This window comes from Heterodontus francisci, chromosome 19 (assembly GCF_036365525.1).
Source record: "Heterodontus francisci isolate sHetFra1 chromosome 19, sHetFra1.hap1, whole genome shotgun sequence".
Lineage (NCBI taxonomy): Eukaryota > Metazoa > Chordata > Chondrichthyes > Heterodontiformes > Heterodontidae > Heterodontus > Heterodontus francisci.
Genome location: NC_090389.1, coordinates 22,199,264 through 22,260,211, shown reverse-complemented (window position 1 = coordinate 22,260,211; position 60,948 = coordinate 22,199,264). Strand labels below are relative to the sequence as shown.

Sequence of the window (60,948 nt, the reverse complement as noted above, 5' to 3'; positions counted from 1 at the left end):
TGACCCTTCTTCGGAACTGATAAATATTAGAAAAGTCACAGCTTATAAGCAAGTGAGGTGGGGGTGGGGCAAGAGATAACAAAGGAGAAGGTGCAGATTGGACCAGGCCACATAGCTGACCAAAAGGTCACGGAGCAAAGGCAAACAATATGGTAATGGTGTGTTGAAAGACAAAGCATTAGTACAGATTAGGTGTGAATACACTGAATATTGAACAGCAGCAAGTGCAAACCTGCAAAAAAACCTGAAAAAAACAGTGGGTAAGCAAACTGAACAAACTAAGATGAAATGAAATAAATGCAAAAATAGATTGTAAAAAATGTAAAAAAAGAATGTAAAAAAAAAAGGAAGAAAAAATAACTAAAAATGAAAGTAAAATGGGGGGCTGTCATGCTCTGAAATTATTGAACTCAATGTTCAGTCCGGCAGGCTGTAGTGTGCCTAATTGTACTTCTTTCAATGTAGTATACTGTATTCGCTGCTCACAGTGTGGTCTCCTCTACATTGGGGATCCGCTCAGTCCGCAAGCAGGACCCTGAGCTTCTGGTTGCTTGCCATTTCAACACTCCCCCCTGCTCTCATGCTCACATCTCTGTCCTGGGATTGCTGCAGTATTCCAGTGAACATCAACGCAAGCTCGAGGAACAGCATCTCATCTACCGATTAGCCACACTACAGCCTGCCGGACTGAACATTGAGTTCAATAATTTCAGAGCATGACAGCCCCCCATTTTACTTTCATTTTTAGTTATTTTTTCTTCCTTTTTTTTTACATTCTTTTTTACATTTTTTACAACCTTTTTTTGCATTTATTTCATTTCATTTTAGTTTGTTCAGTTTGCTTACCCACTGTTTTTTTCAGGTTTTTTTGCAGGTTTGCACTTGCTGCTGTTCAATATTCCGTGTATTCACACCTAATCTGTACTAATGCTTTGTCTTTCAACACACCATTAACATATTGTTTGCCTTTGCTCCGTGACCTTTTGGTCAGCTATGTGGCCTGGTCCAATCTGCACCTTCTCCTTTGTTATCTCTTGCCCCACCCCCACCTCACTTGCTTATAATCTGTGACTTTTCTAATATTTATCAGTTCCGAAGAAGGGTCACTGACCCGAAACTTTAACTCTGCTTCTCTTTCCACAGATGCTGCCAGACCTGCTGAGTGATTCCAGCATTTCTTGAGAAATATTAATTCATCAGTTGGAAACTTACATTAGGTAGAAAATCCTACAGTTAACTTTTAAAAAACTGGCAGCCAAGATGAGCACCAGAATTTGCATCTGAACCATTTTTGCACATTCCAAGGCTCAACCGAAGCCAGAAGTCTGAGAAGACCTGGACCCAGCATAATGTCTTGCTCTAAGTAATTGAATTACATTGGATTGCTTCATTAGCACGGAAGTCAAGGCAATCCTGACACACTGACTTTGAAAGAGCAAACGCCTCCCAGTGTAAATACTGGCATCCTGGGACCTGTGGAGCTAATTCTGAACCTTGTATCTCATCAGAATGTTGCAGAAAATACCCTGAGGCAGTCATGTGACCATCTGTCCATCTCTGAAAAAACTGAGAGTTTTGTTACACACAAAGAGACAAGCAGTAACGGAGTATGCAGCAGCAGAGGAGGCTGTGTGCCTCAATTTCTTTCTCTCCAGATAACATCAAGTTTGAAAACCATCTGCGACTATGGACCCTCCAAGCCTACAGACTGCTACAGCCAGAGACCAGGGGAAGGGAGCCACCTACAAGTCTGTCTCCAAGAAAACCCTCAGCAAAGTGGGCCAGCCACAAAGTGCACTTTACGAATGTACGAATTAGGATCAGGAGTAGGCCACTCAACCCTTCGAGCCTGCTCTGCCATTCAATAAGTTTATGGCTGAACTGATTACTCCACAGTTCTACTTTGAGGCGCCAATGACTTTAAGAATACAAGTCCAGCTGGAAGACCACCAAATCATCCAACCTCAAACTGTGAATTTAACTGTTCTTTATTCTGGACTTTAATCCAACCAAAAAAACCTACTTTTCACTTTTTAATCTATTTGTGTGTGTTTGATCCTCATGTGAATGTGTGCATGAATGTGTAGTGTATTTTTAATTTTTTTTTTATCGGGTTTAGCTTGTTGAGTATAATAAACTTAACTCCTTCTTGTTTAAACTCAAGAAAAGCTGTCCAATTGGTTATTTCACGATCACATTAAAGGTAAAAGGTAAAACACTCACTGAGGTAGTGAGCACAACCACTGTTTAAAAAGGAACAAACCCTGTTGCGGTCAAATAAGAGGAAGGGTAAGAGGGGTGACTGTGACCCTTTCCTCACCTTGGCCATAACACTGTGTACAGTATTGGTCTCCTCATTTAAGGAAGGATGTAAATGCATTGGAAGCAGTTCAGAGAAGGTTTACTAGACTAATACCTGGAATGGGCGGGTTGTCTCATGAGGCAAGGTTGGATAGGCTAGGCTTGTATCCACTGGAATTTAGAAAAGTAGGAGGCGACTTGTTTGAAACATATAAGATCCTAAGAGGTCTTGACAGGGTGGATGTAGAAAGGATGTTTCCTCTTGTGGGAGAATCTAGAACCAGGGGTCACTGTTTAATAATAAGGGGTTGTCCTTTTAAGACAGAGATGAGGAGAATTTTTTTCTCTCAGAGGGTCGTGAGTCTTTGGAATTCTCTTCCTCAAAAGGCAGTGGAAGCAGAGTCTTTGAATATTTTTAAGGCAGAGGTAGATAGATTCTTGATAACCAAGGGGGTGAAAGGTTATTGAGGGTAGGCGGGAATGTGGAGTTTAGGTTACAATCAGATCAGCCATGATCTTGTTGAATGGCGGAGCAGGCTCAGGGAGCTGAGTGGTCTACTCCTGCTCCTAATTATTTTGTTCATAAAGACAAGTGTAAAATACTCATTTTGTACCTCAACCATGCCCTCTGCCTTCATGCGTAGATTGCATTTTTGGTCCATAATTGGCCCCACCTCTCCTCATAATACCCTTTCATTATTTATATGCCTAATGAAGACTTTTGGATTCCCTTTTATTTTAGCTGCCAGTCTCTTCTCACACTCTGTCTTTGCCATTCTTAGTTCCTTTATCGATTCCCCTCTGAACATTCAATATTCTGCCTGGTTTTCACTTGTATTATCATTCTGACATCTGTCATATGTACCTTTTGTCTGTTTCATCTTACTCTCTATCTCTTTCACATCCAGGGAGCTCTGGCTTTGCTTGCCCTACCTTCTTCCTCGTGGGAATGTACCGTGAATGTACCCGAACCATCTTCTCTTTAAAGACATCCCATTGTTCCGTTACAGTGTTGCCTGCCAATCTTTGATTCCAGTTTGCCTGGGCCTGATCTGTTCTCACACCACTGAAATTAGCCCTCCTTCAATGAAGTATTTTTACTCTAGATGGCTCCTTGTTCTTTTCCATAGATAACCTAAACCTTATGATACAATGATCTCTGTTCCCTAAATGCTCTTACACGGACACTTGATCCACTTGAACCATCTCATTTCCCAGAACTAGATCCTCATTGGGCTAGAAACATACTGATCAAGAAAATTCTCCTGCTCTGCCCTTTACAGTGTTACTGTCTAGTTTATCTTAGGATAATTAAAGTCCCACATTATCACTACTCTATAGTTTTATCACCTCTGTAATTTCCCTGAGAATTTGTTTCTCTATATCTTTCTCACTAGATCACAATCTGTTCACAATCTATATAAATGATTTGGATGTGAGGACCGAATGTAATATTTCCAAACCCACTATGCTCTCAGGTCTCTTACTGTTCTTGCAGTGCTCTCTCTCTGTGCCCACCTTATAGCTCTACTCTGCTCTCAGACCTCCCACTGTTCTTCTGGTACTCTCTCCACCACTCCTTTTATGCCATTATGCTGTCAGGCATCCTGCTGTTCCCTGGGACAGCTGTTGTGAAGAAGGGGGAGACATGTGCAGGTGGAAACAATTGTGAAGGAAGGGGAGACAGGGTGAACCAGGACAGAGGGAGCATGTCGTGTGTGGCTCAGAGTGTTAGGAAAACGCAGTGCTCTTTGGTTCTAATTTGCAGGCAGTAGAGGAGCTTAAACTCCTGTGCTCCGAGGCCCTAGTTACCGGTGTCCAGGGCTTGGAGCATGCCCTTCAATTCAATGCGAAAATGTATTATTAATAATATCATGACCTTTATATACAGTATCTCGTCACATTGAAAGGTCTGGAAGTTTTTAGAAATGGACTTTGGGGTCATTAGAGTATAATTTCCACCATCTCCCCTCCCCCACCCACGTCCAAGCCCTCTTTGGTTTCTATAGCTTTGGTGTGATGAATTCTCTCCTCTCCCTGCCCGGCAGACTGACCAGCACAAAGTACACCTCAGAGTGTAACAGTTGGGAACTTGGTAAGAGTGGGAATTTGGTGCAGAGAGGGAAAGAGGTGCTGCTTTTTGCCTCCAATATTTGTTGTGCTTCGTGTTACAGATAAATGTTTAATTTAATGTACCTGTAACTTAAATTTGATCAAGTAATTAATTGAAAGACTAAAAACTATAAGCTAAGTTGATTAAATATCTGGACTAACTAAGTAAATAAATAAAACAAGGTTGGATAGGGATGGCAGTGCAGGTGGTGTGCCACAACTGCAGCATGTGGAGAACTTCGCAATTCTGGACAACCACATCTGCAGTAAGTATCTACATCTGAAGCAACGTCAGCTCAGAGTTGTTGAATTGAGTCTGAGATGCAGACATTGTTGAGGTGCCGACATTGCAGGGCATCAGGAAGAGGGGCAGTAACCTGGACACTTTGCTCCAGGTGACACTCAGACCCCTTAGGTTGGTAAATGGTACAGGTCTGGTTAGTGGACAGGAGGGTGTGGCTGTGAGTCAGGCAGGTAAGGGAATCCCAGGTATGCCTGGATGTTGGAAGTCATGGAGGGAAGATCTCCAGAGATGAGGTCAGTGACAGTGTGGAAAACGATAGCTTGACGTTTGGTGGTGGGAACATGGTCCAGGAGAAGTTGGAGGAGGTGTTAGAGAATAAGCTTCAGCTTCTCTCCTCGTTCAGAAGGTTGAACGACAATATTGGGGTTGGACTTGAAATATTATTCGTTTGTAATTATATACATACACACATGTATTTTCGATATATTATTTACGTTAGCTTTCTCTATAAAATAGGGAAAGTAGCTCTTCACTCCAAAGCTTCGCAACTGAACATGTGACCCGTCAGCCTGAACTTACGTCATTTCCGCTGGCCCGGCTGCTAAAACGGAAGTTGTTCCTGACAGGCAGCTGAGCGGACAGTCTCCTGGTGCTGGTGGGGTCCTCGCTGCAGTTTCTTACGGTTGGAGCAGCGCGAGTCAGGTTACGGGAGCTGCAGGTTTTGGGCCTACTGTAGGGGTAAGAGTCGCCCCAGCCCACCGGAGCGGAGGGAGCCTCCTCCCGCTCGACGGGCCTACCGGAGCGGAGGGAGCCTCCTCCCGCTCGACGGGCCTACCGGAGCGGAGAGAGCCGCCCGGGCCTCAGTCCCACTTCCTCGCGACCCCCCGGGCCTGACAACTTGCGCTGTTGCCCCCATTGTCCCCGAGCCGCGCGGCTCGGAGATGGTCTCCCGCTGATATGGGCGGCAGCAGCTCCAAAGGCCGAACCTTCTGGCCCTTCGGATCGGGCGCCGTCAGCGACTCGGTCAACGGCGACACCGAGCAGAGCCTGGCCCGTTACAGGAGCGTCCGGCTAGGGGCCACTCCTTTCGTGTTTAGCCGCAGAAGGTAAGAATTCGGGGGAAAGCGAGGAGGAACAGGCAGAAGAATCGGGGGGAAAGCAGGGTCAGGAGAGGGTGGTGAGGGGGGTGGTGGTGTCCAGCAGGGTCAGGTGGAGGGGGGGAGGGGGGGGGCGGGTGCAGCAGGGTCAGGGGAGAGAGTGGTGCGGGGGGGGGGGCGTGTACAGCAGGGTCAGGGGAGAGAGTGGTGAGGGGGGGGGGGTGTACAGCAGGGTCAGGGGAGAGAGTGGTGAGGGGGGGGTGTACAGCAGGGTCAGGGGAGAGAGTGGTGAGGGGGGGGGGGGTGTACAGCAGGGTCAGGGGAGAGAGTGGTGAGGGGGGGGGGGTGTACAGCAGGGTCAGGGGAGAGAGTGGTGAGGGGGGGGTGTACAGCAGGGTCAGGGGAGAGAGTGGTGAGGGGGGGGGTGTACAGCAGGGTCAGGGGAGAGAGTGGTGAGGGGGGGGGTGTACAGCAGGGTCAGGGGAGAGAGTGGTGAGGGGGGGGTGTACAGCAGGGTCAGGGGAGAGAGTGGTGAGGGGGGGGTGTACAGCAGGGTCAGGGGAGAGAGTGGTGAGGGGGGGGGTGTACAGCAGGGTCAGGGGAGAGAGTGGTGAGGGGGGGGTGTACAGCAGGGTCAGGGGAGAGAGTGGTGAGGGGGGGTGTACAGCAGGGTCAGGGGAGAGAGTGGTGAGGGGGGGGGTGTACAGCAGGGTCAGGGGAGAGAGTGGTGAAGGGGGGGGGTGTACAGCAGGGTCAGGGGAGAGAGTGGTGAAGGGGGGGGGTGTACAGCAGGGTCAGGGGAGAGAGTGGTGAGGGGGGGGGTGTACAGCAGGGTCAGGGGAGAGAGTGGTGAGGGGGGGGTGTACAGCAGGGTCAGGGGAGAGAGTGGTGATGGGGGGGTGTACAGCAGGGTCAGGGGAGAGAGTGGTGAGGGGGGGGTGTACTGCAGGGTCAGGGGAGAGAGTGGTGAGGGGGGGGTGTACAGCAGGGTCAGGGGAGAGAGTGGTGAGGGGGGGGTGTACAGCAGGGTCAGGGGAGAGAGTGGTGAGGGGGGGGTGTACAGCAGGGTCAGGGGAGAGAGTGGTGAGGGGGGGGTGTACAGCAGGGTCAGGGGAGAGAGTGGTGAGGGGGGGGTGTACAGCAGGGTCAGGGGAGAGAGTGCGGTGAAGGGGGGGGTGGTAGAGCAGGGTCAGGGGAGAGAGGGGGGGTGGTGGTGTACAGCAGGATCAGGGGAGAGTGCGGTGAAGGTGGTGCACAGCAGGGTCGGGAGAGTGCGGTGACGGGGGGTTGGTGTTCAGTAGGGTCAGGGGAGAGAGTGGTGAGGGGGGTGTGCAGCAGGATCAGGGAAGAGAGTGGTGAAGGGGGGTGGGCAGCAGTGTTGTGGGAGAAATGGGGGGCAGTCGGATCAGGGGAGAGATGGGGCGGGGCAGCCGGGTCGGGGGACGGATGGGGTGGGCGGGGCAGCCGGGTCGGGGGACGAAGAGAAAGTGGGGTGGAGCAGGTGGGTCTAGAGAGTTTGAGGTCAAGACAATGGAGGTGGGGGTTCAGGGGTGGTAGGGGTGCTTGAGGGAGGGCACCGAGTGTGGGCGGAGGCATAGAACAGGAGAGGGCAAATGAGCCATTTCGGAAGGGAGGAGGGCAAACGTTCAAGAATTAATGGGAATAGGTGACCACAGTGACTGAGTGAGGAAATTGGATGATGTATAATCGATGGCCAGTGAGGACAGTGCAATTCTGAGTTCCTTTCCCTGAATGGTGTGGTTTCCATCCCCCTTCTTGGGTGGAATCTAATATGACGCTTTACTGCTTCATGCAGCCATTAGCCCTTTCATTTTGGTGGTATCTAAATGTCTTTTTTTATGTAAAAATGAGTCCCTGGTGGAGCAGCACTAAATTGACCAATGTTTTTATTTCTCAATAATTGACATGACTCCAACATGCTACAGTAGTATTAAGTTTTTTGTAAGGGTCAGCACCTATAGGTGTCTTAGCAGTAGTTTACAGTGCAGAATGCGAGTTATATCACCTTTGCTGTGCTGGGAAGTGTTTAGGCTCATTTGGCAGGAAACTTCCACCCCCCTCTAGAGTGTGTCTGTCTTTTTGCCCAATTCTGCCTGAGGTTTCCTCTGTTCAGATCTGGATGCACTTCTTGTGTGACATTGCTGCCTGGTTCTCTTCCAGGTCAGCCCTGGCTCCTGCCCTGGTGGCTGTATGGCTTAACTCTTGTAACTAGTGTCTCTTTTATTCCATTTTTAAGAATGGATCTCGGGGTGATATTGACACAGGTGTTTACCCTATGAAGGCCTTTCCAAAGGTTATAACCAATGAGATGTCGAGTGCCTTCCAGACAAAGGAGGAGTCAGCCCACTCCTTATCTCCACCTTTGAAGGCGAAGATTGGGGTTGAGTGGTTTTTGGATGCCTCATCCTTTTGGACCAATTGCTGGCAAGAGAAGGGACTGTTTCCAATCTATCTCATTGTTTCGTTCAAGGCAAGAGTCTTAGCAGGCCTGAAACTAGACCCAGAATATGTTCCCTATTTCTACTTGGTCTCAGGCTAATAATTCTGAGGCCCTATTGTCAATGGAGACAATAGCTTATCTCGTGGCAACTTGTTAGTGTGGATGTCGTTATTGCTGTGCTAGCAATTTCACATTTTGTTAATTGCATTAAGGGCAGAATGATTCTTTTGACATTTTTTAAGTTATATGGTGCCGGACCCCACCTTCCCTGCCCCGTGCGGGTCAATCACTGTATACTTCATACAGGTGATTATTGAAAATGTTACCTATGAAAAATACATATATGAAAAAGGCAAGAAAAGACTTTGTCGATAGAGAAACTGTTCCCACTCGTGAGAGGATTGAGAACGAGAGGGCATAGATTTCAAGTATTTGGTAAGAGAAGCAGAAGTGACATGAAAAACTTTTTCACGCAGTGAGTGGTTAAAGTCTGGAATGCACTGCTTGAGAATGTGGTGAAGGCAGGTTCAATTGAAACATTCAAAAGGGAATTGGACAGTTATATGAAAAGGAAGAATGTGCGGGCTTATGGGGAGAAGGCCGGGGAATGGAACTGAGGGAGTTGCTCTTTCAGAGAGCTAGTGCAGACATGATGGGGCAAATAGCCTCCTCTGCACTGTAACAATTCTGTGACTCTATTTATCCTTTCAGTTCGACATTGCAATGTCACCAGCAGTAATAATGCTACCTCCGGCATTAAGCAAAAGCGAAAAGTTTTTTGGGGGAAACTGAGCAAACTCCCCTACAACATCAAACTAGCTCCGGGGGCAGAGGTCATTGCACATGTTCCATTGAGCTGGCCCCAAACTTGCTTACTTTCTTACTCATCATAGTACAAGTATGCTGATGCACAGAATTGATTCCATTTTTATTTAGAAATGTTTGCTGAGATGGCGCATTTATCATTACAGATCTCTGCTGCTCTTTGACTATTGCTATAGGTTTTTTTTAACATCTACCCCCACAGGCAGACGTCATGGATTGGCGTTTCATCTGAGGCTTTGTAATGGTTTTATAGTTTTGCTGTTGGAAACTGTAAATGTGCCTCGCTGCACACAAAGACCTCTGAGGTGCTTTGATTTGGAGCAGTCGCACTGTCTAGGGCGAATGACCGAAGTGAGGTGCGTGTAGGTTGTTCAGCATCTCTGAGACTTGCTGACAAGGTACTTCAAAACTACACAAGGTGTAAGTTATTGTGTTGATGCCCTATTTCATACACTGTTGTACATTTGTGAAGGGATATGTAGTACTTTGCAAATAAGAAGTCTGTAAAATATTACGTTTCAAGTTTTTTCCTGAAATAAGTTAAATTTTTGGGTAACTTGACAAATATTCAAGGAACGTAACCATTTTTAATAGCATATGTTGTGGCCTAAGGATGTCTCACTTCACAGCCAATGGATTATTTAAGAAGTGTGGTCAGTTATGTACACACATAGCAATGAGATGAATGATAAATTAATTTGTTTGCCTATTTGAGGGATCAATATTGGCTTGGACACCAGGAGAACTCCTAACTGCTTTTTCAAATATTGTAATGGTGTCTTTTACATCTACCTGAACAGGCAGACACAGCCTCTGCACCATCCCTGATGTCAATTGCTCATCATAAGATGGCACCTCTAAGTGCAACATTCCCCAAGTACTGTACTGAAGTGTCAGCCAGCAATGTGGTCAAGTTTCTGCAGTGGGGTTTGATTCCACAACCTTTCAATTCCGACAACAGTGCTACTGCTGAGCCAAGGCTTGTACATGTAATGAAGCTTGGACCCATGACCTGCTAGAGGTGAAAGCACTAGCGCTGAACCCACTTGACAGTTCAAGGGAAAAGAGAAAGTCTTGGGAGTATGTGTTTTATTTTTGTTTTGAACATTACTTTGTCTTTTAAGCATCTGAATTTTAGTGCTATCATAGTGACCCTAAAGTAGGTTCTTTCCCTTCTGCAAGCCAATGCATTAACATTAGTTAAAGACTGTTCCAGTGATGCTCTATTGCAAGTAGTGGGGTGGTAGGTAGGGAGGACTTTAGTCATCTGAGTTGCCCTGAGGCCACTTGACTTTGAGAAACCAGACTGCTGGTTTGCAACCATAGTATTGTTTGCTTGTGTTGGGTAACCATTTAAGTTCACATCCCCAATTATTTGCAGTGGAGCTCCTCTGGAACATGCATGTTCCAATTAACCCTTTTAGGCACAAATATTAGTAACTTTAAACAAAAGCAAAATACTGCAGATGCTGGAAATCTGAAATAAAAACAAAGTGCTGGAAATACTCAGCAGGTCAGACAGCATCTGTGGAGAGAGATGCAGAGTTAACGATTCAGGGCTGTGATCTTCAGTCAGAACTGGCAAAGGTTAGAAAAGAATTGGGTTTTAAGCAAGTTGATGGGTGGGGTGGTGGTGTTGGTTGCTGGGGAAGAGACAAAATATCTGCCCTTTTACCTCCTCTCCTCACCATCCAAGGCCCCAAACACTCCTTCCAGGTGAAGTAGCGATTTACTTCAATTTAGTATACTGTTTTCATTGCTCACAACGCGGTCGTCTCTATATTGGGGAGTCCAAACGCATGGGAAGGGGACCAGGCGTCGGGTAATGGAGGAGTGGACCAGGTGTCACAGGGGAAGCAATCCCTTCGGAATGCTGACTGGAGGGGAAGGGAAGATGTGTTTGGCATCATGCTGGAGGTGGCGGTTATGGCGGAAGATGATCCTTTGGATGTGGAGGCTGGTAGGGTGGAAAGTGAGGACAAGGGGAACCCTGTCGCAGTTCTACGAGGGAGAGGAAGGGGTGAGGGCAGAAGTGTGGGAAATGGGTTGGATGTGGCTGAGGGTCCTGTCGACCACAGTGGCGGGGGGGGAATCCTCAGTTGAGGAAAAAGGAAGACATGTAAAACGCTGTTGTGGACGGTCGCATCATCAGAACAGATGCGACGGAGAAACTGGGAGAATAGGATGGAGTCCTTACAGGAAATGGTGTGAGGAAGTGTAGTCAAGGTAGCTGTTGGAGTCAGTGGGCCTATAATGGATATTAGGCAGCCTATCCCCAGGGATGGAGACTGAGAAGGAAGGGAAGTGTCAGAAATAGACAATGTAAAAGCGAGAGAAGGGTGAAAATTGAAAGCAAAGTTGAAGTTTTCCAGTTCGGGGCGAGAGCAGGAAGCGACACAATATAATCATAAATGTACTGGAAAAAGAGGTGAGCGAGGGGGCCTGAGTAGGACTGGAACAAGAAATGTCGAATAGGATTGAACCTGTTCATTCAAATGCCAGGAAACCCAGGGCAACAGTTCACCCATCTGAGGTGCTGTGTTCTGAATCTGCTGAGCAACATAGCGATAGGCCGAGATAGTACTCTTAATGAGAGGTCTAATTAACTTTTCCAACATGAATTTAATTAACTTTGAGGAGACATTTTACTTATTGAACCCTGTTTTAAAATATTTTTCTCAAATTTTTAGCTTCCAAACACTTTTCAGTATTCCATGCCCCATAGATTGGGAAATAACCTATTTCAAGTCCTGTGCCAAACCACGCTAATTCCATAATTGAGCTAGTTATTAGCATTATATGTGGTTAACCAATTATCCGATCTCTCTCCTTACCTTCTGTTCCTCCCTGTACACATCTGTACTTAAATGTCCCTTGGCCTGTGTACTTGATGTCACTATGATTGAGAAATTGTCATGGGGAATCATGAGCATCAAACCACATCGTTTTTCATGGTACAGCATGTTGGTTATCCCTACTGTCAGTGCTCTGTATTTATGTAACGCAGCTGGCATAGTTGAAAGGGTTTGTGGTGTTTCTTTGCACAGAATTTGAGATTTTTGTTTTCATTACATATACACTAAACCTCCTGAGGAAAAGTATTTCCTTTAAACAAGAGACTGAAAAAACAGAGATGTTATCTGCTAGTTTAGGCAGCTGGTTGTATTACAATGAAAGATGCCCAAATATTGCTGTTTTTCTTGGTGAGCTGTAAATTTTATGCAGTTGTTTTCCTACAGAAGTTTATTGTGCAATCTGTTTATGTTTGCAAGGAACACTGCTTGCTTAGTTAATGAACATTTGTTCTTTGGTATACCTGGGAATAGCGATGGCGCCTTTAATCAGCCTGCTGTCTTCTGTTCCCTGGCAAAGAATTCATTCTTAGTAATTTATTATAGTTTCAGCAATTAGATTTCCATCAAATGGCAGTTTCATGTCGAGATTCAAAACTAGAAAATAAAACTACAACTGCAGGTATGATCTTGAATAGAAGGGAGAGAATGACAGATAATCTTGGCAAATTTTCTCCTTTTCCTTTTCTGAAAGAACAGACCCTGCTGAGGTGGGGTTTCACTGGCCTTTGCAGCCCTCCAGTACACTGCCCCAGTGGCCATTCTAAATGTATGCACTGAGGTAATATCTGAACAGGCAATTTGATTATGGAGGGCAACTGAACCTGATCCCTGTTTCACCCAATAACCACATTTTCCAGTAAGATTTTCTCAGTCTAGTGATCGGGAATGGCCAGCCTGACACTTTATCAGTTCCCTAGAATGGTATTCTGGGTAGTCACGCCTGAGCTGAAGTCAGCGAACTCAACACAGATTTGGAACTGAAACTGTTATCTGGTCTGTAACTTTAAGCACTAAACTACCAATAGCAAAGATTATTTTCCTGAAACCTGAGGGCCCCCAATATGACTCTTTTATGTCCAGTCATATATTGAGCAGTTAGGCTTGGTTATCCTCTGTATAGTTAGTAGGTTCCCATTTTTATTAGGTGGAAACATTGTGCTAAATGTTGGAGAATAATCAGACCAGGGTTCTAAAGTGAAGTAGTACTTAACTGTCAAAGCAATTGATGTCCTGTTTCCTTTATAAGAACTGCCATTTCCTAGAATGCAGTTGCAGAAGGTATAGGTGATGTGGTCTACTGTAGTGCAGGTTTCCCACATGCCCCACTGTTAATCATTCACAGAATCTGTTTTGAATGGAAGTTTAAAACTGGAAACTTCAGGTTCAGGTATACGAAATGATAGGATATTTTAGATGAGACTGATTCCAACTTATAGTAGACCCTATGTTGAAATGTATTCAATATCTTAAAGTTTCGACTGTTTCCTGTGAAGTCTTATAACCTGAGTTCCAGGTACACTTTTTAAATCAAAAATGATGTCCACATATCCTTGCACAATCTCCATGCAGCAGTGGCAAAAGGGCAAAGAGCGTTAGAACATCAGTTATTTACGCTGGTTATTCTTTTGTTAGTGCTTTGTGTTCTTTAGCACATTGATTACTAATCCAGCAGGACTGGTGGCAGTTTTGCGCGCTCTTTTAATATTAAAAATTGGATTAGTGTGGATAAAATTAGCAGTGCATATTACAATGAAATGCATTGATTGCTGGAAAAGAGAAACGTTCTGTTTTACTTCAGTGACGCTGGAGAGGGCATATTTAATGCGTGTTACTATTTGTCCTGAGGTGATGAGTTACCTGCTTCGTGATTGCTTTACAAAGTGGCTTGCCTGCCCACTTCGGAATAAACATAGCGCCAGATAGGTTCAAGTATAGCCCTGGCAGGTTTTCTTCCCTGAATGACATTAGTGAGCCAGTTGAGATTTTCATGGCAGCTTTAGGGGTTTCTGATGAAAGATCACAGACCTGAAACATTAACCCTGTTTCTCTCTCCACAGATGCTGCCTGACCTAAGTATTTCTCACATTTTCTCCTTTTATTTCAGATTTCCAGCATCCACAGTATTTTGCTTTTGTTTTATTGCAGGCCTTGCTCACAGAACTGAGTCGAGAAACACAGCCAGTTTGTGTCGGGGTGGGTGTTGGACGCAGAATTCGGTCCCTGGCCTCTTGAGTAGGTTTTTTTTGTTGCATCATTTTGAGCTGGAGTGCAGATAGAGGAAAAGCTGCTGGGTTTAACCCCAAGCACTTTTGAGCCCAGTCAGGCGCAACACTTTACAATGTGAGACTGTCAAGGTAAGTAGATTCCAGGGGAGGTGATGTTGGTAAACGGGCGCCAGCCACTCATTGAAGACGCTGCTGGGCTTCTGGACATTGGCAAGTATGGTGATTTCTTAACCAGGCTTGCATGCAGTGTCAAGTATTACATTGAAATAAAGTTAAGATCAGTTCTTCATATAATTACATTATAATTTCATATTTAATAGCTATATATTTAGTTTGCATTTATCTATCCATATTTTTTCAATATATGTCTAAGTGGCTTGTGATATTTTTCATTTGAGAAGTAGCTCTCACTGAAGAAAAGGTTGGAGACCTCTGATGTAGTGCACGCAGGGCATTTAATGAGACTTGTCTTTGGCAACCGCAAAGACTGGTTCCATCCCCCTCCCCAAACTCCGATCCCTGGCCACTTATGCTGAACCAGACTGTTTGCAACCTTGGTGTCCTATTTGACCCTGAGTTGAACTTTCAACACTATATCCTCTCTGTCACAAAGACTGTCTATTTTCACCTCCCTAACATTGTGCATCTCTGCCTGTGCCCATCTGCTACTGAAACCCTCATCTGTGCCTCTGTTACTTACAGACCCAATCCTCTCCTGGCCAGACTCCCATCTTCCACCTTCCATTAAACTTAAGCTTATCCAAAATTGTGCTTGATGACCTATTTTGGCTCCTAGTCCATCCACTGCCTCGATTTTAAAATTTTCATCCTTATGTTCAAATCTCTTTATGGTCTCACCTATCCCTATCTCTTAACTCCTTCAGCCCTTCGATTATGGCCTCTTGTGCATACCCCCACAACTTTTGTCCCATCATTGGCAATTGTGCCTCCAGCTTTCTGGTCTCTGAAGTCTGGAATTCCCTCTCTGCAACTCTCCTCTTTGACCAAGCCTTTGTCACCTGTCCTAAATGTATGTTCCTTTGACGCTATCAATTTTTGTCTGATTACACACTCTGAAGTGCTTTGGGATATTTTTCTTTGTTAAAGGCATTGTATAAAGGCGAGTTGTTGACTGCAGAGTTATACAGTGCAAGTAAACTGGTAAACCTCAAGTGAGGTTAAAAATAAACTGTTTAGAATGTTTTCCTGCTGAGTGATAAATGAATAGTCCACCAATAATAGTCAATTAATGGTACCTGTTAAGACGGATGACCCACTTAAAAGAAAAAATAGATTAAAGCTTATGATATAAGCATAGATGAACAGAGATTGAATTGACCGGTGCAGCTGAAATTTTGTTGGGATTGTATCACCTTGAATGCAGAAGACTGAAGTTCTACAATGTAGATTATGGCATTAAGTTGATCTGGAATTCTCGTATGGAAATTTAACTTGCAGTTACTTGTCCTCCTTGAGAGTATATGTTGAAACAAATTGTACATAACTGAAAAGAATCTTCCTGCTGTCTCCCTTTGTCACCGTCTTGTGATGACCTGGTGAGAAATGGGTCTAGGGTTCCTTCTCCGCCTTTACTTGGTCTTACCGTAACAGGGTTTTGTTTTAAACACTGTTTTTCTTAGCTCCCTCTTAGTTAATCCTTGTTCACTAACTTCCAATTATAAGGCAAAGAAACTAGCCAAACAGGTTTTCTTAGGTTTTAAAGAAAAAAAGTTGAAGTTTATTAAACTATTAAAAGTTTGAGGCAATATCTGAAGATGGCTTTGGTTACTGCTCTTCAAGCTCGCTGTAAAATCCTTGATTGTAGGTAGTCTTTTCATTGGGGCCCAGTATTCTTAAACCTTGTTCGATGTCGGAGACTTTTTTTCTCTTTGGGTTCATGTGTCCTCAGTGGGTCCAGAGGCTTGTGAGAAAGAGATGGGAGCAGACAGAAGAGGTCTTCTCACTCCCAAGAGCAAGCAGTCTCTTCTGAGTTCAAAAACTCTGGCTAGTTCAAAAAACCCTGGACCAGCCAGTTAGTCATGTGATCAGCTGGTTTAACCAGTCCTGGCTTTTGTGAATTGAATCACCTTAGTCTCTGGAATGCTGTTCCTTGCGCCTTCAATGTCTGGTGATCAAAATCCATTGTGGGTTGAATGTGTCAGGGAATGGTCCTTTTGTCTCCACGAGCACTGTCTGTTTGTACTCAAATGTTTTTAGCTAAGTTTCTGGCAGCCCTTGTAACAGGCCTTCTCTTCCCAGCAAGTTTAAAATCAATGTTCATATGACAAAATTAATATGCCTCATTCTTGGCAGGTGGGAGCCTGCATGACAATCTGATAAACTGAATGCAGGTTGTAAGCCGAGTGTGCAGATATGAGTTTGGTGAGTGTGGAGTTCGTTGAAGGGTTGAAGAGGTGCTCCTTCTTTTACTACTTTTTACACCATCTGATATTTGCTTTCTTTGCAGTAGAAGGAGCTGGTTGGTTAATAAGTTATTCTACTTAATCTGTAAAGTTAAAATACGGCAGGGCAGCTCAGCCGAGTGGAATGTACAGCCTGTGACGTGGGAAATCATGGACACGCCATGTGTCCTAGTCAAACTTATCTGCAGGAACTGTCACCAGCTGCACGAGCTTGAGCTCTGGGTTTCAGATCTCGAGCGGAGGCTAGAGTCACTGTGGTGCATCTGCAAGGCAGAGAACTAAGTGGATAGCGCATTTAGGGAGGTGGTCACACCATATGTTATGCAGCAGCATGCAGGCAGATAGGAAATGAGCGACCGCCAGGCAGTCTGAGAACCAGGCAGGTAGTGCAGGAGTCCCCTGAGCTGTTCACTGATTGTTTTTCCGTTTTGGATACTTGTGAGGGCAATGGCTCCTTAGAGGAGTGCAGTCAGTGTTAATTGTGTGATTATATGCAGGTGAAGGGAGTTATTTGGGGTTTTAGTTGAGCACTTAAAAGCAGACACTCACTGGGACTGGGAGAGGGATTTATGTGAACTACATGTTTGTAATCCTTTTAGTCTGCACAATAAATGTGAAACTGAGTAAATGTAGGCTCCAGCCTTATCCTTCCAGAACAAGCATTCTGGAGTTTAACCTGCTAGCAGAGGATGGTTGCCTAAAGCTGAAGGTTGGAAAATAGGAAAAAAAATTTGGATAGAAAACTAAAGTCTCAAGGGCCATTGTGAAAAATATGGCAGAAAGCAAGTGCAAATTGTCAGGGTAAGATTACCCTCTGATGTTTTCAGAATCTGAACCATATGACCTGTGGTAGAATGAACACTGGTTATATCTCTACCAAAAAGGAAACAAGGTATGGCCTTGGCGTTGTCACTTCCTACCAAAAGTAAAATCAGAAGTAGTGTTTTCTGAACTGGATGTTCATCAGTTGGATGCTGATGAAGGGTTGGATCTTCTGTTAGCATTTTTGGATGAAATCTTACAAGAAAGATGACCTATTGAATACGTATGAGGTATGGTCTGACTTGGATAGATTTCGGAAAACAGATGGTTATTCAATGGAGGAATATATCATGGACTTGAACAGACTGTATAAAAGATTGAGGAAATTCAATTTGGAAATCCCTGGTTCAGTGCTAGCTTTTAAATTGCTAGATTGTGCAAAGGTGTCGCATATGGATAGGCTTCTGGTTCTAACTGAGGTTCGGTTTTTGGACAAATACTCCTTGTTAGACCCAATGTCCGTGGCCTTAAAAAGAAAAAAAAATTCCCGGAGAAGCAGTCATTTCCCGCAGTCCTGTTAGAACAAGCGGCACACGCTGTGGTGACAGAATGGAGGACTCGATGTGTACAAGATTTAGAAATAATCCAGGTACTGGAAGCAGGCCCAAGTACAATGGAAGAGTTCAAGACCGGAGGAATGAGGATGAAAGCACCTCTAGCAGGTCTGAATATTAGTGGAAGACCGGGTTGGAACAACAATTAAAGGCGAATGAATCCCAGGAATGCCCAAGGAACAGTTAATAGGTGCTTCAGATGTGACACAAAGTATCATTATACAAATGACAATTTCTTAGTACTCATTGTTAGCCACTCGAAGTAAAGCATATAAGGCAGAAAGGTCAATTTGACGTAATTTGGGCGGCGCAGCGGTTAGCACCGCAGTCTCACAGCTCCAGCAACCCGGGTTCGATTCTGGGTACTGCCTGTGCGGAGTTTGCAAGTTCACCCTGTGACTGCGTGGGTTTTCGCCGGGTGCTCTGGTTTCCTCCCACAGCCAAAGACTTGCAGGTGATAGGTAAATTGGCATTTGTAAATTGCCCCTAGAGTAGCTAGGTGGTAGGGAATATGGGATTACTGTAGGGTTAGTATAAATGGGTGGTGGTTGATCAGCACAGACTCGGTGGGCCGAAGGGCCTGTTTCAGTGCTGTATCTCTTTAGAAAAGATACATTTTTTAAAAATGCATTGAACTGCCCTAAGTGGAGGGGCAGTGTCTTTGAAATAACACCTGATGCAGAAAATTGAGGCCGAAGAGGAAGATACTGATCTGAAGGAATTGTACTAGTCCCAAGGAGTTTTAGTTCTGTGATGAATGTGTTGGTGGTGGATTCGTTCAGTTGTGCGGTACTGGATAGTGCTTGTACATCGACAATATGTGGAACTGATTGGTTACAGTGTTATCTGGATTCACCCAGTAGTAAGGATTGACGCAAGATTAAGGAGTATATAAGTAAGACCAGCTTTGGGTTTGGTGATAACACATTGAAAGTCACTGAAGAGAGTAGTCATCCCATGTCAAATAGCTGGGGTAAGCCACTTTATCAGTACTGATGTAGTCTCCAGTGAGATACCTTTAATCTTGAGTAAGCCTTCAATGAAAAAGGCACAGATGAAACTTGATATGGAGCATGATAAGGCAGTTGTTTTTGGGAAGCCAGTGAATTTGCAATTTACCAGTCGGGCATTAGTGTATTGCCTTAACACAACCTGGTATTCCTAGTCAGTGTTAGAGAAGGATTGATGGCATCAGCTAAAAGGCAAATTGTCTTAAAGTTGCACAGGCAATTTGCTCAACCTTTTCAGAGATGAAAAACTTGACTAAAAGATGCAAATGTGATCGGAGAGTATACAAGGATGATAGATGAGATTTGTAAAAAGTATCGGAGGACACCATGTCCTATTGTCAGCCTTCCATTGGCACATGACTTTAACAAGGTAGTTGCCATGGATTTAAAGGTATGGGACAAAGACGAGAATATTTTAATTCTACATTTTATAGACCTAGCAACTAGATTTAATCTTTCTACAATAATGACAAACGGGTGATTATAGACAAAATTTTGGAGAAATGGACAGGGACTGGGCTTGGGGCACCAGCTAAGTTTGACGGAGGGGAATTTGCCAATGACTAGTTCAGGGATATGCGTGAAAACATGAACATTACGGTTATGACTACAGCTGAAAGTCCTTTCAGCAATGAAATGAAAAAGAATCACGCAGTGGTGCATGAAATGTTACATAAAATCTTAGCTGACCAGCCAAACTGCAAGTTGACAATTGCCCCGGCATGGACGGTTCATACGATGAATTCACTTCAGATGGTTGGAGAATATAGTCCCTATCAAGTGGTCTATGGGCGGAATTCTAAGTTGCCTTCTGTATTGTGAGACAGTCCTCCTGCTGTAGAAGGTACTACAGTTAGTTTCATTTTTTTCTACACATTTGAATGCTTTACATGCAGGGAGATGGGCTTTCATCCAGGCAAAGCTCTGAAGCATTGTATAAGGCCATCAGAGATGGAATTTAGTTCAGGAGATTTGGTCTATTATAAAAGAGAGGGCCATAGGGGATGGAAGGGCCCTGGTAAGGTAATCTGTCGGGATGGTAAGACAGTAGTTACCAAGCATGGAAATCAAGCTGTTAAGGTTCACTCTTCACGATTAATCGCGGTTGATTACAAAATCTCAGAATCTGAGCAGCTGGTAGAGGGAACAGAGGCATCTTGTACCTCAAATACTCGTGTTTTGTGGTTAAGGTCCTGAGGCACAGGTAGATGAAGAGTTGGATAGTAATGAAACCGATCATGATGCTCAGGAAAAAGCTGTTGCATCCAAAGGCCAATTGTCTCGAGTAGGTACTCAGGTGCCATATATTCCAGAGGGGGTGATAAATAGAGGGATGCGACAATTGTGGGGCGTGTAGGAAAATCTACAGGCAAGTTTAAAAAGTGGTTCAATGTTCAAGATGATGGCCAAGAAGCCAGAGCCATGGACTGGCAGAATGGGGTGAAAGAGTGGAGGGTAAGAATTTGCAGTTCAAGTTTTGATAGTGGGTCAGGAAGTGACTCTTGCATAAGGAAGTGATCACGTACTGGAGAAAGAGCATCCGATAAAGTGTAAGGGAGATCTTCTAGCAGTAGTTCCAAAAGACATCAAAGTGCTAACAGAGGCTGTAGTATGAACATATTACACAATGAAACGAAAGCTAGAGGGCAGTCTCGGAATAGAACTAGAAGCAGAAGTCCTCCTAATCATGAAGTTTTAGTGGTTGCCAATAAACTTGAGAATAAACTAGTAAGAAGCAAAACATGCGGAATTAGTCATGGAGAGATACAGCACTGAAACAGGCCCTTCGGCCCATTGAGTCTGCTGACCAACAACCACCCATTTATACTAATCCTACGTTAATCCCATATTCCCTACCACATCCCCACCATTCTCCTACCACGTACCTACACTAGAGGCAATTTACAATGGCCAATTTACCTATCAACCTGCAAGTCTTTGGCTGTGGGAGGAAACTGGAGCACCCGGCGGAAACCCACGTGGTCACAGGGAGAACTTGCAAACGCCCCACAGGCAGTACCCAGAACCGAACCCGGGTCACCGGAGCTGTGAGGCTGCGATGCTTACCGCTGCGCCACTGTGCCGCCCATGTGAGTTGGAGAGAGTTTGGAGTCTATTCTGAGGTACCAGATAGGGGACAGCCGGCCTCGTCACAGATGGATTTGTACTGAAAAAGTCCTTCCCAATGGAACTTATAAGGCTAAAGTGAGGTTAGTTGTGAGGGGTTTTGAAGAGCGATTGGGGGATATCAATGTTAAAGTGGAGTCTCCCACAGCTGGAAAAGTAATCTGAAATCTTTTTGGCTCATTTAGCCACATATTCACAGGTATGTAGATCCATTGACATAAAAGCTGCATTTCTGCAAGGTGATATTTCTCAGAGGTGTATCTGAAACCACCTAAAGAGGCAGCAGATACAGAAGGAAAATTATGGAAACTGAACAAATGCGTCTATGGCCTTAATGATGCTTCAGGGGTGTGGTATTTCTTGGTGAGATCTGTTTTGTTGAAAATTGGTTGTGTTCAACTAAAAGTGGATCCTGCAATGCTATATTGATATAAAGGGAAACTTCCAGGCATCTTCATGATGCATGTTGATGATTTCTTATGGGGTGGTACTGCTGATTTTGAGAAATGGTAAGATTAAGGCAGAATTAAAGATTGGGAGTCAGACTTGTGGGGCCTTTAAATAGATTGGTTTAGATATTAAGCAGAAGTAGTTTGGAATAAGTTTGAATCAACAATCCTATTTAGAGTATTACTCCCATCCTGCTTAATCATCTTAGGTCATCGCAAAGATGATCTAACTAAAGCAGAAATTGTGCAGTTGCTAAGCTTGATGGATCAATTAAACTGATTGGGCTCTCAGACTAGGCCTGATGTTAGCTTTGATGTGCTGGAGTTGAGCACAATAATGAAACATCCAAAAGTTGAGTGTTTTAAGGGCAAATAAAACGTTGAACAAACTAAATCTGGAGAAATGTGTACTTAAGTTCCCATCCTTAGGTGACCCAAAGAACATGAAGCTAATAATTTTTAGTGATGCTTCACATGCTAATGTTGCTGATGGGTAGTCAAGTGCAGCTGGCTTCATAATATTTCTGATGGATGATAATGGAAAATGTCCTTTAGCTTGGGAGGCTAAGAAAATAAAATGGGTTGTTAAAAGCACATTGGCTGCAGAAACACTGGGTCTTGTGGAGGCAGTGGACATGGGGTTCTATTTGTCAAATATTTTGGGTGAAATTCTAAACAAGGGACATCCTGAAGTTAGGATACCCATTGTGTGGATAATTGTTCTTTGTGGCACAATGTACACCCTACAAAAAGTGAGTGACAAAAGACTACATATTGACCTCGCTAGATTGAAACAAATGCTGGAGAGAAAGGAAATCTCCAAACTTAAATGGGTAGATGCAAGTCGTCAGCTATCTGATTGTTTCGCAGAGAAATGAGAGTGCAAAGAAATTGGTGTTGGATGAGGGGCATCAATTTAATTTTTGATTTATTTTGAAATATTCTTTGAGCATGTTAATCTAAGTTGTATGGTAAAAGAAGGGAATCTGTTAATTGTGTGATTATATGCAGGTGAAGGGAGTTAATTGGGGTTTTAGTTGAGCACTTAAAAGCAGTCACTCACTGGGACTGGGCGAGGGATTTGTGTGAAGAGCTACATGTTTGTAATCCTTTTAGTCTGCGTGATAAATGTGAAACTGAGTAAATATAGACTCTAGCCTTATCCTTCTGTAACAAACTTTCTGGAGTTTAACAGTACGAGCCAAGTTTGTGGCACAGCTGGCTCAGATGTATAGGAGGGGAGGAAGAAGAGTGGAAGAGCAGTAATGATAGGGGATTTATTAGAACAGACAGGCTATTCTGTGGCCGTAGACATGACTCCAGGATAGTATGTTGCCTCCCTGGTACCAGGGTCAAGTATGTCACGGAGCGGCTACAGGGCATTCTTCTTAGGAAGGGTGCACAGCCAGAGGTAGTGGTCCTCGTTGGTACCAACGACATAGATAGGAAGGGGGATGAGGTTGTGGAAGCAGATTTTAGGGAGCTAGGAAGGAGATTAAAAAGCAGGACTGCAAAAGCTCAGGATTGCTCCCAGTCCAACATGCTAGTGAGCACAAGAGTAGGGGAATTGAGCGATTGAACACGTGGCTGGAGAACTGGTATAGGAGGGAGGGCATCAGATTTGAGGCATTTGAACCGGTTCTGGGACAGTTGAGACCTGTACAAGATAGGCGGGTTGCATCCTAGCAGGACTGGGACGAATATCCTTGCAGGGAGATCTGCCAGGCTGTTGGGGAAGGTTTAAACTAGATTGTCAGGGGGGTGGTAACCTTAGAGGGAGCTCAGATTGTTGGGCAACAAAAACTGCTAACAGCAAGTAGAAAGCAAAATTAGACCGACAAAGCAAAGGCAAGCATCAAATAGGACCAGAATGCGAAACAATGTTAAGGTAGAATTAAGAGCACGCAGCATTTGAAACCAGGTTGATTTTAATGCACAAATTGAGGTAAATGGATATGATTTAATTGCCATTAGAGACATGGCTACAGGGTAACCAAGATTGGGAACTGAAGAATATTCATTTAGAAAGGATAAAGGAAAAGGAGGTGAGATAGCGCTTTTAAGGGAAGAGATTAGTACATTAGTGAGAGGATCTTAGAACGAAGGATCAAGATATGGAATCCATTTGGGTGGCGCTAAGAAACAGCAAAGGGGCAACAGACATTGGTTTATAGGCCAAACAGTAGTGGTAATGTTGGGCACGGTTAAATCAGGAAATTGTGGGTAATACAGTAATAAAGGGTGACTTGTGTTTACATTTAGACGGTAAACCTAGTGAGCACTAATGTTGTGGAGGATGAATTCTTGGACTGTGTACGAGATGGTTTTCTGGAGCAGTACGTTGAAGAACCAACATACAAATTGGGCTATTTTAGATTTAATATGTAATGAGTGGGCTAATAACCTTGTTGTAAAGGAGCCTTTCGGAAATAGTGACCATAATATGCTAGAATTTCACATTAAGTTTGAATGTGATATAGTTTATTCTGAAACTAGGGTCTTAAATCTGAACAAGGGGAACTATAAAGGTGTGAGGGACAAGTTGACTATGGTAGATTGGGAAAATACACCAGAAGATTTGACAGCAAAGAGACAATGGTTAGTATTTAAAGAAGTACTGCATGGTCTGTAGCAGATGTATATTCCTCTAAGGCACAAACCCCCAATAGGAAAGGTGAATCAACTGTGGCTAACCAAAGAAGTTAAAGATTGCATTAGATCAAGGGAAGTGGCTTATAAGGTTGCCAGAAAAAATGGTAAGCCTGAGGATTGGGAGAAATTTGGAATCCAGCAAAGGATAACCAAGAAACTGATAGAGAAAAAGAGAATATGAACGCAAGCTAGTGAGAAACATAAAAGCGGACTGTAAAAGCTTTAGTTATGTGAAGAGGAAAAGATTAGCTAGGACAAATGTGAGCACATTACAGGTGGAGACAGGAGAATTTATAGTGGAGAACAGGGAAATGGCTGAGAAACTAAACAATTACTGTCTTCATGGAAGATACAGAAAACCTCCCAGAAATACTAGGGAACCAGGGGACTTGTGAAAATGAGGAACTGAAAGAAATTAGTATTAATAAAGAGGTAGTACTTAAGTTAACTGTATTGGAAGTTGATAAATCCCCTGGACCAGATGAGCTATGTCCCAGAGTATTGAAAGAGCTGGCTATAGAGGAAGTGGATGCATTGGTGGTTATCTTTCAAAATTCTATAGATTCTGGAAATGTTCCTACAGATTGGAAAGTAGCAAATGTAACCTCACTGTTTAAGAAGGGAGGGAGAATGGAGAACTACAGACTTGTTAGTTTGATGTCAGTAGGAAAAATGTTAGCATCTATTATAAAGGATGTGATAACTGGACACTTAGAAAATAATAGTTAAATTGGGCAGTGTCAAAATGGATTAAAGAAAGGGAAATCACGTTTGACAAACCTGTTGGAGTGTTTTGATACTTGTAGCATAGATAAAGGAGAACCAGTGGATGTGGTGTATTTGGATTTTCAGAAGGCTTTTGATTAGGTCCCACACAGGCTGTTAGTAAACAAAATTAGAGTACATGGGATTGGGGGTAAAATACTAGTATGGATAGAGAATTGGTTAACACAAAGCAGAGAATAGGAATAGTGGGTTATTTTCAGGATGGCTGGCTTTTACTAGTGGGGTACTGCAAGGATCAATGCTAGGGCCACAGCTGTTCACAATCTATATAAATGATTTGGATGTGGGGAACAATTGTAATATTTCCAAATTTGCTGATGACACAAAACTAGGTGGGAATGTAAGTTATAAGGAAGCTGCAAGGAGGCTTCGAGGATTTGGACAGGATGTGAATGGGCAAGAACATGGCAGATGGAATATAATGTAAATAAGTGTGAGGTTATCCACTTTGGTAGAAAAAAATAGAAAGACAGCATTTAAGAAAAATTCTGAGTGTTTGGGAAGTGTTGGTGTCAAAGGACCTGGGTGTCCTTGTTCATGAGTCACAAAGCTAATATACAGGTGCAGCAAGCAATTGGGAAGGCAAATGATATATCAACCTTCATCGCAAGGGGATTTGAGTACAGAAGTAAAGATGTGTTGCTGCACTTCTATAGAGCCTTGGTGAGACCACACCTGGAGTATTGTGTACAGTTTTGGTCTCGTTATCTAAAGGAGGATGTACTTGCCTTAAAGGGAGTGCAACAGTGGTTCACCAGACTAATCCCTGGGATGGCAGGATTGTCTTATGAAGAGAGATTGAGGAAACTGGGCCTGTATTCTCTAGAGTTTCGAAGAATGAGAGGTCATCTCATTGAAACTTACAAAATTCTTACAGGGTGAGACAGCTGGTGAGTCGAGAACCAGGGGACATAATCTCTAAGAGGTAGGACTTTTAAGACTGAGATGAGGAGGAATTTCTTCATTGAGGGTGGTGAAGCTTGGGAATTCTCTATGCCAGAGGGCTGTAGAAGCTCAACCACTGAGCATGTTCGAGACAGAAATCAATAGATTGATTTCTGGAGACAAATGTTTTCGAGAGATTTGTAGGTAGCGCGGGAAAGTGGTGTTGAGGTAGATCAGCTATGATCTAATTGAATAGCGGAGCAGGCTTAATGGGCTGAATGGCCTACTCCGGTTCCTATGTTCTTAAAACTTTAACCAAATTGCTCCTGAAGTATGGAAGTGAAATTTTGACATCCTTGTGTCTTCCATGCTGGATGTGCTATTTAAGTTCACTGGTGTCAGTTATTCCCTTAAGTGGTCTAGTTGCCTGCTCTTTTCATGGAAGCTGACTCAGTAGTACTAGGGCACAGGGGTGTAACAGTGATCTGGGTCAGATCTGATATTCATGTCTCAAATGATTCTGCTTTTGTAGAGATCAACACTAAATGAGTTTGGTTCAGTTTGTACATTGCGTTATTCCACAGTAGTCAAAATATGTAGCGCACCAAGTGTGCTGCAAGTCACTTGGTACAGTTAATTCCGCATACAGTTACAAAAATGAACTTGTGCATTTTTGTGATTATTTAACATGGAAAGATAGGCTTGCCTAATCCTGCCTTATACTTTCTTGCTTTGTACTTTCCCCTTTGCCTTAGTTGACTGACTTCTGACGTCTCCCTTCAAAAACAAGGCACAATTTTGAGATTTGGCAGTGCCACGATGCATCCTAAATGACCAGACAGTGCTGACGGATGGTTTTTTGGGATATGTGCAAAACAACTAACCATTCTGCATTTAACTTGCCTCTTGTCTAAGTCTGAATGGCTAACCTGTGTGGTGCTGTCTGAGGTTATTCCCGCTTTCAGGGAACATCCTCTAAGTGTATTAAAATCATGTGTGTCCAGGGCAGCGTTCACAACTGGGACTTTAAAATTTGAATTTGGTGAAATTGAGTCGTAACAGAGGTCACAATACTGACGTGTGACCTCAATATTGAGAGTTCTGTTTACTTGCACGGCACCAACTTGTATTTATATGCTGCCTTAAGTGCGAGTAAACATCCCAAGGTGCTTTGCAGGAAGAAGGAATTTTCCTCCACACAAGATCAGGGGGCAGGTTGTTCAACCTTGCCCGTCTAAGAGCGAAGTCCAAAGTATGGAAAGTCCTCATCAGTGAACTCCTCTTTGCTGACGATGCTGCTTTAACATCTCACACTGAAGAGTGCCTGCAGAGTCTCATCGACAGGTTTGCGGCTGCCTGCAATGAACTTGGCCTAAACCATCAGCCTCAAGAAAACGAACATCATGGGGCAGGACGTCAGAAATGCTCCATCCATCAATATTGGCGACCACGCTCTGGAAGTGGTTCAAGAGTTCACCTACCTAGGCTCAACTATCACCAGTAACCTGTCTCTAGATGCAGAAATCAACAAGCGCATGGGAAAGACTTCCACTGCTATGTCCAGACTGGCCAAGAGAGTGTGGGAAAATGGCACACTGACATGGAACACAAAAGTCCGAGTGTATCAGGCCTGTGTCCTCAGTACCTTGCTCTATGGCAGCGAGGCCTGGACAACGTATGCCAGCCAAGAGCGACGTCTCAATTCATTCCATCTTCGCTGCCTCCGGAGAATACTTGGCATCAGGTGGCAGGACCGTATCTCCAACACAGAAGTCCTCGAGGCGGCCAACATCCCCAGCTTGCACACACTACTGAGTCAGCGGCGCTTGAGATGGCTTGGCCATGTGAGCCGCATGGAAGATGGCAGGATCCCCAAAGACACATTGTACAGCGAGGTCGCCACTGGTATCAGACCCACTGGCCGTCCACGTCTCCGCTTTAAAGACGTCTGCAAACGCGACATGAAATCCTGTGACATTGATCACAAGTCGTGGGAGTCAGTTGCCAGTGTTTGCCAGAGCCGGCGGGCAGCCATAAAGACAGGGCTAAAATGTGGCGAGTCGAAGAGACTTGGTAGTTGGCAGGAAAAAAGAGAGGCACAAGGGGAGAGCCAACTGTGCAACAGCCCCGACAAACAAATTTCTCTGCCGCACCTGTGGAAGAGCCTGTCACTCTAGAATTGGCCTTTATAGCCACTCCAGGCGCTGCTTCACAAACCACTGACTACCTCCAGGCGCGTATCCATTGTCTCTCGAGATAAGGAGGCCCAAAAGAAAGAAAAGAAAATAAAACAAAATATGGAAAATGGGCAGAGGGGTGAAGAGAATTCCAGAATTTAGGGCCCAGGCATCTGAAGGCATGGTCACTAATGGTGGATAAATCAGGGATGCTTGAGGCCAGAACTAGAGGAGTGCAGATGTCTGAGGGTTGAGGGACTGGAGGAGATTAGAGCGAGAAAGGGGTGAGGTCATAAGATTTGAAAACGGGGATCAGAATTTTAAAATTCAGATGTTCCTTAACTGGGAGCCAGTGTAGGTCAGTGAGCACAGGGGTGATAAGTGAAAGGGACTTGGTGCCACTTAGGACACGAGCAGCAGAATTTCAGATGACTTCAAATTTACGAAGGGTAGAACATGGGAGGCTGGCTAGAGGTGCATTGAAATAATCAAGTCTAAAGGTAACAAAGGCACGGATGAAGGTTTCAGGAGCAGAGTCTGCCAATGTTACAAAATAGTAGTCTTGGTGATGGTGCAGATGTGTGGTTGGAAGCTCATCATAGGGTCAAATATGACACCAAGGTTGTGAACAATCTGGTCCAGCCTCAAAGTTGCCAGGGACAGGGATGGAGTCAGTGCTGGGGGCTGAAGACAATTGGTCTTCCCGATATTTAATTGGAGGAAATTTCTACTCCTCCCGTACTGGATATCAGACAAGCAGTCTGACAGTTTAGAGAGTGCAAGAGTTGGGAGAGGTGGTGATAAAGTACAGCTGGGTGTCGTCGGCGTATATATGGAAACTGACGTGTTTTCGGATGATGTCCCAGAAGGGCAGCGTGTAGATGAAAAATAAGAGCGGACCAAGGATAGATCCTTGGGAGACACCAGAGGTGTCAGTTGCTGGCGGGCAGCCATAAAGGCGGGGCTAAAGTGTGGCGAGTCGAAGAGACTTAGTTGGCAGGAAAAAAGACGAGCGCAAGGAGAGAGCCAACTGTGTAACAGCCCTAACAACCAATTTTATCTGCAGCACCTGTGGAAGAGTCAGTCACTCTAGTATTGGCCTTTATACCCACTCCAGGCGCTGCTCCACAAACCACTGACCACCTCCAGGCGCTTACCCATTGTCTCCGAGACAAGGCGGCCAAAGAAGACCAGAGGTGACAGTGCGGAGTGGTAAGAGAAGCCATTGCAGGTGATTCTCTAACTATGGTTAGATAAGAATGGAACCAGGCGAGTGCAGTCCCACGACGATGGAGAGGCGTTGGAGGGTGGTACAGTTGACCATGTCAAAAGGCTGAAGACTGATCGAGACGGATGAAGAGGGATAGTTTACCTTTATCAGTCACGTGTATTTCAGTTAATTATTCAGTCACTTGCTCAGTGACTCGTAGTCCACTTATATCTGTGCTGCAGAGACAAACTTAACTTTGCTGCACAGCTGTAGGAGCAGTAAATATAAACTCAATTTACTCGTATTTTAGAATAACTTTTATCTAAACACCGATCTCACATTTGACTTCAGCTATAAATGGAGAAGGAATATGTATATCAAAAAAGGTAATCCTGAATGTATGAACTAATTCAAGTATGACATGACCCATGACATGCAATCCTGGAGAATCTGACTATTGGGTTTTTTACATCTATATGTATTTAGGAATACTTTTACTTAAATGTTATGCATATTTTTTCCCTCCTAAAGGCGCTGACTCCCATGATATGATGGTCATAGTTCCATGAATGCTGGCAGCCATTGCCAAAATGGCCATTCTTCATGTGAGGCTAGATTGTGCATGTTCCAGGCTGTCCAACTGTGGAGAGTGTCACAGGCAAGCCTGATCCCGTTCTCATCTGGTGTCAAGTACATGCACTCAGTATAGGTAATATTCCCAGGGGATCAGGACATCAATTAGCTTCGGAATTCAGCCCAGGAACTATAGTATATTGACAGTAGTACTTCAGAAGTAGTCACCAAACCTTGAAGCAGGATCAGTTCCTCTTAATACTTTTCTCTGGTTGCAAACTTCCTAACGTGTACATATTGAATCCAATCTGGACAGGACTTTTCATTTTCGTAGTCATGGTACATATCTAGGTGCTGCACATAATTGCCTAACGACCTTGCCATTCTTGGTACAAAGGTACTTTCATAGGCATTAGACCCAACAATAGCAGCATTTTTTAATTTAAAAGGAGATCATTTTGAATACAGATGGGGAGTTTGGGATTTTCAGCTGTAGGTCATATAACAAATGTTCATCTAATAACATGTAGCTGCAGAGGTGCTACATATTTGTTCACAGCTTAGCTAAGATTTTTTTTTTGCCCTTGCAGCTCGATGTACTATGATGAGGATGGCGATTTGGCTCATGAATTCTATGAAGAAACATTTGTCACAAAGAATGGAAGGAAAAAAGCAAAACTGAAAAGAATTCATAAAAATTTAATACCTCAGGTGAGAGAGAGCGAGAGACAGGCTCTGCAATTTGGATATCCTTTTTGTTGAGGCAAAGGAGGACTGGCTCCACTCCAATCTAAATAAAGAACTGATGTATTTATATAGTCTGTGTTGAAATGCCTCAAATTCCTTCAACCTAATTGAGTGTAGTGATTTATTATATAGCAACTGTGCAAGTAGCATTTCACAATCGTTGGACATTCTCAGTATGACAGTGGAGTATCTACCTAGATCATGTGCTGCCTTCCTGCTGTGTGATCCTTAACCCATGACGTCCTGATTCACGAGAGTGCTATTAACTGAGGCCAGCTAGCACTAATCTTTTCAACCTATTTGCATTTTGAGAGGGTGAAGGGGGATAAAAGAGAATTGCTTATTTGCACATCTTCAGCTCACTGTTTTCCATTTAATGCAGATAGTGATGCCCAGTTATTGTCTTCCATCTTCAATAGAAGTAATCTGTTCGTGAGCTGTTCAGTCTTGACAGTTTTGCATTTGGAGCACTAAAATTGGCCTAAAGGAGAGGGAGACTGGCTCTTTTCAGTTTTTTTGAATTTGATAGGATTGCAACAGTTTGCAAAACAGTTAGGAATTGGAACTTGAGCTCTCCTGTAGACTTACTGAGAATGCAATGCCCTGGAGAGTACTGAACCAACAACAACTCCTTGCACATGTAGTAAGTTTTTCTCCAGTTCCGATGCCTTGTATGTGCTGAGTTAGCTATTCTAACCTGTAGTGGTAGTCAGGCTCTGACTAGCCAGAAACAAAAACAGCCAAGGCTGCAGTTTCTACTAGAAGAATGTGAAGGCCATCAGGAAGCTGCAAAGGGGATTCAGTGAGATCTTAGGGATGAGAGTTTGAGGAGATCTTGGATAAACAAGTTCCCTTTTTACTCGAGCAGTGGTTAAGAGAAAATTTGTAAAGATGTGCAAGATTGAGAGGGTTTGACCAGGTAATTAAGGAGAAACTCTTCATTGCCTGATGGGTCAGTAACTAGAACAAAGGGAACAGCTAGACCATTTTGCATAGGTTGTTAGGGTGTGGATTGCCATATCAAAAGCAGTGGTAGAGACACAATCTATTTAAAAGGGCATGGAGAGGGGCAATGACTGTAGACAGCTTCTTTAGACAGCTGCATTGAGATAAACAGAATCCTTTGCTGTAAAGTTGATTCATGCCTTCTGTCTGATGATCCTTGCTATTGAGTGCATATTGTGTGATTGGGCATAGCTGAGATGTCCCTCGTTCTCCAACCGCCCCCCCCCCCCCCCCACCCACCCACCCTGTGGTCGAAGAGACCAATAAAATCCTGGCTGGGCCTCGCATGAGATATGGCCATTTGAGTGAGGTACTGGAATGCTGCTGGACCATGGAACTGTATAAGGGAAGGCTCAGTGACAACTTGGGAGGAGGAGAGAAAGTGAAGTAGAACTCTGCAAATGCCAGGACTTTTTCTAGACAGTTTCATGTCATTGTGTTGGGTTTCTTGTGGTGTTCAATGGAAATTTTCATCCCTGAGCTGTCTTTAGTCATGTAGATTGGGTAGTTTGAATTACTTAGTCTCTATCTGCTCAGAATTCTGAAGCTACATGAAATAAATAAGCTTTGAGAGTCCGCTGTAGCTGTAGGCAAAGGAACATAGGAACAGGAGTGGGCCATTCTGCCCTTCGAGCCTGCTCTACCATTCAATAAGATCAGGGCTGATCTGATTGTGGTCTCAACTCCACTTTCCTGTCTGCACCCCCATAACTGGTGACTCCCTTGTCTATCAACAATCTATCTAACTCTGCCTTGAATAAATTCAATGGCCCAGCCTCCAATCTTTTCTGGGTAAGAGAATTCCACAGACTAACAACCCTCAAAAAAATTTCTCCTCATCTGTCTTAAAAGGGAGACCTCTTATTTTTAAACTGTTCCCTAGTTCTAGTGTCTTCCATAAGAGGAAGCATCTTAGTATCCACCCTATCAAGTCCCCTCAGGATCTTATTTTTCAATAAGATCACCTCTTATTCTAAACTCCAAAGTACTGATGTCTGCACGCCAGTTCCAACCAATATGCATTCTTCCTGCCATGGTGCCCGTCTCTCATGCTGTGACTTGTCTTGGGGTATAATTCCACAAGTGGTAATAGTACTCTCCTGTTTGTCATGTGCAACCTGGACAGTGAGTGCTAGCAGGCTGATTCCAATGCGGGCCCTTCACCTATCTGTCTTCTCATGAACTTTAAGCAGAAGTCATTGGCCACTGCTCAGAAATGAGAGCACTTGACCAATATCTTGCAAGACCGATCTACTTCCAAGCTAATTCGGTAACGACCAGTGGTTGGACTGAGGACTGCAATTAAAAAGTTAAAATACTAGAAATCCACCAGTTTCTGAAAGATTCATGTTTTGGGTGGAGACCCAGTTGGGGCTATTTTTTCATATTTTGAATCGTCCAAAAATAATTCAGTGAGCTTCTATGTTGCATTCTTCTAGTGAAAGTATTTATCAGTTTAGCTAAAAGTGAAAATGATAATGTAGAAAGAGCTAGATAGGACAGATCTTAAAGGGGAACATTCCTCAACATCTGAAGCATGTTTCTGTTCCTTCCTGTTTCCACGGTAGTAATCAAAGTATGCAAGGTCAGTCACAGAAATAGCTTTCTTTGATTTTGATCTGGTGCAGCCCTGCAAGTGGTTTGTGTGTCCCACACCACCCTCAGGCACCCTGTTGTCACCGGAATATCTGTAGAGTTTTGTACTTGCATGAAGTGCTCAAATCACCGGCAGTGATTTTTCTTTTGTTCACAGGATGTGGGTGTTGCTGAGAAGGCCAACAACATTTGTTGCCTATCCCTAACATTTCCAAACATGGGCTGAGACACACATCATACAGCACAGGAGGGGTCATTTGGCCCATTGTACCTGCGCCAGCTCTTTGAAAAAACTATCTAATTAAGGCAGTTTAAGCTGTGCATGGTTACAGGTGTTAGTGGTTGGAGCAGTTTATAATTTTGACTTAACGTCACAAAGTGGTTGGTACAAAACTGAATATGGTAGAATTGGTAGCAATGTGTTGAACAATCTAGAAACATAGGCTGAAAACTTGATTTTCAGCTCCCCAATTGACTGATCTATGTTTGTTTTTACAGGGGATGGTTAAATTGGACCATCCGCGAATCCATGTGGATTTCCCAGTGGTTTTATGTGAGGTGTGACCGAAATGCAAGTTTCCATCAGAATAAGACTGATCTATAGATGACTGTCAAATGCTGATCTCTCCTTGGTCCTTCATTTCAGCGGTGGAGACTGGCCCAGTGAGCATATGGCATCTTTCATTTGCGTGTAGTTTTTCTGCTACAAACCAAACTCTAAAACGTTCCCTCTCTATGAATGTCTATAGAGTAATCTGTTGAAAATATAATCTGTTGAAAATTTATCCAAATTCAGTTACAAGCCCAGTCACAGTACAGATGTACGCTAGGAGAACTCTTGTGCTGTTTCAAGTAATTGTGATAGATTACGATGACCTATGTTCAAAAACAATGTAAATAGCAGCTTTAATTTAATGCAGTCATCAGGGGTATTTAAACATTTGAGTTCTGTATATACACATCTGCAGTGTTGAGCAGTAAATATAATGGCATATCTATGATACTTGATTAGTTGCAAGGTTTGTTATTTATAAATGACTTTTTTGTTCACAAATGTTTTAATTTTCTCATTCAGTGTAATAAAAATTCCCAGTGAGTCTCTGAATTTTGTGACTTATTCTTGAATACCATGAGGAAAAATACACCTGGAAATGGTGTGGATACTGCTGCCTCTTGTTCCTAAAGGGAGTGATTTGCATAAGTGGCAGCAGCCTCGTAAGTGTGCCAAGACAGTGGAAATCTAGAGAAAACTGCATAGCAAAGACCCAAAAGGTAACTGGTACATTGCAACCGAACTTCATGTCCTCACGCTTTTCACACCATGATCATCGAATAGTGATTAGGAGGAGAAACTCTAGCTCTTTTCCCTCGCCCTCCTATTGCTATCGTAACATCTCCAAATCTGCCCTGGGTGAGAGAAACTAATTTGGCATAAACCAGTGGGACAGTTCTCTTGTAAAGATCAGTAAACATTGGGTGGCAAAAGTCACAGGAGAGTCCTTCGTAATATGATCGGCTGTAGCCCATTAAGATTTCTGTATGCTCATCAGATAGTACTTTCGTACTCAATGTGAACGACCATTTTGTGTGAATCTAACTTTCACCTAATATGCGTAATATTGAGCAGGACTGGAACCGTTGTCTCTATAAACCTCAACTCCTCATCCTATTTCTTCAGGTAATGGAAGAAGTATCACTGACAAGTTTATTAAAAGTAATTGCAGTAGCAAAAATAAACATTGGCTTTTTTTATTCATTTGAGATGTGTGCGTTGCTGGCTAGACCAGCATTTATTGCCCATCTCTAATTGCTCTTGAGAAGGTGGACAGGCTCTGGGAGTCAGGAGGTGAGTTACTCACTGCAGGATTCCTAGCCTCTGGCTTGCTCTTGTAGCCATGGTATTTATATGGCGACTCCAGTTCATTTTCTGGTCAATGTTAACCCCCAGGATGATAGTGGGGGAGTCAGCAATTGTAATGCCATTGAATGTCATGGGGAGATGGTTAGATTCTCTCTTGTTGGAGATGGTCATTGCCTGGCACTTGTGTGGAGCGAATGTTGCTTGCCACTTATCAGCCCAAGCCTGGATATTGTCCAGCTCTTGCTGCATTTCTACTCAGACTGCTTCGGTACCTGAGGAGTCGGGAATAGTGCTGAACATTGTGCAATCATCAGCGAACATCCCCACTTCTGACCTTATGATTAAAGGAAGGTCATTGATGAAGCAGCTGAAGGTGGTTGGGCCTAGAACACTACACTGAGGAACTCCTGCAGTCATGTCCTGGAGCTGAGATGATTGACCTCCAAAAACTACAACCATCTTCCTTTTTGCTAGGTATGACTCCAACCAGTGAAGAGTTTTCCCCTGATTCCCATTGACTTCAGTTTTGCTAGGGCTCCTTGATGCCATACTCTGTCAAATGCTGCCTTAATGTCTAGGGCAGTCATTCTCACCTCACCTCTTCTTCAGCTCTTCTGTCCATGTTTGAACCAAGGCTGGAATGAGGTCAGGAGCTGAGTGGCCCTGGCGGAACCCAAACAGAGTGTCACTGAGCAGGTTACTGCTAAGCAAATGCCTCTTGATAGCACTGTCGATGACACCTTCCATCACTTTACTGATTGAGTGTAGACTGATAGGGTGGTAATTGGCCATGTTGGACTTGTCCTGCTTTTTGTGTACAGGGCGTATCTGGGCAATTTTCCACATTGCTGGGTAGATGCCAGTGTTGTAGCTGTACTGAAACAGCTTGGCTAGAGGTGTGGCAAGTTCTAGAGCACAGGTCTTCAGTACTATTGCCAGAATGTTGTCAGGGCCCATAGCCTTTGCAGTCTCCAGTGCCTTCAGTCGTTTTTTGGTATCACATGGTGTGAATCGAATTGGCTGAAGTCTGGCATCTGAGATACTGGGGACTTGAGGCTGAGATGGAGCATCAATTTGGCACTTCTGGCTGAAGATTGTTGCAATCTTTTGCACTGATGTGCTGGGCTCCCCATTTGTGGAGCCACCTCCTCCAATCAGTTGTTTAATTGTCCACCACCATTCACAGCTGGATGTGGCAGGACTGCGGAGCTTAGATCTGCTCCATTGGTTATGGGATCGCTTAGCTCTGTCTATCGCATTCTGCTTATGCAGTTTGGCACACAGGTAGTCCTGGGTTGTAGCTTCACCAGGTTGACACCTCATTTTGAGGTATGCCTGGTGCTGCTCCTGACATGCCCTCTTGCACTCTTCTTAGAACCAGGGTTGGTCTCCCAGCTTGATGGTAATAGAGTGGGGGATATGCTGAGCCATGAGGTTACTGATGGTGGTTGAGTACAATTCTGCTGCTGATGGCCTACAGCGCCTCACCAATGCCCAGTTTTGCATTGCTAGATTTGTTGGAAATCTATCCCATTTTAGCACAGTGGAGGGTATCCTCAATGTAAAGGCAGGACTTCGTCTCCACAAGGACTGTGCGGTGGTCACTCCTACAAATACTGTCATGGACAGATGCATCTGCGGCAGGCAGTTTGAGGACAAGATCAAGTATGTTTTTCCCTCTTGGTTCCCTCACCACCTGCCGCAGACTGAGACTAGCAGCTATGTCCTTTAGGACTCTGCCAGCTCGATCAGTAGTGGTGCTACCGAGCCACTCTTGGTGATGGACATTGATTGAAGTCTCCCACCCAGCGTACGTTCTGCGCCCTTACCACCCTCGGTGCTTCTTCCAAGTGGTATTCAACATGGAGTACGGATTCATCAGCTGATGGACAGTGGTAGGTGGTAATCAGGAGGTTTCCTTGTCCATGTTTGACCTGATGCCATGAGACTTCGATGTTGAGGACTCCCAGGGCAACTCCTTCCTGACTGTATACCACTACTGCCATAACTATAAATATGATACTTTTATACCTCTATTAGGTATAAAAGAGGTATTGAACTCTTGGCCGTCTATGTAACAATGTGGGATTGTCTACCACCTTGGTCCATTGATGGGAAATGAAATCTTGAACTGACGTATCATACATCTATTGGCCTGGTTAAGGAACTGTCAATCAACTCCTTCACAGGTCAGTTGTATCAAAAATGCTTCAGTTAAAGTTGTCAATCACAGTTGGGGTTGAAAGCTGGCTGGTCTCAAACTCTTCCTTGTGCATGGATAAACATGATTGCAAACTGAAATATTTGCATATTAAGGGCATTTTCTCATTACGGCCAACAGTATGCAATTTGACTACGGATTAATACATTAGATTAGTGATGTGCAGCCTTTAGTCACTTCTATTTGAAAAACCACCTGTTAGGAGAAATGAGCCAAGGACAAAAGATGAGTTTTTTTTTTTGTCACATACCCACTCAGCTTGCTACCCTCACTGAAAAACAAACCAAGGGAAAATCATGCATGCAAGTGGAAGTGTTCTAGACAGTGCTTCATTTGTTCTACTTGGTACAGCTTTAATGGCAGATTAATTTTCCAGCCCCCACCCCCACCCCCCTCCCCGCAACTGAAGATTACATTCATTGTTCATTATGTAGGACTTCAGTTTCAAACTACTCAAGTCTTTATAAAAGATTAGGTTATATTAGATAATCATAGACAGGTAAATATTTTCTGTTCTCAAAGCCAACCAGCTTGTGGACTTTTTCACTTGCAGGGGTCAATGAAATTTAAGGCAACACTATTCATTGAACTTAGTTTTTACTGTAACTAGTTACTCAATCTTTATTTCTTCTATACTTGCCTTAATAAAGTAAAATGAAATCCACCCCATCATCCCCTCTACCGATTCATCCCAAATGTTTTTTGGGGGGGGAGGGGGAGCAACAGCCAAGCATACAGAAAGGAAATGAAAGTAGAAGCACTACGATTGGCATTTGAAAAGAGCAAAAGCTCAAATTGAAATTTTACGCAAATGTGGCCTTAGCTAGCATGTGGTTCTACACTGTTTGGTACCAGCCCTCTGCAATATGTTATACATCAAAATAAACTTGACAGCAAGATATAGAAGTATTGTGCAGAATGGGAAAGTCCATTAAGAATCATTGACAAATGATCATTGCATAGAATGCTTAATATATTTGCTTATGGTTCACTAAATGCACCAAAAGAACATCAGGTTTCCTGAATCATTACAAGTACAGTATGCCAAAGTCCAAGCACAACCAATAGGGTGTTACTGAACATGCCTTTTCCTGAACACTGAAGGTACTGTATAAGCTTCCCCGGTTTCACCATGAATAACAGCTCAGGTCAATGTAGAACAATGCCAAAAGATCGAAGGAGTTTAAGCACTCATTGTTTTGAAAGGGTTGATTTTCTTTCCAGCTTGTCCAGAAAACTTCAAAGAGGGACAACAGTAAATTATTTGAAAGGGCCAGGAGAACACAAGGGGCTATAACACTTCTGGCCAGCTGCGGAGGCTGGATAGATGAAAACTATTGTTAGGTCAAGTATTCTGGGCATAGCTGGTGATGTACTTCATGTGAATATTAATGCAGCAGAAAATTGAGAAATCTGTGGCAATATTGGCTGAGGTACCACAAACTCTTTGATGTAATCAGATATGATGAGTACTTGGTTTGAGATTGATCCGAATCCCTCTGAGGTTAGAGATAGTGGGGGTGGAATCCTTTGGTTCTTGTGTGTAGTGCTCTCGCACACATACTTTATGAATGTATTGAGTGACCAGAGCAAAACATCTCTAATCCTCAATAAAAATAAATCTGACAACTGGGTGTGTGCTGTTTTTTTTTAAATCAAAGAAAGCTTAAATATCCTGCCATGGATAATTTAAACACAATACATTAGTGTACTCATACCAACAGCTGTACTAGCTTCTGAGCTACCACCATATATAGTACTGAGTGCAACAGAGATTGTGTTGCATCTGTCATTATAAAGGATTGAATAATTATTTGTTAGAACACAAGATTAAAACAGTTTGGTCTGCAGGTTCACTAAGACTTTTGGTAACCAGACCTTCAAAATAACTGCCCCTTTTGTGCATGCCAGCTTGACTCAATTGGCAGCATGTGCCCAAGTCATAAGGTTATGGGTTCAAGGCCTACTATGGGCTGTAATCTAGACTGGCAGTCCAGTGGGATATTTGGGCCAGATTTTGCTGCAGTAGGGCATCTAATGGCATCTGCAGTTAGTTGCACTTTCCCTTGCACTCTTCAGCACAAAATGTTCTGCCCACTAAGTTTCTGAAAGTGCAAGCTGATAACAGCATAGTGAGGGAAACATGGCATCTCAGACCAGAGTGAACACGTCAACCAACAGAGTATCTCCTTAACCAGTCATATTTAAGGGTTAGGAAATTAACAGCAGGAGAACTGCGAAGAAGGGTGATGAATCTGCTGTCACATTAGGTGCAGAAAGAGAAATAAAATGGATTGAGAGAATGAAAAAAATGTAAAGATTAAAAATGTGACATTTTAAAATTAAAACAATCTGCAACCTGAAGGAATGAGACTTCACGGTTGTAATTATTTTTTGGTGCCACAGAAGTTGATTGGCAATCACTAAAACTTATCATTGTTAAAAGGGTACTTACGTTTATAATTACTGACCATTAATATCTGAAGCTGGTTTAGTTAATATCTAGCAGGCAAATACAGCAACTTTATGCCATTCAATGTCAATGGTGAGGCAAATTTGGGCTTTGGAATTGCACAAACTGCCTTCCAAGAGCTGCAGAGAATCTTTGTAAAGATCAGTATCTGGGAGCTTGGCACTGATTTACAATTAGCAAGGAGAGAAAGATATAGATGGCATCGTGAGTGTATTGTTAGATATTTCAAGATAGGGGTGGGAAGAGAGACAAAAAACTAAAGAAAAACACACAAAAGTGCATTAAACGATTAAAATCATCTTGAAGCTAGCCTGACCTTACTGATATTGAATGAAATCCTCGTAAACAAGTACATTAGGCAGAGTAATATAAAAGATCAAAAATGAGTCCTGACACAAAATTCACATCAAAAATACATCAGTCCAGCTTCTTCACTAATGTCCTTCAGGAAAGGAAACCTGCCATCCTTACTTGATCTGATCTATATTGTACACAGCTCCAGTCCTGCACTAATGTGGTTAACTCTTCACTCTCCTCTGAAGTAGCCTAGCAAGCCATTCAGTATGCGCAATTAGGGATGGGAAATAAATGCTGACCTTGCCAGCAACTAAGTTGTTAGTTGCGTGACAATCTCCTTTCCAGCACACACGCACTCATTCAAAATCAGTTAGTCACATATGCAACTTCTGATAGCTGTATATGACAGCCTCATGATGGCCCTGTAACACTAGCCCCAAAGCTGAAACTGTTCACTTGGAGGAATAACCAGTTTGTCGAGATCCTATCCGAAACTCCCTCCCTAAATCTCAGTCCTGCTGCTTCCTCCCTCGCCTTTAAATACTTATGCAAAGCATCTTCTATTTGATACAACTAATTATTCTACCCTTTGGTTACTTATTCCTGAAAGACCTTCATATGTTTTAGTGCAATTGCACAAGTATCTTTAAAGTAAACAAGCTCATTATTAGGTTCCTATTAGGCTCATTCTTCTGAGTCCAAACTCAAATCAGAGATGAATGACAGCCAGATCCTCCTAAAAATTTCTTAAGGAACCAGATCTCCAGTTAGATTAAAATTACTGCATCCAATTAACAAAGTTGGTTGCTCAGTTAAGACAATCACATCCAGAAATACAAATTAACCACTTGAAATATGCAAAGCTTCCTAAGTATATATAGAATCATTGAATAGTTACAGCACTGAGGAGGCCATTCGGCCTGTCGTGTCTGTGCTGTCTCTCTGCAAGAGCAACTCACCTAGTACCACTCCCCCCACCTTCTCCCCGTAGCCCTGCAAATTTTTTTCTCTTCTGATTCTCATTTGAAAGCCATGATTGAATCTGCCTCCACCACACACTCAGGCAGTGCATTTCAGGTCCTAACCATTCTCTGCGTAAAAAAGTTTTTCCTCATGTTGCCATTGCTTCTTTTGCCAATCCCCTTAAATTGGTGTCCTCTGCAAGTATCTATAAGCAATGAAACACAAAAAAAAGACCTACTGAATCCACCCAACTCAACTTAAAGCCTGGCTCCCCAACCCTCAACCGACTAGACCCGACTACATGTCGGGTTTAGGTCAGGTCGGGTCGAAAGTCCGAGTCGAGCATTCGGGCTCGGGTCGGGTCAGGTTGGAAACTGCTTACGGGAAGTCATGGGATCAGACTTACCCATGATTCCCCACAACTCCAGTTGCAGGAGTCGACTGCTGCCGGAACAGATAAAGGAGATTCATGTTGGGTCGGGTGCGAAAAAAAATTAAAGGGCTCGGGCTTGGGTTGGCCATGGTCGGGTCGGGCCTGGGTCAGGTTTTAATTTTGCACTCAAGGCAGGCTTTAACTCAATTTATTTTATACAAAGGCAAAATATTGCGGAGGCTGGTAATCTGAAATAAAAACAAGAAATGCTATTTTGAGTCTGTGACCATTCATCAGAACTTGAATGAAAGGTCACAGACCTGAAATATTCACAGTGTTTCTCTCCCCACAGATGCTGCCAGATCTGCTGAATATTTCCAACATTTTCTGTTTTTTATTCCAACCTATTTTGTTACAAAACACAATGGATAAGCCATTTGTTCACTCTGAATAGAAATTCTCCTTGTTTCAAACAATAGCAGCAAGTCTTCTGACCTTTAGTTTAGGAGCATACAAGCCAATTCATGCAGATAGTCTCATGCAATATTTATGACTACAGTGTTTCAGCTCAATCAATCATGAATTCAGCCTTATCCCAGATGAGCCACTTTTGTATTGGCATGGTCCTTTCTGACGCTAGGAAACCTGTATAATGATCCCCCAGCATTTATGCTGCTTAATCCATCTCCCTAATTCCAGCAGCATACTGATAAAGCTATTGTTTTGTTGTTGAATGGGCATTAATCTCCTGGAATCTAAATAAAGATGGACAGTGTCAACACACAAAGTGGCAAAGCCTGCAGTCACTGAAGAGAATCCTGTAAGCAATCCATTGTTATTACTGGTTAAGTGCTTTCAGCTTTCGATGCCTGGATTGCCCACAGCTAGCAGCAACAAAGGCATCTTGAACATAAGAACTAGGAGCAGGAATAGGCAATTCGGCCCTTCGAGCCTGCTCCGCCATTCAATACGATCATAGCTGATCTCATCTCGGCCTCAACTCCCCTTTCCTGCCCGTTCTCCATAACCCTTCAACCCTTTACTAATTAACAATCTGTCCATCTCCTCCTTAAATTTACTCAATGTCCCGGCATCCACTGCACTCTGGGGTAGTGAATTCCACAGACTCACGACCCTTTGAGAGAAGTCATTTCTCCTCATCTCTGTTTTAAATCTGCTACCCCTTATCCTAAAACTCTGACCTCTCGTTCTAGATTGCCCCACAAGAGGAAACATCCTCTCTACATCTACTTTGTCAATCCCCTTAATCATCTTATATACCTCAATTAGATCTCCTCTCATTCTTCTAAACTCTAGAGAGTAAAGGCCAAAAGTGCTCAATCTCTCTTCATAAGACAAACCCCTCATCTATGGAATCAATCTAGTGAACCTCCTCTGAACTGCCTCCAATGCAACTACATCCCTCCTCAAATAAGGGGACCAAAACTGTATGCAATACTCCAGGTGCAGTCTCACTAATGACTTGTGCAGTTGCAGCAATTGTTTTGCCAAGTTAGTCCCTAATAAATGATAGGCTAACTGGGTAAAATGAAGAACTTTGGCTATAATTAGTTAGTATACATCAAATGGCTAACAGACATCAGCTCCTTTCTTTGCATACTAATGAATATCCTATATTAAGACTTTTATACTCTATTCCTTTAGCAATAAATACCAAAATTCCATTTGCCTTCCTTATTACCTGTTGTACCAGTATACTAGTTTTCTGCGATTCTGAAGATTCACCATGTCCAACAGCCAGGAAGTCCAACATTTTTCTAAACTCGGTCATCCCACCCACTTACCGAATCCAGCATGTTTACCATGATGGTGCTGCCAACTGTGAGACCAACACACCAAAGAGCCAGCAGCAACATTTGATAGAGTAAATAGGGAGAGCGTCTTTCCACTGTCTGGAGGGTCCATATCCAGAGGTTTAAGATAATTGGCCAAAGAACCAGAGGGGAGATGAGAAGAATTCTTTTTACTGAGCCAATTGTTATGATTTGGAGTGTACTACCTAAAAGGGTGGTGAAAGCAAATTCAATAGTATCTTTGGAAAAGAGAATTAGATATTTACTTGAAAAGTAAATAATTGCAAAAGATTTGTGGAAAGAACAGGGCAACAAGTCTAAATAGACAAAGAGCTAGTACAGGCACGATTAGCTGAATGGCCTCCTTCTTTATTCTGTGCTTCTATCAAGATAGGTTTTGTGATGCATGAAAAAGTCCTATAAGTTTGGATTCTCACTTTCTAGTGTAAATGGATCCAGTGTAACAAAAATGACTATAATTGAGAACCTCATTGAAAGGCTACAAGTATGGCTGGTGTTAAAATGCAGTGGTGTACTTTTGAGGTTGGGTCTAAGTAAAATTTTCAATGCAGAATACCAGCAACTTTATAGTGAGCTGTACTTAAACTGACTTGGGAAAGTGTGATGCCGATTGTTGGATACTTGAAGTGGGAAAAGTGCCAAGATTCTCCGTTCTGGCACTAAAATCTAACAAGGGAAATCACACAATATATTGAAGCATCACTATTTTTCATAAATAAACACATTTAAAACTTTATGGCTGGAATTTTATACCACCCCTGGAATGGGCTGGAGGCTGGGACGCGCGTAAAATCGAGTGGGATGTCGGGGGCGCTGTTCCCGTCACTTACCCACCCCTGCTGCCATTTTACCAGCGGTGGGAGAGGTGGAAAACATCTCACCTACCTAAGGCCAATTGAGGCCCTTTAGTGGCCTTTAATTGACATTTAAGGGCCTCTTCCAGTCGCTGCTGATATCTTACCAGAGGTAGCCATGCACTTTTCCAGCTGAGGTGGCCACCCGGTAATACCAGGCAGCCTTCTTGGGGGCTCGGGGGGTTGGGGGGGGAAGCCTTCCTGACTGGGAACCCAGTGTCCCACGGAGGGCACCCCCCGCGGCACAAGCTGCCCCCGCTGGACCGTCTCCCTCCGCCCTCTCAATCGATTGTCCCTGGCAAGGCCCCAACACACCTATCTCCATTCCAGAGCCTGCTCCATCTTGCTGGTCCTGGCTGGATGCAGTCCCAGGACTGGCCACCGCTCCAGGTGGCACTGCTGGGACTGAGGAGCTGCCGGCCCTCTGATTGGCCGGCAGCTTGGAGGCAGGAGCTCCTGCCAAATGTTTAATGTGGAGGATGGGGGGGCTGATCAATTGGGCTGCTTTGTCCTGGATGGTGTCAAGCTGCACTCATCCAGGCAAGTGGAGAGTATTCCATCACACTCCTGACTTGTACCTTTCTCCATACCTTGTAGATGGTGGACAGGCTTTGGGGTATCAGGAGGTGAGTAACTCGCTGCAGAATTGCCAGCCTCTGACCTATTGAAACAGTCCAGAGGAAGAAAATTAATATACAATAAGATTTCTGATTAATGACATTTTAATAAACAGAAATACTTTGTTACAAGACGCCAAGAATTAAATCCCAATTTTTAAAAAAGTGAGATGTTTCAGTGTATCACAGGGTTGATCACATTACCTGAAGTTAACACTGGTGTGTGTTTAGCTCTTAGCTGGAGAGGAAGGAATTAAACTAGAGCTAGAGCAGATAAGAGAAAATAGGCCAATCAATCAGATTTCCCCATTTATATTGGGCCTCCCATCGGTAGAGTTAACCACAACCTAATCACATTCCTACACAATCTATATCATTCCAGCAAGGAATATGGAAGCGAACAGCAACACTAGCGAAGATTCATTGCTCCACTTTACACTCTCAAATCTTAAACTGCAAAAATTTGGCCTGCATCACAGTTAAGATTTTTATATTGTTGCCGTATGCATACTTCAGGTGAAACTTTTAGGGAAAAATTGCATCCACCATTTTTGTTTGCTGCAGAATACTGTTTGGTGCAAAAGCCTCAGATAGATAATCATCACAATACACCAGTCAAGGATGTTTGAATCAGGCAATATGGAATATTGTCTTGTAGATTGCTTATTCCATCTTTGATAGAATTCAGAAGCTTTCTGGCTTGGAAAACTAAAGTCACATTCAGTAGGAGATTACAGGAGAGATTAAATGATAAAAGGTTCTATCGTGCAAGGCGAATGGGAGTGGTAATGGGACAAGTAAAAAAACAAAAGATGTGTCCAGAGGACGTGTGAATAGCAGAATAGCAGCTGTCCAAACACAACATAAAGGAAATAAGAGAAAAATGAGAGAAACAAACCAGCAAAGAAACACTAAATAAAATGGGGGCAGAGGGTATGATCTAAAATTGTTCAACTCAATGTTGAGTCCAGAAGGCTGTAAAATGCCCAGTTGAAAGATGAGGTGCTGTTCGTCAAGCTTGTGTTGAGCTTCGTTGGAACACAGTAGCAGGCCAAGGCCAGAAAGGTCAGTGTGGCAGCAAGGTGGAGGATTAAAATTACATGCAACTGGAAGCTCGGGATCATGCTTGTGGACTCAATGGAGGTGTTCCCCAAAGTGGTCACCCACTCTGCGTTTCTGTCTTCTCTTCTGAAGTTACAGGAGAAGGACTCTGAATTGCACCTCAGCAGTCAAACTTGGAATTGCTTGATGTGGTTTGGTGACAGGTAGGGCATTCTGTTTTCCTAACACTGATTTTTATCTTGAACACAAACACCAACGATTAAATTGCATCAATGCCCTGGTACCTGGAAAGACGCCCTTTGGTCTGCCCGAAACTTGCTGGTCTTCCAGCGCAAAGAGTTGTCCACCACCGAATGTTGCAGACTGGCACATTCCAAGGTCCAGGACTACGTGCTGAGGGACGCACTAAAGCTTGGGGCAGCCGCAGCAAAGGCTCAATGGGGAAAGACCACAGTGTAAGGTTCCCCCACCAAGCTGGACTGAGGGGCTGGAACCATGGGAAACCCCTCGAACTGTATCGTTAATATTCTCAATTGCTGTAAATGTAAAACTGTAATTGACATGACAATTGTGAAACGGAAGGGTTGGGAAGAAACTCATGACATTATTGAAAGAAACTGATCTCTTTTGCAATGTTTGTATTTTTTCGTGCTGTTTGGAAACTGTTTGGCAATGTAATTTTTACAGATTTTTATGAATAAAGTATATTTTGGAAATAAAAAAAAAAATCAATGCCCTGGTACTCATGCAGTGTTTGATTTTCTGCATTTCATGTTAAGAGTGGTGTAGTGATGTGTATTGTAATGGAGACACCAACCTTGTTGAAAGCGGTTCAGTTTTGTGCAGCGATGGTGGCTGGAATGCTCCTGGTTGCATTTTACTGCTTCAGCAATAACTGGATGACTCCGAATTTTGAAATATGTTATGCAAACATTAGGCCAAGCTACATTAAACAATATGTAGAGCAATATGTTTGCAATTCCTTGAACACGTTGCCAATTACTTCCTTATTACAGCGTAACCAGGCAGAAGAATCTGCAAAGTGACCTGATTCATCTGACACTCCACAACAATTTGTAGTAATAGACAGGTTTAAATGCCAATATTTAGTGGCATGATCATAGATTTACATTGTATATGTTGGCAAGTTGCTAATTACAAGACAATTAAGGCTCCTATGAGCTGCAAAGTAATTATTACATGACTTCATGCAATAGGGTTGTAGGAACTAAGGGGTTAACAACTGCCATGTCTATTGCCATGTTTAATCTGTTGTTACTATACCACTTGAATAAACCCATGCAGGTTATGGCCTGCTACAGTTTACACGAGGTGCTATATTTTTAAAGTAGAATGCTTTTAAGAAATGTTGCGGTTATTCTCGGGATTAGTTGTACTTTGTATGTGTATAAATGCATTATATTAAGATTAGGTTGTGTCTGAAATCATGTCGTTATGTGAAATGTATATTCGTATGCTGTACTGAAAAGATGGTGAAAGGCAGAGTGTCTACTGTAGCAACAATAGCACAAGTAGCTTTTGACCATCTCTCTCCATTTCAATTAAAAGGGACACTCAGAATCACAATAACTGATAGACTTGCAGACCTCATGGGATGAAAATGTAAATAAAGGTATTCAGAAGCTATTCATAATTGGAATGTTGATGATGTTAGGAAAGTGCTTCCATTTTTAAAAATTTTTTTAGGACTTGTATTTAAAATTTGTGGAAATTGATTCATTTGAAAGCCTGAAGAAATTCCATTGATGCTGAACTTTATTTTTTTCTAAAAGGTCACTAGAAGGACTTGGGATTTCGTTGAGAAACAAACACTTACTGGAAGTCACATTCCTTAAGCTAAGTAAACAGCAGGAGCCTTGATGACTATGGGATTTTTTACAGAGAAGTGACATGTCAAGATTTATGGTGGTCGTGAGTTAGTTTCATTTTGGATATTGTTTTGGTTCAGTTGGGGTAAGCCTGCTAAGAGAGAAGCCACAAGCTCATCCTTTTCCACCTCTTGGAGAAACCTTGAGAATCCAGAGTGAGAAATAGACAAACTGATGTTGCATTCCTCCTGAAAAGCCTGCCAGACTAATCCTTGACATTGCCTGAAGAGAACTGCTCCACAAAGATCCCAGTGACAACCATCTACATGTATCTGGGTGCCAGACTAAAGGGACAGCTGAGATCATTCCATATTTTATCCTTTTTTCTTCAAGAAATAACAAGTATTTGGCCAAAGTTTTTTTTGTCTTTTTTGTAAAGTGAGCCACTGCAGAGAAAACTTCTGTGTGCCTGTGTGTTGGGCTAATTTAGAAGGGAACTTTCATATTTCAACCTGTGTGATAATAAGTTTTGTGTCTTTATTGACTAAGTTTTGTTTTATAATAAATTAATAGCTTTGTTTATTAAAGAAACCTGGTTGGTGGATTTTATTCTGAAACTAAAATTGATAAAGTATATAATTGGCTATATCAGTAACTGGGTACAACATTTAAATATATGTTGTGACCTGTGGAGAAGTGAAACTAGAGAAAGACAGTGCACTCATCTTGCCTCGGTTGTAACAATGGGGATATCAAACATCCTCCATTGTGTGACAATTACTTAGGCTATCAAACCATCTGCAGAGACAATGTGTGGAAGATGAGGTCATACCCGGCCAATCAAAAGGGTTGAGGTGGAACATAACCAAAAATGGAATGAGGAAACCTGCAGAGGGGGATAAAAGAAAGGTGCTGAGAGACATCGGCACACACCAACAGAAGAAGAATCAAAGATCATCAGTCGACAGTGAAGAGACATGTGCTTTAGTCAACTGGAGGTCGAGAACCAGTGTTCCACAGTGAATGTGACTGCTTACTACTGCCTTTTAAGTATCACGTTTTGTACTCATTGTGATAAATGTAATAAATTCTGTGAAAACACACTCATACCCAGTGTGCTTGCAGCTAGTCTGACTGAAAGTCCCTTTGAGATCAGCTCTCCCAACTTAGTCAGGAGTGTGATGGAATACTCTCCACTTGCTGGATGGGTGCAGTTCCAACCGCAGCCTCATCGCTCCAGCGACCCGGGTTCAATTCTGGGTACTGCCTGTGTGGAGTTTGCAAGTTCTCCCTGTGTCTGCGTGGGTTTCCTCCGGGTGCTCCGGTTTCCTCCCACATGCCAAAGACTTGCAGGTTGATAGGTTAATTGGCCATTATAAATTGCCCCTAGTATAGGTAGGTGGTAGGGAAATATAGGGACAGGTGGGGATGTGGTAGGAATATGGAATTAGTGTAGGATTAGTATAAATGGGTGGTTGATGGTCGGCACAGACTCGGTGGGCCGAAGGGCCTGTTTCAGTGCTGTATCTCTAAACTAAACTAAACTAAACTAAACACTCAAAGAGCTCAACACCATCCAAGACAAAGCAGCCCGCTTGATTGGCACCCCATCCACCACCTTAAACATTCACTCCCTCCATCCCCAACACACAGTGGCAGCAGTGTGTACCATCTACAAGATGCACCACAGCAACTCACCAAGGCTCCTTTGACAGCAACTTCCAAACCCGCGACCTCTACCACTTAGAAGGACAAGGGCAGCAGATGCATGGGAAAACCACCACCTGCAGGTTCCCCTCCAAGTCACACACCATCCTGACTTGGAACTATATCGCCACTATATTGTAATTGACCTAAGTCTTACAATTAAATTAAATTAAACTAAACCCGGATCTTGCAAGGTGTTTGGTATATGATTCCTGCTAGTTGAAGTGGCCATTGTCATGTGGTTAGCAAAGAGGAAAGACTTTTCTAAAAGCTCTGATATTGACTGGTGCACGAATGGGATCCTGTTGGATTGAGCAGGAATAGAGATGTGGGCTAGGGGTTGGCAGGGAAAAGGAGGAGACACAGTAACATGACAATAATACATCATCATCCACTGAGAGAACATACACTATTAGTGATAAACATTCAGGAGTCAAATTTAATTATGGCTTATTTATTTTCACTACTATACAGTATGTATGTATGAACAATTCCAGAATCTGTGACCACACAAGTTCCACTTACAAGTATGAGCAATCCCAATTTGAATTGAATGCGTTCCCTTTTGTGACCTATGTTACGGCCAGGTGAGGAAGGGGTCTCATGCTCCCCCTTTTGTCCCTTCCTTTGACCACAACAGGGTTTATCCTTTTTTAACACAGTGATTGAACTTACCAATTCAGTGAGTGCTCGCTCCTGTTCCTCTAATATAATTGCCAAAGAACCAATCAGACAGGTTTACTTCAGTTTAAACAAATAAAGATGTAAGTTTATTATTCTTAACACTCTAAACCAGTTAAAATTATTAAAATACGCTACGCATTCACACACATATTCACACGAGTCACACACACACAAATAGATTACAGACGGAAAACAGCTTTGGTGGTTGGAGTAGAGTCCAGAATAAATGGAATTTAAATAGTTTAGCAGTCCCAGAGTCCTCAGTTGAAATTGTAGTCCTGAAGTTCTTGCTGGGTCACGTGCACGATTGTGGGCTTACTTCTCAGGGCTCCAGAAGGCAGGAGGGGGTTTGATTCTTGTCCCCTAGTTGTTGGCTGTGACGGTTTGACTGGGGAGAGAGAGAGAGAGAGCTGCTTCGTTGATGGATTTTCAGTTACTCCTTGCTTTCTGTGTGATAAAGCTTACAGTTTCCCCAGAGCAGCACAAGCAGCCACATGACATTACCAAACCTCTTTGTAGTGTTAATGAGATCCTTCTGGAATCTTCTCTGAGATTCAAGGCTCTATCCCTCAAGCTGTCCGGTTACACTTGGTGGGGTTGGCTCTTTCAAAGTCAATGGGTGTCGATGGTCCCTGATGATCATGTTGATAGTGCCATTTCAGGTAATTTAATCAAAGAACACCCCATTGTTCTGGCTAGATTGAGTCAATTGTGTTGTCTCCAGTCTAATCTTTTAGTGTTTCAAATGTAAATTGCAGTGGTCATCTTGGCTGCCAGTTTACTTTTAAAGAAAATTTATTTTTAAGAATTTCCAGTAAAAATCTCAGGCAAGGTTCCAACCGATGAAATTAATAATTCCCATTTGACATGTAGGGTTTTCATGACACCTCCGTACCATGCAGAATGAAATGTGATGATGGGAGCATTTCATTACAGGAGTGGAAAAGAAAACAAAGGAAAACACACATTCATTTTTCATTTACTCTCATTTACTCAGGACTCTTAGAATTGTCGCAGCTTGTCTTTTTCTCTGCAGCAGCCAGACTGATTTAATTGCCCTTTTTCCCTTGAAGTTGGTCTGGGATGGTTAGATGTTGTCCAAAGGGGTTAAATATCAGTTTGTAATAACTTGGGGATGGGCATCTAAATAAACATGTGGTTGTTGGGGAAGCTTAGTGCCTGCAAATTTCCATGATCGCCTAGGGCAAGTTCTCCTGTATGCACAAGCTTTAATCCCTCAGCTGCTGTTTCTGCAACATGTGGTTCTAACCCTTTAGGTTCCAGTACCTTGCCAATTTCTCTCCCTGTGATGGTATTGGGTAATGAATTGTTTTTAAGCCCCTGTGAGGTGTCTGAAATTTCCTCTGGTCCATTGTTCTTGCTGGAGTCTGACGTGATATTGTCAGATTTGATTAGCTTTGGGCTTGACTCTGCTCATTGGATTCTGCAGTGGGTAGATCCACCCTGACCTTAATTTGAGTGTTTTGGTGAGTCACGCAAGTGCTGCTCATTTTAGGGCATTATTGTTTCCCTTTTCTCTTTAGTGTGAGGAGGGTCTCTTTTCTAATCTCCCCCATGTCCTCTGGGACATTCCTGCTCACAAGCAGCTATCCAGCTTCCACTGCAGTCCCCTGCGGCACTTCGACTAGGTGAGGTATCGCCCTCACTGTTGGTTTGCCTTTTTGGGAACCTTTCTTGTCCTTGCAGGTTTCTGTAAATGCTGTTAGCAGCCTTGGTACAGTGCTTCTTTGGCCTGCATTTACGTAGAAGGGTGTGGGGTTTAAATTTTCCAACATCTCAGCGTTGGCTGACCGGACAGTAGGGGGTTCCATTTGGAATCCTCCTTTAACCTGTCCTCACTGTCCTTTTTGTCCCCTTCCTCCCTAACTGACTGACAGACCTATGCTAACTTCCTTAATACTGGGTCGGCTTGTTGAGCCTCAACTAGGGAGGATTAGTTTAACCCATTCCTTGGGTCCTCTAACTCCCCAAAGAAAGTTTCAGACATCCAGACAGCAGGGTCATCTGTCTGAAGTGCCAGTTCAGTCTCCTCTGAGGGAACTGGATTGGCCATGGCCCAAGTCAACACATAATCAGGGGAAATGCAGGGGACAGTCTCCTGCAACAGCCCCGTCTCACTGACCTGCTTCGGTCTCTCTACCAGTACTGGGGAAGCTACTACCTTCACTCCTACCAGATCATTACCTAGGAGGAGGTTGACCCCATCCACAGGCTACCTAGGGACAATGCCTATAGTCAACGATCCCGAAACTAGGTCACACTCCAAGTGCATCTGATATAAAGGTACGGCGTACACCACTTTCCGATACCATTCACTACCAAACTCATTTTCACTGCACTCTCTGGGGGAAAGGTAATACCTTTTCCCAGCAGAAGAGATCTAGTGGCCCCTGCATCCCTGAGTATGACGATAGGCTTGCTTACCCCACTCGAGGGGTATGGGGTTACTCTCCCTTTGGATACAAAATCCTGATAACCTTCACGGATCTTGTTAAATTTTCCTGTACTCACAGCAGTATGTTTCCTGGATCTTACTGCTGTTTCAGTTAAAGCCACAGCCTGGCCTGCTGTGCTTTCCATCAGGGCCCCGTCTCCTGCACTTGGCTGGTGAGCCCTCATTAATCCTACAGGCTTTCCCCGTAGTTTCCAGCAGTCAGCCTGGAGGTGACCTGCCTTGTTACAGTGGAAACACACAGGTCTTCGGGTCTCACTCCTGCCCTCAGTACTGTCTTTTTTGGCTTGAGGAGGGCCCCCTCTGTGTCCAGCTGTCCTCTCTTGCCCAGGGCTGTCTGGGCTCCGAGCACCCTTCCACCTTTTATCCTTTTCGGGGTTGTGGGGATGACTAGGAAAGGATTTCCCTTGGGGTACGGACTTATATATGAGAGCAAATTCATCAGCCAGCACTGCGGCCTGTCTGGTCCTTTGAACATACAAAAAACATACACTATACGAATTAGGAGCAGGAGTAGGCCACTCGGCCCTTTGAACCTGCTCCGCCATTCAATAAGTTCATGGCTGAACTGATTACTCCACATTTCCGTCTACCCCTGATTACCTTTCACTCCCTTGCTTATCAAGAATCTATCCACCTCTGCCTTAAAAATATTCAAACACTTTGCTTCCACCACCTTTTGAGGAAGAGAATTCCAATGATTCACGACCCTCTGAGAGAAAAAAATTCTCCTCATCTCTGTCTTAAATGGGCGATCCCTATGACCAAATTTTGATCGACTGTGTGGGACCACTACCCAAAACCAAGCCCAGTCAACTGGTGAGTGTTTGCCAGAGGGTGGAAATAGCTGAGGGCAGCCAGGAGGAGTCAGTCGAGGAGGAGGAGACCCCGGTTGAACCCCTAGCTACCAGACTGGCAAACGCAGACGTCTTAGAAGACTTAACCACCCAGCTGACACTCCGAACACAAAACCAGTGGGAGGACGTGGCCACACTGCTAAAAAATTCAAAGATCTGTAAAAATCAGCCAGGGTGTACCACCTTAGCAGTCCGTGATGTGGATGAGGAGTCAAGACTGCAGGCTAAAAGGTTGTGGGATACCAAGGGGCTGGAGCTGCAGCCAAATCTCTACATGTGTCTGGTTAGGGATGTGATATACCACGAGGATTCAATACGCCAGGCAGGAGCACCAGCGTTGTCTAATGCCATCGCACAGCATTAGTGCCAGGCTGCCAAAGTGATGGCCAAGCTGATTGAAATTTACCAGGAGAAACTTGTTGGACTGTTGGAGATGAATATGGTGTTGCCCACCCCAGACTGTGATGAGAAGAAGGGATTGAACCTATTGCACAGACTGTGGGTTTCCCAGTTTGATGTGGATGTGGGAGATACAGGGAATTCAGTACATTCTGGATGAGGATGTAGTTTAGCCTGGCCAAAGAGGTTGGAGCTCCCTTGTTGTCCTGGTCCCGAAGCTGAATGGACCTATACAGCCTGCTATTCCCCTGCAGTCTCCTTACCAACCTGCAGAGTATGGGTCCACAGACCAAGGTGTGCATCTGACCAGTTATTAGACTAGTCCTCATACTGCAAATACAACATAAATGCTCAGTCAGAAAGTGGAACCAGCATCCATTGTCCCTAATTTTCCAGAGACGTGTGAAAATACTCCTTCAAAGATAACACTATCAAGGCTTTCCCCTGGTGATTCTGACTTGCTGTCCAGTGAAGCAATATCTGTAATTAGAGGTGTGCTTCAAGAGGACTCATTCAAAGAGAGGGTACCTGGAGCAGGAGCACCTTCATCAAAAGCCTGCTCATCTTCTGTTCCTAACTGGGATGGAGATGGATCTGAATCCATCAATATGTTCACCTGGCTTGGTGAATCTGCTTGTACATATAGCCACAGAAAGAGCGCAGACTGACCTGAATTTTATTGGAATAGTGTCACGCAATCAGAACAAAAATTGAAGACATTGAACCAAGGGGAAAATGGTATTTGCTGTTTTCCTGCTAGTTCTGTCACAGTGCCTGAACCTGACACTAATCAGGAAGAAATGCTGAAACCAGGAATGTTCGCTGACAACCTGCCTTCCTGAAATCATTCCCCTCTATTAGACACCAATGTTCTGCAGCTTGGGGAATCCATACAGCATTGTGTTGGTTACTGAAAGATTCCCCCAGACTTCAGCAAACCTTTAAGTGTGAATGAGGGAATGAATGAAAACCTTTTCCCTTCTTTATTTCTTTTCAATGAAAAACATGTAAAGAAAAAATGAAGTAGAATTCATTTTTTCTCTGAGGGGGTAAAGGTGTTACAAATAGATAAGGTACCCCTTGTAAATTATGTTTTCTGCATTTGAGTATTAATGTCAACTGCCATTTTATACGTCATGTTTAAACTTTTACTTCTATGTTCCAATTGTCAAAATGAAGGAGAGAGGTCAGGTGGGACAGCAACTTGAAAAGGGGCTAGTTTCAGAACCCAGGAAACTCCTATCCAACTTGCTTGGACTGGAAACTGTAACAGTTTGAGGATACAGCCTGTTTCAAATACACAACTGCCTTTGGTTCAGATTAGCCCATCTGCCTGAAAATGCACATCTCTCTCTAAGACACAGTCTGCAAGAAACCAGAAAAATTAAAGAAGACCCAGACTGCAAACAGCAAATAAAATTAAAGACAGTCTGCAAAAATAGCAAGGAAACCTGCCTTCTGCTAGCTACTTCTCCACTAAGGAAAAAGGTGATTTCAACCAAATCAAGCTACCTCCATTTATATCTGAGAGTGTAAAGATTTGTAAGAGAAGAGATTATTTCCAACAGCTCCTCCCCTATTCAGCATTTCTAATCTGTGCTCTCCAATGTTTGTACTTTTGATAATCTAAACGGATACTAATTTTAACTGAAATTCATGTTAGTTTATAGTTCTGTTTAGTAAATGTCCTTGGATTTTTATGCCTTTAATCTTTCCCTGAATGTTTGTAAGTGTGTGTGGCGAAGTTAAACCCCTTCCCGAGTTTAAGAGTGTGAAAATAAATCCTAATTCTTTGCTTTAACTCTAACAACCGTGTAGTTGCGGTCACTTATTATCAGCGATTAAGGGAGGGAAAGAAATTCAATCACTAATCTATTTGCGGACGGGTGGTTAGAAAAATGGCAAAATTTATTCAGAGAGAAAGAAAGATTACTTATTCGTCACAGGGGAAGAGCACAGCTAAATATAATGACTACATGCAGAAACTCTGTCACTACTTCACACTTGTTGTGGTCAACTGAGGAGGCGTCGAAGAGCTTCCCTCTTTTCCCTCTCCTTGTTTGACCACAACAGGTTTAATTCTTTCTTAAAGTGAATGTATTGGCCAATTCAGTAGGTGTTTGATTACTTTCTTGCTATGGTCATAATGAGAACCAATCAGACAGGTTTTCTTGAGTTAACAAAGGAAGAGGTTAACTTTATTGTACCTAAACTGAATTAATAAAATAATAAACAACGTGCCAACTTTCAATTCCACACACTAGAGGTTTACACACACACAAATAGGTTACAGAATGGGGAATGATAGATTGGTCGAGTTAGAGACCATAAAAAAAGGTATACTGTCTGTGAGTTTGGTGATTCGGCTGGTTTCTAGCTGAATTCAGTGATCCTGAGGCTTTTAGTTTGAAGAGGTAGATGACTGGTTCAGTGAGTCTGTTGGAATAGCGAGGCGGATGATTTCCTCCATTAAGGTTTCTGATTGCAGCCGGAGTATGCAAAGGTGGTCAGTCAACAAGCAGGATTTGAAAGCTTTCAAGCTAGAATGGAGAGAGAGAGAGAGGGACCCCCACTTAGGGTCCGCACATGTCAGCGTCCAGTTGCTTCTCCTCTGCTGCAGAGAAAACACCAACTTAAAACCGTAGATGGGGGAAGGGGCTTGTCACATGACTGTCACTCAGTGATTCAAACATAGCAGTGAGCAACATTTCTTCTTCTTGCTGAGAGAGCAGGTAGTTGCTTTAAACTTCCTGGGTCTTGGTTCTTGCTGAGATATTAGCAGACATTTCATCTCTCTCCTCACAGTCCTTTGCAGTGTAGGATACAATGTTGCAAATTAGATGATCATCTTAAGCTGAAAGGATGACTTTGCTGGCAGCTAAACTCAGCTCTCCAGTCAGTGCACCAAAGAAAATTATCATTCAACAAATCACATTGGCGTAACACACTACATAAAGGAGTCTAAAATATAACTGGCTTGCCCAATGAAATGCCACTTTGGCTTTGTTAGGATGGATAATACAGTTGCTTATTTGGGAAGGTCTGGGAAGTTGTCTCAAGAAGTACACAACAGAGAGGAAGATTAGGTCCTAGTTTAATTCTTGCCTCATCCGAAAGAGTATTTCTATCCTTTTTCATAAGAGTTTGGTAAATTTCAGAAGTTAGAGTGAAAAATTGATAGTGGAAAAAAAGTTAATGAATTTTTGTACTAAGCAGTGCAAGATTTGTGCAATAGGTTACCAGAAAATTGGAAATTGATTGGAAATGGATTTAATCAGTTCAGTAGGAATAGTTGTGGTGAAGAGACAAGTAATTGGAGTTGAGATCTATCAGAAATAGGACAAGTTTGTTTGTTCATATGGCACATTCCCACTTATGTACTAGGAAGGTTACCCATTGTAAGATTTCAACGTTTTAAAAGGAGTCAGTTTAAATTCCTGACCATAATTCAATTCTAAAAGTGTGAATTAGGAAGGGAACAGACGTATATGGCTCCCACATTGACATCCATTAATATTTCGGCAGAGTGATGAAATAAATAAACCATATATGTCCACAGAGAGGTGGCTGTTCAGTTAATTATGCCAAATCTTTGCTAGAACATTAATTTGTAGCCCTCATGTTCTGTGTGTTCTATTTGTAACAGAGTATTAATAACTAGTGTTTTAATGGCAGAAGTTGAAACTTCAGGCAATCTATTTTACAGTCTCACTTCAGTGGCAATACTCTTACCATCATAGCCCGTATATTTTGGGATTTTCCCAGTACTGGCAATTCCCTTACCCGTTATCCTGCCAATTCTTCCGAACCCAGCCTCGTTGGAGATGGGTGTGCATCCTCCTGGAAGCAAACAAAATTCAAGTCCTACCAATTAAGATGTAAAGAGGAGGTTTGATGTAGTTTTAGAACATAGAACATAGAACATAGAAAAATACAGCACAGAACAGGCCCTTCGGCCCACGATGTTGTGCCGATCCTTTGTCCTCTGTCAAGGACAATTTAATCTATACCCCATCATTCTCCTTTATCCATATACCTATCTAAAAGCCGTTTGAAAGTCCCTAAAGTTTCTGACTCAACAACTTCCCCAGGCAAGGCATTCCATGCCCCGACCACTCTCTGGGTAAAGAACCTTCCCCTGACATCCCCCTTATATCTCCCACCCTTCACCTTAAATTTATGACCCCTTGTAACGCTTTGCTCCACCCGGGGAAAAAGTTTCTGACTGTCTACCCTATCTATTCCCCTGATCATCTTATAAACCTCTATCATGTCACCCCTCATCCTTCTCCGTTCTAATGAGAAGAGGCCTAGAATGTTCAGCCTTTCCTCGTAAGACTTATTCTCCATTCCAGGCAACATCCTGGTAAATCTCCTCTGCACCCTCTCCAAGGCTTCCACATCCTTCCTAAAATGAGGCGACCAGAACTGCACACAGTACTCCAAATGAGGCCTTACCAAGGTCCTGTACAGCTGCATCATCACCTCACGGCTCTTAAATTCAATCCCTCTGCTAATGAACGCTAACACCCCATATGCCTTCTTCACAGCCCTATCCACTTGAGTTGCAACTTTCAACGATCTATGCACATAGACCCCAAGGTCTCTCTGCTCCTCCACATGCCCAAGAACCCTACCGTTAACCCAGTATTTTGCATTCGTGTTTGTCCTTCCAAAATGGACGACCTCACACTTTTCAGGGTTAAACTCCATCTGCCACTTTTCAGCCCAGCACTGCAACCTATCCAAGTCCCTTTGCAGACGACAATAGCCCTCCTCGGTATCCACAACTCCACCAACCTTTGTATCATCTGCAAATTTACTGACCCACCCTTCGACTTCCTCATCCAAGTCGTTAATAAAAATCACAAACAGGAGAGGACCCAGAACTGATCCCTGTGGCACGCCACTGGTAACTGGGCTCCAGGCTGAGTATTTACCATCTAAGACCACTCTCTGCCTTCTATCAGTTAGCCAATTCTTAATCCAACTGGCCACATTCCCCACTATCCCATGCCTCCTGACTTTCTCCATAAGTCTACCATGGGGGACCTTATCAAATGCCTTACTAAAATCCATGTACACCACATCCACTGGTTTACCCTCATCCACTTGCTTGGTCACCTGCTCAAAGAATTCAATCAGGCTTGTGAGGCAAGACCTACCCCTCACAAAACCGTGCTGACTGTCCCGAATCAAGCAGTGTCTTTCCAGATGCTCAGAAATCCTATCCCTCAGCACCTTTTCCATCAACTTGCCTACCACCGAAGTAAGACTAACTGGCCTGTAATTCCCAGGGTTGTTCCTATTCCCTTTCTTGAACAGGGGCACAACATTTGCCACCCTCCAATCACCTGGTACCACCCCCGTCAACAGAGAAGATGAAAAGATCATTGCCAGCGGCTCTGCAATTTCATCCCTTGCTTCCCATAACATCCTTGGATATACCCCGTCAGGCCCGGGAGACTTGTCTATCTTCAAGTTATTCAAAAACCCCAACACATCTTCCCTCCTAACGAGCACTTCCTCGAGCTTACCAGTCTGTTTCACACCGTCCTCTTCAGTAATACACCCCTTCTCATTCGTAAATACCGAAGAGAAGTACTCATTCAAAACCTCACTTATCTCTTCCGGCTCAACACACAGTCTCCCGCTATTGTCCTTGACCGGACCTACGGTCCCCCTAGTCATCCTCATATTTCTGACATACGCGTAAAAGGCCTTGGGGTTTTCTTTTATCCTACCCGCCAAGCATTTTTCATGCCCTCTCTTAGCTCTCCTAATCCCTTTCTTCAGATCCTTCCTGGCCATCTTGTATCCCTCCAGAGCTATGCCTGTGCCCTTTTTCCTCAACCTTATATACGCATCCTTCTTCTTCCTAACAAGACTCTCAACCTCTCTTGTCAACCACGGTTCCCTCACATGACCATCCCTTCCCTGTCTGACAGGGACATGCTTATCAATGGCCCCTACTATCTGCTCCTTGAAAAAGTTCCACATTTCGACCGTGCCCTTCCCTGCCAGCATATGCTCCCAACTTATGCTCCTCAGTTCCTGCCTGACAGCATCATATCTACCCTTCCCCCAATTGTAAACCTTGCCCTGTTGCACATACCTATCCCTCTCCATTACCACAGTGAATGCTACAGAATTGTGATCACTATCTCCAAAGTGCTCGCCCACCAACAGCTCTATCACTTGCCCTGGTTCATTACCTAGTACCAAATCCAATATTGCCTCCCCTCTGGTCGGGCAGTCTACATACTGAGTCAGAAAAGCTTCCTGGACATACTGCACAAACACTACCCCATCCAAACTATTCGATCTAAAGAGTTGCCAATCAATATTTGGGAAGTTGAAATCCCCCATAATTACTACCCTGTGACTTCTGCTCCTTTCCAAAATCTGTTTCCCAATCTGCTCTTCCACCTCCCTGCTGCTATTGGGGGGCCGATAGAAAACTCCCATCAAGTTTTGAGGAAGGACATCACATTGTTCTATGTTTTGAGAATACCATTCTGGCTGGATAATGATTTTTGTCTTACAAGATACAGGACAATGGCATAACGCAAATTGGAACACAGGAACTGTAGGAGATTATTCAGTCCCTCGAGTCTGCTCTGCCATTCAGCTAGATGATGGTTGATCTGTAACTCAACTCCATTTACCTGTTTCGGTTCCTTAATTCTTAATACCCTTCCTTGTTAAACAAAAGTCTATCAATCTCAGTTTTGAAATTTACTATTTCCAACAGCTTTTTAAGGGAGAGAGTTCCAGATTTTCGCTACTCTTTGTGTGAAGAAATACTTCCTGACATCATTCCTTGTGTTGGTTGGTGTTGTGGGTTGGGGTGTGGTGCTGTTGGCAGTCAGTCATTGGGAGAATCTCACACTGTTTTTCAAATAATGCCATGATATCTTTTCCATCAATCTGAACAGCCAAACTCCGTTTAACATCTCATCCAAATAGATGGCTTGTCCGACAATGCAATGCTCCCTCAGTGCTTCGTTGAAGTGGGAACCAAAACTTGTGTGGTCATTAATGGCACTGGGAAACTCTATCACAAGAGGACTGATGTACATAGGAACATATGAATTAGGAGCAGAAGTAGGCCATTCGACCCATCAAGCTTGCTCCTCCATTCAATAAGATCATGGCTGATCTGTTTCTGTCTCGAATTCCACACTCCCATCTACCCATGATAACCTTTGATTCCCTTGCCTAACAAGAATCTATCTATCTCCACCTTAAAATTATTCAATGACTCCGCCTCCATCACCCTCTGAGGCAGAGCGTTCCAAAGTCAC

At 43.5% G+C, this 60,948-nt stretch overlaps 1 protein-coding gene across 1 annotated transcript; it reads left to right on the top strand.

Annotated features, from left to right (window-relative positions):
• The first annotated feature begins 5,270 nt into the window (after positions 1-5,270).
• Positions 5,271-34,241, top strand: tusc2b (tumor suppressor 2, mitochondrial calcium regulator b). The gene is made up of 3 exons (XM_068051453.1): positions 5,271-5,763; positions 30,379-30,499; positions 33,635-34,241. Exons 1-3 carry the CDS (start codon positions 5,615-5,617, stop codon positions 33,698-33,700), a joined length of 336 nt encoding a protein of 111 aa, XP_067907554.1. The 5' UTR covers positions 5,271-5,614; the 3' UTR covers positions 33,701-34,241.
• The last annotated feature ends 26,707 nt before the right edge of the window (positions 34,242-60,948 follow it).

Bases quoted from the DNA above. Each gene is read 5' to 3' on its own strand.
- tusc2b (XM_068051453.1), top strand. From the start codon at position 5,615: ATGGGCGGCAGCAGCTCCAAAGGCCGAACCTTCTGGCCCTTCGGATCG. The intron at 5,764-30,378 runs GTAAGAATTCGG...TTGCCCTTGCAG, and splicing joins TTCGTGTTTAGCCGCAGAAG to CTCGATGTACTATGATGAGG. The intron at 30,500-33,634 runs GTGAGAGAGAGC...TTGTTTTTACAG, and splicing joins ATAAAAATTTAATACCTCAG to GGGATGGTTAAATTGGACCA.